The sequence below is a fragment of the Taudactylus pleione genome, unplaced genomic scaffold (assembly GCF_031769625.1).
Source record: "Taudactylus pleione unplaced genomic scaffold, aTauple2 ptg000022l, whole genome shotgun sequence".
Classification (NCBI taxonomy): Eukaryota; Metazoa; Chordata; class Amphibia; order Anura; family Myobatrachidae; genus Taudactylus; species Taudactylus pleione.
Window position 1 is genome coordinate 1406057 of NW_028284424.1, and position 70192 is coordinate 1476248.

Sequence of the window (70192 nt, forward strand, 5' to 3'; positions counted from 1 at the left end):
TGCTTGCTCAATGGTTTGTGGATAGTCGGGACTGCTGGTAGTGTGTGTAAAGTGCCATTTATTTGCAAACTCTTTGAACTCTCTACTAATGAATTGCATGGCGTTGTCCATGATGAATTGTTGTGGGATGCCGTGTATAGTAAAGTGTCTATTGAGTTTAGCAATAACAGTAGCACTGGTGAGATTAGGCAGGTATTCAATCTTGAACCACCCTGAATAAGTGTCCACAAAAACTAGATTTTCCTTTCCTCTCCATCCAAAGATATCTGCAGCAGTGACAGACCAGGGCAAGTCAGGAACCTTGTGTAGGTGCAGAGGTTCCTTGGTTGACGTGCTTTGCGAGTATTGCTCGGACCACATATGGAGATTTCTCTTTCAATATCACTGAACATGGTAGAGCAAAATAGTGATTCTCTAGCCCTGTGCTTGGTGATTTCAAGGCATGGGTGCTCCTGGCAGAGCTGCTTGGTATAGTGTTTTTTTGCAGGGTGTACGGTATTAGGAATCTTTGACCTCTCAGTATGACTCCAACAGACAATGTGAGCTCATCTCTTGTGGCAAAGAATGGGTGCAGATCTTGTGAGATCTCCCTAGAGGTCTGGGGTCACCTACATAGTATTATTTGAGATAGCTGGTGGCATAGATCATCCACCAAGGTTTTGCGTTGTTGGATGATCCATTCGGTGGGAGGAAAGTGTTTGCACAGACATGACTTCATATACATCCTCGACATGTGGGCATCCACTGTAAGGTAAGTAGGCCCGAAAGAAGGTATCATCCACAAATAATTATTGTAGATGACATCCAGATCGTTTCTTGGCAACTTGAGCATCATTCTTTGTATGCGGGCAGAAGCATTATGCAGAGGCTTCCTCTGTATGATAATGAGTGGCAGATGGTCCATCTCAACAGTAACAGGACACCCATATATAAAGTCATGGAACTTGTGGCAGGCAAATGCTAATGCTAGAAGTTCTTTTTCAATCTGTGCATATTATGATTCAGTCAGTTACCTTGGAGTAGAAGGCTATGGGCTTGTTATTTTGGCGTCATCAGCACCCAGGCTGTATTGTGAGGCACTGTGTTGCTTCCTCTATTGGGGTGATTACACTTAGCCTTGTCAAGAGGACCACTGATAAAAGTACATTAAAATACAGAAATACTGGAGGACTCGTTAGCATGTGTTTTAAATTTGTAACTGCAAAGTGATGTTGGAGTTTGTCCTCAGGGGACGGCATTTGCTGAATGGCCGCCGATTTTTCATGGTCCGGCTTAACCCCCTTGTCAGTGAGGAGGTGATCCACAAATGGAACTTCTGGAACCTGCATTTGTCTGTTATCAGCCTTGAGTTTATGGCGTGGATCCTTGCATGTTGCGACCCCAGACGAGGATATCATCTACAATGATTTTGCACAGTAAACCTGCAAACAGCTGTTCCATGCATTGTTAGAAAACTTTGCTTCCGGTGGTTTGTCCATGAGGCATATGCAAAAGAAAAACATATTGTGCAGCGGGTGTCGTGAATATGGTGAGCTGGATGACTCTTTGTCTAGAGGTATATGCCAAAATCCACATTTAGCCTCCAGACTGCTAAAATTTTTGCCTTAGGCATGTCAGCAATAACTAGTTTGTCTGTTCTCAATGGGTGATGAGGCCTCAAAAGTGCTTTGTTGAGGTGCACAGGGTCTATGCATATTCTGACTAAGCCATCAATTTCTACTGCAGCTACCAAGGCTGAGACCCACTGGGTTGCTTCCTCTATCGGGGTGATTACACTGAGCTATGTCATGAAGACTAATTCAGCAAGCACTTTGTCCTTCATGGCGATCAGGATGCGTCAGGGTGCATAGACTGTGGGGACAATCAACTCATCCAGTGGCATATGGTAACTGACAGGTTGTTTACCAATGGTATTACAGTCAAACAGATCTTTTAATTCCTTGAGCTCTGGTGTTTCTTGCTGTACCATATGGACTTCGGCTCCTAGGTGTATCAGGTTTAACGCTATCAAACAGTCCTAGTAGTGGTCTAATGTCACGATCAGCGATGTGAAACTGTAATGGGGCACAAGTGAACTCTAGTGTGGTCGTGCCCATGGTCTTAATGATTTGACCTCCATACACCACAAGGTTTTTAGAATCTGTCTGGTCAATTAGTGGACCAATCCTGTGGATATGTTCTGTGCAGGTGAGTTTTTTACAAAAAATTGCACTTGGCACCAGTTCCAATTTTTATTTTAAGTATGATTCCATTGTGTATGACACAGAGGCTAGAAAGGAGTTCTCCCTTTTCACAACCAGATCTGCACTCTCGCATTAATATCACATTGGCAGGTTCAGTTGTTGATTCTGGGCCTGGTTCATTGATGGACGCAGTGATGATATTTATACAATTGAGTGATGTTCTACTACTGCGCACGTGTGAAAATTCTCAAAAACCCTTACTGCTCACGCACAAACCAATGTGGGCGATGCCGTTTGCAATTGCATATGGAATTGCTAACACTTGATGGTTCCTTCCGTTTTCTACATCGATGGTAACCAACGATGGAGACCACACCGATGGCCATTCCTACCGAGAACCGTAACCTTCCAGCATACATTTACAGTCAGAATAAGAGCTCTTGTTGCACCTATGGTGGTGCGTAGATGCCTGGAATCTGTGTGTCTGTTGGTGTAAATAAATGGGAAGTACAGATGTGTCCTCATACACTTTGCTTTAATACACCATGCGGTGCCAGGTCCTGCGTGACTCATCTTGGAGTTGTGCATCTTTTTCACCTGAAAATGCGTCTTAGGCCTGTATTAAATTAGACGCGAAAAGTCGGACACTTTTCACCTATAGTACTTTCCGCCGCATTCGCCTGTTTGTGACGCAAAATCGCGCAATGTGTGTCCCTGCGATTTGCCCTATTCAATGACAGAACAGCCAAAAATACAGATAGGCGAATGTACTGAAATACTGAATAGCTTGGGGGAATCAGTCTGTACCACAAAATAAGATGCATTGACACTGGAAATCATTACAGATGTGTACTATTAGCCCTAATAAATGTACTTTGTGTCCTTAAGTTGTGTTGAATGCTTTCTAGAAGCATATTTGTAAACGTGGTGAAGAATGATAAAAAACGGTATACAATCGGGACACCGGCTGCCTTAATACCGGCAGCCGGCTTCCCGACTATCATATCCCGGCGAGGGTGAGATGCCGGGCGTCTATATCTAGACGCCTGACATTTCTCCGACTTCGGGCGCCGCGAGCGGACAGCCGCGGGGGGGGGTGTTGAGTTTAGGGCGCCCGGGGGGGACTTAGGGTTAGGCACCCCCCCGGGAGGGTTAGGGTTAGGCTAGGGGGAGGGAGGGTTAGGGTTAGGCACCCCCGGGGGGGACTTTGGGTTAGACACCCCCCGGGGGACTTAGGTTTAGGCAGCGGGGAAGGGGGGGGTTAGGCACTTAGAGGGGGGATTGGGGTTAGGCACTTGGGGGGGAGGTTAGGCTTAGGCACCTCTAAGGAGGGTTAGGTTAGGTTAGTTTATACTTACCTTAGGGACGATCGGGATTTCCAGCGCTCTCGGGCTTCCGCTGCCGGGCTCTGCTGATCTGTCGGGCTGCCGCTGCCGGGAATCGAAGTGCCGGCCATGTGGCAGTCGGGATTCCATACCGATTCCATAAAAAACTGTATTTTTTTGGTGAAAATAAATAGTCCAGTCAGATTTGGGGTACATGAAAATGGGTGCTAGCATATTTTTGTGTCTCTAAAGTGCACTTTTAAAAAAAAATGTGAAATTTCCACCAGCTGCATGCACCTGCAATCCTAAAACCACCTGCCCTATCCATACAGCCCCCCCAAGAAACCTATATCGCCCCCAACTTTATTTTTTTCGCCCCAAAAATGACGTCTTTTTTGGGGTGTTCTACGGTCATTTTTCTTTTTTTTGTGTTGATTTGTCCTTTGGGGGGGGGAGGGAGGGGTGTCCGAAGGGTTCTGAATAAATTCCCCACATTTGCACCCTAAAATAGAGATTTTGCACTTTTTTCCGCCTGCCATTCATTGGAAAAACGTTTCCGCCTGTTTCAGTGCATTAAGTTTTTGCTTAGGCGAATTGGTCCTGGAATTGAATTTGGAGATGAGACGCAAACAGTTGAAAAGCGGCACTAGGCAAAACTTTTTCGCGGATTACGGCTTTTCGCCTCTAATTGAATCCGGCCCTATATCGCAATCGGATGCGACAAACAGCTTCACAAGACTGCGACTGAATTTGTATACGAAGCACGTGGAAAAAAGCTGCGGCTGCTGCATCGTAGCACTTCATATACAGATTCAGCCTCAGCCGCACACAGACATACAAATGTCGCATATCAATTAATCAGTGCAGCCTTGTGAAGCAGTTTGTCACTTCCAGTTGCACCAAAGACGCAAAAAAGATACTCGGTACAAGCCGATAACGCTGAGATGGGCTGTTTGGCGTGACTACAACAATAATGTATGAGGACATATCTGTATGCAGCTTGCAGTTAATAAGGCTTATAATTAAGGCTTGTGGTTTGCGATTACAGCAGACACAAATGGGCACTGGGACACTTTAATCAGCGGGGAGTGAACTTGTGGTAATAGCTTCTCCTTTAACACAACCCTTCAGGGCATGACTTTAAATAGCTGAATAATCAGGTACACCTACTCTCTCCTCTGACACTGCTCTGTGACAGTGGATAGTCCACTTGCAGTCACTCACAGTCTCATCAGTCTGCAAGCACCCGTCAGCCTATTTGATGATTGGTAAGTGCATACGCACTCACCAATCGTCTGCCCAACGGGTCGCCCAATTGAGCTGTCAATCACCGCCGGGTCCTGGCAGCATGCGTACAGACGATCGGCGGGTCGCCCATACACACCAGCAGATCACCGATAAATCTTTCAGATATATGTGCCATCTGCTGTGCTGCACAGCAGATCGGATATGTCTGTGAACTACGTCATTCACAGACCTATCCGCTTTACACACCTGGCGATGCTCTATAGATACAGTTTATCACCCATTCAAAGGAACATGCAATATATCTATCAGTGTGTACCCAGCTTGAGAAATGCACCCAACCTATAATAACACTGCAAATGTGCCTTTGTATGTTTAAATATTTTCTTGATTATTGTTCTTTCTATATTAGTAAATAAGGTATAAAATGGAAAATGATCACTGTATACAGTAAAAACACTGTCTACAATCAGACTGCTCTGGGCATGCCCTTCCTGTAGCCTCTTAACTAAACAGTAAAATAAAGGGCATATCCTGTCTAATTAGTGATCTAAGGGATGGTACACTGAAGCCATAAAATAACAGAAGGGATTATAATATTTAGTTTACTAATAAGGTAACCGGACCCAACAGGTGTTCACACGTCTGCTTCATATAAAGTGTTATACAGCATATGCCAAGCTCAAACCAGAGAGGCAGGTTAGAACACTACATGCTACATACAGACTGTCTGCAAGAGAACCTTAAGGTACAGTAACATTCTTAACATGAAATTGGAAAAGTAGATCTCCTCCACCAGCTATCAGCATACTGGCATACATAATTAATGTATACACTATTTAGCATAGCTTGGCAAAGCTTAATTTTAATGTAAGTGAAGTAGTAACAATCATTAATGTCATCCTTTTGTTTTATTTCATATTTGCATGAACTCCTTGGAATATTATATAATAATGGAGTATTATATTGCACAGGGAGATTGAAAACATGATCAGAATTCATGTAAGGAACACCCTGTAATGTAACCAGGTATTTCTTTGCATCAGAATAAACTGGAAATTGCTTATAATAAAAACTAATGCTGCAAAATGACCCCTGTGGTTGCAGCATAGTGTATGAGAAATCTTTCTAACAGGAGTCACGCTGGGGACACACTGCTCGGCTGATCAGGAGCACTTAATACGATCAGCTGTGGATCGAAAAAGTGTGTACCCAGCTAAAAGGCCCCCATACATCAGCAATCTGAAAACCACAATTGAACAATTTGAAGATTTATTGCCCGATCTTAGGATTTCCCAATCGAGCAATCATGCGCCCATACACTACAGATCTTTATCAGTGATTTGCAGATCGATTGCAGCAAACACAGATCTGGCAATCTTGAAAGGCCCATCATTTTGCTAGAAACGGTCTGCAAATCTGCTGATCATGTCCATACACTAGCAATCTACAGCCCCAATCGATCTGTGAAATCCAACATGTTGGACAATCAGATTAAACAATTCCAATCACTTTTTGGTTGCAATCTGCGATCTGTGAAGCCCATACATTGCAGATTTTTATACACAATCGATTGCAAATTGCACGATTGCTGCAATCCATCTCTGATGTATGGGGGCCTTCAAAAACACAACATCGATGTTGTTCAATTTTTAATTGAATTTAAATTGATCAAAATCGATTAAAATCAACCTTAGTAAATATACCCCCAGGTGTGAGAAAATACTGATAAAAATATGGTGGAATTTGCCTTTAAGTACTTGGAAGCTGACTCATATGTATAGAACAACCTAGGCAGGCCTGAAGGCCCCCATACATCAGCAATCTGAAAACCACAATTGAACAATGAAGATTTATTGCCCGATTTTAGGATTTCCCAATCGAGCAATCTGCACCCATACATTACAGATCTTTATCAGTGATTTGCAGATCGATTGCAGCAAACACAGATATGGCAATCTTGAAAGGCCCATCATTTTGCTGGAAACGGTCTGCAAATCTGCTGATCATGTCCATACACTAGCAATCTACAGCCCCAATCGATCTGTGAAATCCAACATGTTTGACAATCTGATTAAACAATTCCAATCACTTTTTGGTTGTAATCTGCGATCTGTGAAGCCCATACATTGCAGATTTTTATACACAATCGATTGCAAATTGCACAATTGCTGCAATCCATCTCTGATGTATGGGGGCCTTGAGGCTTAGTAATGCAGATTGTAGTGTGATATTACAGACTGAATTTGCATTGTGAATTCAGGCAATATCACAGGGATTTACTACAAATCCCTTGCAGGGACAGAGCTTGCGAGAAAGCTCTGTCCCTGCGAATCCCATCCGCATACTAGTCACGGTATTTTCGCAAAAAAATACTGTGACCAGTGCCCCGTGCATGCACCGACCGGCCGCCGATGCTAAAGACGCTAAGCCCCGCCCCGTCATTAAGCCCCGCCGAATGATCGCAACCCCCCGCGACCCCACCCCCCCCAACGACTACCCATCTCCCTTAATTACACTTACCTGCATGATCCGGCCTCCGGTGATGTCTTCCATGTCCTCCGGTCAGCTGATCTCCCATCTTGCACCATGACCCGGTCAGCTGATGACCAGGCCACAGTGCAGCATGGGAGACCAGCTGACCGGAGGGGAGTCATCACCCGAGCCCCGACCACCGGTCCATTGAGTCAGGTAAGTGAATTTTTTTATTACGATTTTTTTTTTTGCAGTAATCAGCTTGCGGTCTGTTCAGATGGCGTTATTATCACAGGGCCTCCCTAGGTATTTTTTTCACAATTTATTTTTAGTAACTAACAGGCAGATCACATTTCCCATTACAATTATGGGAAATGCGATCTGATTACTAAAAATAAGTGATACTTAGGGGTTGAAGTAGAATTTTACGAATTCTACTCCAATTGCCCTATAGTAACTGTAGGTGAAGCTAAAATAATATGAAAAGGGTGTGAAAACACCCTTTTTCACTTTATTTTAGTAAAAATAATGTTAATAAAGAGAGTCCTAAATCACACATTTGCTAAATGCTTAGTAAATGTGTGATTTAGCCCCAGAAACACAACATCGATGTTGATCAATTTCCCAGGGCCGTAACTAGAGTAGTGCGACCAGTGCCATGGCACAGGGCACCGCAGGGCAGGGGGCGCTGTTTGGGCCTGTCAATTTTCCTGTTTATTATCATTCTCACTTGTAGCTTCCTCTTCTTTATCCCCAGCATCTCCTGGCCTCTCCTATCTCTTCCCTGGCCCTTCCCCATGAGACCATGGCCCTTTTTCAGGTGCACTATCTTATGTCCCTATTTGAAAAGTGTGGGGGGGAGGGGCAATGCTCTCTCTGACACAGGGCATCAAAAAGTCTTGTTACGGCTCTGCAATTTCCATTAATTTTAAACAGATTAAAATATGTCTTTAGTATATATTCACCCTGGACTCTCTTCCTTCTTGCGCTGGGATCTAGATTTGTTTGGAGGAGTCCTGTGCAACCAACCAGCTTCATTTCATGTTAGATAAATGACAAGAGCTATTTGGTTGCTTTGGACAACTACTCCATTTTTATCTCTTTCCAAGGCTTGATACATCTACCCCTGGGATTTTGAACAGCAGTTGTAGTCTCATCTGAGATATTTAAAAAAAAAAGTGAACTTAGGGTTTAAACTGTTGAAAAATAGTTGCTTGGTGTATTTTATAAGTTTTTAATAAAAGTTGATTTTATAAATTTTTATTGTAGACTCTTATTTTTTACTGTTCAAACATAACACCTCTAATGGGCATGTAGTTATGATATCTGCAGCCGGCATGCCGGCTGACTAAATCCCGGCGCTGGAATGCCACTTCCCGGCCAGAAGACCAGTGCTGGAATACCGACAGTAGTGGACATTCCAATGCCGGAATCCTGACAGCCGGGATGCCGATCGTAAGTATAGCGGGGTTTGTTAGATCTTAGCTGCGGGGGGTAGGGTTAGGTTTAGGCATCACAGGGGGTTTAGGGTTAGGTTAGGGGAGGGGAAGGTTAAAGTTAGGTACCCCCGGGGGTGGGTTAGGGTGAGGCACCTCTGGGGGAGGGTTAGAGTTAGGAACTAAGGGGGGGAGGGTTAAGTTTAGGCACCGAGGGGGGGAGGGGGGGTTAGGTTTAGGCACTAATGGGGAGGGTTAGGGTTAGACTGCGGGTCGAAAGGGTTAGTGTTAGGATGCAGGAAATAGGGTTAGGGGGAGGCTATTGGCCAGGAATCTAATGTGGCTTAGAAATACTGGGACATCCCTATCACATGCAATTTACTCATTCAATAACCCACCCTCCTTGGCAGTTTTTATGCGTGTAAAATGTTATTATTACTAATAAATTGCTATCATCACTAACAGTGGCAGAACTTAGGGCCCGATTCAGACCCAGACGCTAAGCCGCGATTGCCGCCCGTCTGCGCATGCGTCGCAGTGCGCATGCGCAAACCAGTCTGTGCGATGTGCTGTTTGTGGGTGGTAACAGGGGAAGGTCTTTGAAAACAATTAAGTGGTTGTATGAACTCAGGCATATCTGAGCATCAAAACGGTGTTCTTTGGGTGTCCATAATTAACATGGGAGCGTCATTGTGCACGTCACTTGGTTGTATATCAGCCTACAGTGATCACAGTGCTTGCGGCATGGTAGGGTCTACCTTAAGGGCTGCAAGCAGCTCCGATGGCTCTCGATGTTACTGATTAATCATACACTTCCTGGAGATGACATGTGCTAAGGAGGAAAAGTGGGCGTCATTACACCGGCGTGCGAACACTCTGCCATATCTCTCTAAGACATAGTGGGCGTCCTTTAGCCTGGCTGTGTGATTGCAGCATTTGCATATCCGCCCCCTGACGCTGTGAGAGAGCGCAGCTTAGCGTCCGGGTCTGAATCACCTCCTTAGTCCCTGGCACCAGGAGGCAAAATCTCTTCAACACCATATAACACTCCACACACCCAATTTTTTCACCATCTTTTAGCCTAGATAAGAGTGGAGCATAGTGTTGAAGTGCAAGAGGGAGCACAGATGTACAGGCAGCAGTGCAGTCTATGTAAATGGCCTTGCGCTACTTCTCTAACACTACAGCCAGTGCACAGCCCACGTTACAAAGCCCTGTTACTCTGTACCTGCCCTCCACCCCCACTTAGCCACCTTTCTTGCCAACCCCCCTGGTGCCCATGAGCAATACTGTCATAATGGCTTGTGTGAATGAGCATATAAAGCCGGATTTAGAGTAGGCATAATTTAGAGACAAAAATCTACAGCTGTAAAATTATGATTTTGCAGCCTTTAAAATGACTGGTATGTTACCACCAGAGCAAGGTAAGACAGTCATCATTTCCAAACTGATTATGTTAACATGAAAATGTTATTTATTTATGAAATCATCATGTTGAACCCTCCCCACCCCCCCAGATACACACAGTACATGGTGCATGAGCAGTGTACCTTCTCTTAATGGGCGAGGTACATCAAGGGATAAAAATGCACCAACCCCGAAAATGCGAGTTTGACCGCATTTCTTATATGCACCAAGCGCCGGAGTGCAACGCTTGGTTGCGGTGGGTAACGCCATCTTCCTGATCGCGTTACCCATTGAAGCCTATGGGCTTCTTTCCGCAGAGTGCTGATAGAGGGATCCAATCGTATCCCTCCCAGAAGCCCCCCGCGGAATTCCCTCCATCGCAAAGGGCTGCTCTTACCGAAAGAGCGGTCCTTTGCAGTGATCGTCATGTATACCGGCGTTACCAATGCCGTTATGCATGCGATGACCGGATTTTAGAACCTGTCCCTTAGGAAATAAACCCCTAAGGGCACCCTTTTCACATTATTTTAGTTTCACCTGTAGTTATTACAGGGCAATTGGAGTAGAATTAGTAAAATTCTACTCCAACCCCTAAGTATCACTTATTTTTAGTAAAGCAAATCGCATTTCCCATAATTGTAATGGGAAATGTGATCCGACCAGAGTTACTAAAAATAAATTGTAAAAAAATACCGGGGGAAGACCTGTGATAATAACGCCATCTGGCGTTATCCAGGGTCTCCCCCGGTTACCGGGCTCCCACTCTGCTCTAACGGGGAGAGCAGAAGCGGGAGCCGGTACCAGTAATCAGCTGTGTGGTCTAAACAGACCGCAAGCTGATTGCTGTAAAAAAAAGAAAAAAAAAATGTAAACATTTTTTTTTTACTTACCTGAATCCAGGGACCGGTGATCGGGCCTCCGGTGATGGCTCCTCTCCGGTCAGCTGGTCTCCCACAGTGCTCTGTTGCCCGGTCATCAGGTGATCGGGCCCCAGTGCAGTATGGGAGATCACCTGATCGGGAAGCCCGGAGAAGATCACCGGAGGCCAGGAGGATGCAGGAAGTGTAATGAAGGGAAGGGGGGGTCCGCGATCGCGCTGGGCGGGGCTTAGCGTCGTGGGGGGTAGCAGCGACGGTGGGTCGGCGCATGCGCGGGCTCTTAGTCGCGGTATTTTTTCCGAAAATACCGCGACTAGAGTGCGGATGGGATCCGCAGGGACAGAGCTTTATCTCAAGCTCTGTCCCTGCAAGGGATTTATAGTAAATCCCTGTGATATTGCCTGAATTCGCAATGCGAATTCACTCGGTAATATCACACTACAATCTGCATTCAATATGCGGATTGTAGTAAATAGAGCCCTAAGTGTTTTATGTTCCTGGCTCTGGCTCTCTAGCAATTTTGGAACAGTTTGCCCTCTGGCAGGACATGCTGAGCTTTGCAATTCAACAGTACCTAGGAGCCAGAGGCAGCGATAAACATAGTGTTCGTAAAAAACACGCTGCACAAATCACTGAGAAAATGGCACGGTGGCCATTTTCCCGGTGATTTGTACATGGAGAATAGAATAATCGCTGTGAAGATTTCTGCCGTGCCATTTTCCTGGTGACCTGCGCAGTATACTCTGACACCGCACCAGAGTCTACTCGCTTGTGCCGCTTGTTGATGTGCATTAAATGCTTGATTCTATTGCCCAGCATATACAAGGCTTTAGATTTACACTTCAAATGTTTATAGCAAAATGAATCAGTTAAATTGGAGTAAATGATTCATCTGGTAGCAGCAGCACAATTTTTATTTTTCTCAGCACATCTTAAATACTCCTAAATAATGTGGTAAACATATTTTTCTATTACCTAAGGGAAGGTCTCTTAAAACAGGGTGTACCGCAATGTGCCTGAATGAGTACACAGCTCAGTGTTTACTTGTAAGGCTTGGCTTTTCAAGCATCGATATTCACATGAACTGTTCCATTTACCAATGGAGGCGTCTGGGACTCTGGAACTCTAGGGACATTTTCTAATAACAGCTGCCTTTTACATGCAGCCTAACTGCAAGTGCATGGTTTGATATAACTTGTCTGTACACTATTTATTATTGGTTTATTGTCTTTTTAAATCTTTTACCTTAAAAGTGCAAGACAGTGAGGCAGTGTAGCTCAAGGTACATGTAGGGATCACACAATCTGTCACTGTTAAATGTAGCTCATCCTGTACTGATGAGCAGCTGACAGTGGGGTTTTGAATCATGAATTGATCAATGCATTTAAGCTTGCAGGCCCTATCCAGGGCCACAACTAGGGGGGGCTGGAGTTGAACTCTAGCTTCCGGCTCTCCCCACGGGCACTACGGGAGAGATGTCATGACGTCTCTCCCATAGTTCCAAGGAGCAGATGAGCAGACAGTGCGGCGGACGTAGGATCGGGGTTTAAGGTAAGTACTGGGTTTTTATTGTGTGTAAGCGGCACTACAGGGGCACTACTACAGGGGCATTACCATATGGGCAATACTACAGGGGCATTACTATGTGGGCACTACTACAAGAGCATTACTATTGGGGCATTACTATATGGTCACTACTACAGAGGCACTACTATATGGGCACTACTACAGGGGCATTACCTCAGGGGGCATTACTATAGTTGCACTGCTGAAGAGGGCATTACTATAGGGCACTGCTACAGGGAGCATTACTATGGGGGTATTACCAGGGGGGTGCCAAATTGCTGTCTTGCCCCGGGTGACAAAAATCCTAGTTTTGGCCCTGAAGGACCCCACTATGTGATAGCTATCTCCATGCTATAATTATGAGCAATAGGGGAGGGATTTGTAGTAAAGTGGGGTCCCTTGATGGGGACTGCAAGCTTAAATGCATTGAACCAAAACTCCACTGTTTATTACTATTGCTAGTTATTATGGTGAGTGCAGAGTCCCTGTGATTAATAAATAAATATATATATATATATATATATATATATATATACACAGTCAGGTGCATAAATATTGGGACATTGACAGAATTTTCATATTTTGGCCTCTGTTCACCACCACAATGGCTTTGAAATGAAGCAAACAAGATGTACTTTAACTGCAGACTTTCAGATTTAATTTGAGGGTAATTACATCCAAATCAGGTGAACGGTGTAGGAATTACAACGGTTTCTATATGTGCCTCCCACTTTTTAAGGGGCCAAAAGTAATGGGACAAACTAAACAATCCTAAATCTAACTTTCACTTTTTAATACTTTGTTGCAAATCCTTTGCAGGCAATTACAGACTGAAGTCTGGAACGCATAGACATCACCAGACACTGGGTTTCATCCCTGGTGATGCTCTGCCAGGCCTCTACTGCAAATGTCTTCAGTTCCTGCTTGTTCTTGGGGCATTTTCCCTTCAGTTTTGTCTTCATCAAGTGAAATGCATGCTCAATCGGATTCAGGTCAGGGAATTGACTTGGCCATTGCATAACATTCCACTTTTTAGCCTTAAAAAACTCTTTGGTTGCTTTTGCAGTATGCTTCGGGTCATTGTCCATCTGCACTGTGAAGCGCCGTCCAATGAGTTCTGAAGCATTTGACTGAATATGAGCATATAATATTGTCCGAAACACTTCAGAATTCATTCTGCTGCTTTTGTCAGCAGTCACATCATCAATAAATACAAGGGAACCAGTTCCATTGGCAGCCATACATGCCCACGCCATGACACTACCACCACCATGCTTCACTGATGAGGTGGTATGTTTTGGATCATGAGCAGTTCCTTTCCTTCTCCATACTCTTCTCTTCCCATCACTCTGGTACAAGTTGATCTTTGTCTCATCTGTCCATAGGATGTTGTTCCAGAACTGTAATGGCTTTTTTAGATGTTGTTTAGCAAACTCTAATCTGGTCTTCCTGTTTTTGTGGCTCACCAATGGTTTACATCTTGTGGTGAACCCTCTATATTCACTCTTGTGAAGTCTTCTCTTGATTGTTGACTTTGACACATATACACCTACCTCCTGGAGAGTGTTCTTGATTTGGCCAACTGTTGTGAAGGGGTTTTCTTCACCAGGGAAATAATTCTTCTGTCATCCACCACAGTTGTTTTCCGTGGTCTTCCGGGTCTTTTGGTGTTGCTGATCTCTCCGGTGCGTTCTTTCTTTTTAAGAATGTTCCAAACAGTTGATTTGGCCACACCTAATGTTTTTGCTATCTCTCTGATGGGTTTGTTTTGATTTTTCAGCCTAATGATGGCTTGCTTCGCTGATAGTGACAGCTCTTTGGATTTCATACTGAGAGTCGACAGCAACTGATTCCAAATGCAAATGTAACACCTAGAATCAACTCCAGACCTTTTACCTGCTTAATTGATAATGAAATAACGAGGGAATAGCCCACACCTGTCCATGAAATAGCTTTTGAGTTGATAGTCCCATTACTTTTGCCCCTTAAAAAGTGGGAGGCACATATAGAAACTGTTGTAATTCCTACACCGTTCACCTGATTGGGATGTAATTACCCTCAAATTAAATCTGAAAGTCTGCAGTTAAAGCACATCTTGTTTGTTTTATTTCAAAGCCATTGTGGTGGTGAATAGAGGCCAAAATATGAAAATTCTGTCAATGTCCCAATATTTATGCACCTGACTGTATATATATATATATATATATATATATATATACTGCAAAAGTTCGGCACTCAGGAGAGACTGCGAGAGACGGGGTGCCTTCCTAAATAATGCATACAATCACAATGTTTCTCCTATGTGAGGTATAGCAACCCCCAGGGAGAAAACAAAACACATGAGGCACTCCCTTAGAAAATAGAAAAAATATATATATATACTTATATCATATTGCTGTACTGTTTTTTCAATATGATATAAGTATATATATATATATATATATATATATATATATATATATATTTTTATTTATTTATTTTTTTTTATATTTTCTAAGGAAGGGAGTGCCTCCTGTGTTTTGTTTTTTCCCTGGGGGTTGCTATACCTCACATAGGAGAAACATTGTGATTGTGTGTGTATATTTATATATATATATATATATATATATATATACACACACACACACACACTATTTAGATTAGAATCGTTTTCACAATGCAGGAAGTAGCCCGTGGCTGAGGAGACTGCTACACCTGAGTGATTAATGTATTCTGTGGATTTTGCACACCTAGTTTAAACTATTTGCTGACTGAAAGGATAGATCTTCTGCAGCCATTTGTTTATTTAACAGTATGTAGAACAAGTGTTCTGTCAGTCTGGTAACATGTGTATAGCTCACTGGTTTAATTGCATCCATTTCTTTTTCCTCTAAGTATAACCGGGTTTGGATCCCTGATGCAGATGAAGTGTGGAAATCGGCAGAGATTACAAAGGACTTGAAGATTGGGGATGCTGTGCTTCATTTATGCTTGGAAGATGGCTCTGTAAGGCCTAGCGTTAATGTAATCTCTGTATGCATTGTTATATGTACATAGAAGGTATGGCCATTCTATCTGTCCATAGCTTGCTTGAGAAATTAGCAATAAATTGCATAGTGTTTATTTCCTCTCCAAAATTCAGAAAATTGCATGGACATTCCCAGAGATCAAGCAAACTTGGTTTATTCACATATTCCTCATGTCATTCTGTATAGCAACTAAAAGAAAAACTTAATTGCCTAAAAAATGACTTCCTCTTCTTGTGTTCTTGTTTTGTTCATTTGGAATTTCTTGTGTGTGTGGTTCCAGCCTACAAAAACATTGCCCAGCCCTTAGTTCTCTGATATCTCCTATATATTCTGTAAAATAGCCTGGCTCAGGACATACTTCCCAATATAATCAAAGAAAAAAGTAGAACAGAATAATACCCCTTTCACACTGGAAACCCGGGTCACACCTGGGTTTTTGTACACTGGTCCATCCCGGGTGCGACCTGTGTGAGACCCCTGGCGGCCCGACCGGCTTCTTGCCAGGTCGATGCCGTCACCGCCATCACATGCTGAGCCAGCGCTTTGGAGATGAGATAATTTCCAAGTGCCGGCTGTTCCTATGCTGTAAACGGGTCCCGGTGCCGCATCGACCCGGGTTACCCATTCACACTGCACCGTGAGCCAGGTTGAACTCGTGTTCAACCCTGCTTGTTACCCTGGATGAAATGCCGGGTCGCTCGACCCAGGTTATTTCAACTGGTTTCCACAGAATGCATACTCACTATTCACTCAGCCACACCCTATTTTTCCCAAACCACACCATTGTCTTAATTAATTTTATTATTGTTACTATTATTATTATAAACCACACCATTGTCCCAATTATCATTATTATTATTATCCTTGATTTATATGGCGCCACAAGGGTTCCGCAGCGCCTTACAAATGAGCAAAACAAGAAAACAATGGCTTATAGTACAAAATAATGCAGAACAAGGACGTGGTTTATAAATAATGCTCCATCTGCGATCAGTAGGGTGGCAGCAACCAAAGGTTAGGTGCTGTAGTAGGGAGTATAAGATAATGTAGGTTAGGGAAAGGAGAAGCACATGAGGGAAGAGGGCCTTGCTCGTGAGAGCTTACAATCAGACCAATAAGGTACTATTTGTGTGGTCCTTCTCTTCCATATATGTCAGGTATATCACCTTATGTAAAACTATCTGAACACATGGCCTCCAGCCTGTCAGCCCAGTAGTCAAATAAATGAATCTGTAGTTTAGGTCCAATCATTTGGGTTACGTTAAATTTTAAAGAATTGAAAGTATTTTAAGTAAAAACTACTTTAGATTCTCATTCATTAACGCGAGAGGGAAATGCTTACTTGTATTTCCTGGCGATTAGTGAACAATTCCGTATTGATTAGAACATTCAGTTATAGCTATTGGAGTCATCAGAACATTTTTAACTGTATGTGAATTTGTCAGTAATTAAAATATTATTAAAATAGTGTTAACACCATTAAATGCCTATTATTACTTGTGTTATCCCAAAAGTAACAACTTACATTGTTTGGGAGTGTAGTAATGCTAGTTAAAGTAGATGTGATTTATCATTGTGACTATTGTAGGACCTGAAGTATGTCATTGAGAAGGGTCTTCCGCCTCTTAGAAATCCAGATATTCTTGTAGGAGAAAATGACCTCACCGCTCTCAGCTACTTACATGAACCGGCTGTCCTACACAACCTCAAGGTGCGATTCATGGAATCCAAACTAATCTACACCTACAGTGGTAAGTAAACATTAGGTCACTGCTGCTGGGGAACTTTGTTAATGTTTCATAAGATTGAAGCAATGAATCAGTTATTATAATACGATGATGATTAATTCTAGGTATTTGCTACATGTGTGGCATCTGCTGCTCCTGGTGTATTGTGCTTTTAGGTTTGAACAGCTTGAGCAGCATATGAAGTACTATGAGTAGAAAGTACTGTAAGCAGTGCTTGGGACCCATTAGATGTATGAAACAAGTACAGTCAGTACTGATTCTACTTTCCTCTATGGTGATATATTGATCACTACGTTTAGGCCCAAGCTGTGTTCATGGTCTGGTGACTGCCACACAAGACCCTATAGAGTATGATGGGGGTATATAAAAATGCCTGAGTGCATGCCCTGAATAATGGTATCAGGTTTGGTAAAAGTGTAATGCATTTGCATAGTGGCAACAATACCAAGAACAAAACAAATAGCAGCGATGTCTTGGATGGATATTGTTTAGTTGAAGCTCTATTTAATAAAATGAAAAAGAACAACTTTGTTTTACTATAAGTAACAGTGACTTGTATAATTGTTCCTCCATTTAAGGCACAACACACATTTACTCAGCTGTGCCTATTACAAGTGAAACATACACACTGTTATCTTGTCCCTCTATATGGACCATAAGCAGATCAGGGAGTTGTGTCTCTCCCATGTCTTTTGCCTTTTGTCAGCACTGATACAACCTCACACATTGCACATATTTCAGCTGCGGTTATAAAAACCATCACAAAGTTATTTATTTTTTGCAGGCGCAGGTAGATGGAATAATGCTTTGTATTAATGTGTTTTATGCTCACTGAAATGATTGATTATAAATATCCATCACAGGTATTATTCTGGTTGCAATCAATCCCTATAAGGAGGTACCGATATATGGAGATGCAATTATCCATGCGTACAGTGGCCAGAATATGGGAGACATGGATCCACATATATTTGCTGTTGCGGAAGAGGCATACAAACAGATGGCTAGGTATCTTCAATGGGGCAGGGCGTGATGTGGACTTTATGTTGCTTCCAATACTCTTTGTGTTATAGTAATAAAGTGGTAGGCTGGTATATCCATACATAGATTTCTATTAGATAGTTGTGAATTATGTCTTGTAAATGTCACCCACATACTGTAGAGGCCTGGTGGGTTTAGCCAACATTTATTAGACTGTAACCTATCTATCCATAAGGAAAGAGTGACTGCAGCCCATCCATTGGCAGTCTTCTATCCTGCAGTATTCAAAATAGAAGTGACAGCTTCATCTTGATACTGGAAATGCCAATAAACATGAAGCCAATCAGCAGCTGCTAAATAGAGCAATGGATTGTTGTTGTTTTTTTCTCATATCCCCTCCAACATATGTCCAAACATTCCATAAAATTGTCTTTACATGTTCTGCCTGAACCATATTATCCATTGCTTCTCATTGGTAACACATGGATCTTCTTCCCCTCTCTGCGGATAGAAATACGCATTTGGCACATCGCATGCATGGAACATAACACTTACCACGTCCATGACAGACACAACATCTTTTCCCAGGTCTGGGGCCCCTGGCTCTTTCAGGAGGACTGAACCGCATGGCCCCCTCTGTAATTATATTCCCCTCTACCACCTAACCTATCCCTTTTTTTTATTCATATTTGCTATGTGAGTTGTTTCCGTTCGTGACCCCCTTCACCTTACACCCCCCCTTTTCTTGTTCCCATCAATTTCCTTTACTGTTTGTTTGCTTGTCTGTTCAGATATTTGCCTTTGTTCTCAAAAACAAAAACAGGCCCTGTGTATCTAGTCTCTACTAATAGTGCACCGTTTGTATCTATCACTTGTGGCTGATCAAAAATGGTTTAAAAAAATAATCTGCAAATTAGTGCTGCTTGTGTCATCATCATCGTCACATATCTTTACACCAGGCCTAAGGTACAAGCAAAAGATACGCCCCTTAAGAAGCTTGCTTGTCCCAATTTTGCATCTCTTATGGTAAGGGGCTGCAAGTTTGAGATATGGATTAATTTTGTTATACATACACAGTACAATAATGCAGATATTTACACCAAATAAATGTATGTAAATCCAAATCTAAGTGGCATATTTATCAGAGCTGGATTAGGGTTTTTGGGGCCCCCTACCAATAACATTGTCAAAATGATATATTGGCGATGTTATTAAAAAATATAAGTTGTTAGTCAGCATGATGTTTGTTTCCAGGACAGAGTGGAGGACAGAGGGGCTGTCAGATAGTAGGTGCGGTGGGTGAAGGTGTATCGGACAGATGGGCTGTCATACAGTGGGTGGGTGAAGAAGTAGAGAACAGAGGAACTGTCATATAGTGGGTGGGTGAAGAAGTAGAGAACAGAGGGACTGTCAGATTGTGGGTGGGTGAAGAAGTAGAGAACAGAGGGACTGTCAGATTGTGGGTGGGTGAAGAAGTATCGGTTAGAGGGGCTGTCAGTTAGTGGGTGGGTGAAGAAGTAGAGAACAGAGGGACTGTCATATAGTGGGTGGGTGAAGAAGTAGAGAACAGAGGGACTGTCAGATAGTGGGTGGGTGGGTGAAGAAGTAGAGAACAGAGGGGCTGTCATACAGTGGGTGGTTGAAGAAGTAGAGAACAGATGGGCTGTCAGATAGTGGGTGGGTGAAGAAGAATCAGACAGAGGGGCTGTCATACAGTGGGTGTGTGAAGAAGTAGAGAACAGAGGGGCTGTCAGATAGTGGGTTGGTGAAGAAGTAGAGGACAGAAGGGCTGTCAGATGGTGGATGAAGAAGTATCGGACAAAGGGGCTGTCAGATGGTGGGTGAAGAAGAATTGAAATATCTGACAGAGGGGCTGTCAGTTAGTGGGTGGGTGAAGAAGAATCAGACAGAGGGGCTGTCATACAGTGGGTGTGTGAAGAAGTGTCTGTCAGATAGTGGGTTGGTGAAGAAGTAGAGGACAGAAGGGCTGTCAGATGGTGGGTGAAGAAGTATCGGACAAAGGGGCTGTCAGATGGTGGGTGAAGAAGAATTGAAATATCTAACAGAGGGGCTGTCAGTTAGTGGGTGGGTGAAGAAGAATCAGACAGGGGCTGTCATACAGTGGGTGTGTGAAGAAGTAGAGAACAGAGGGACTGTCAGATAGTGGGTTGGTGAAGAAGTAGAGGACAGAAGGGTTGTCAGATGGTGGGTGAAGAAGTATCGGACAAAGGGGCTGTCAGATGGTGGGTGAAGAAGAATCAAAATATCTGACAGAGGGGCTGTCAGTTAGTGGGTGGGTGAAGAACTATCGGACTGAGGGGCTGTCAGGTAGTGGGTGGGTGAAGAAGTATCGGGCAGAAGGGCTGTCATATAGTGGGTGAGTGAACAAGTAGAGAACAGAGGGGCTGTCAGATAGTGGGTGGGTGAAGAAGTATCGGCCAGAGGGGCTGTCATATAGTGGGTGGGTGAAGAGGTATCAGACAGAGGGGCTGTCATATAGTGGGTGACTGAAGAAGTAGAGAACAGAGGGGCTGTCATATAGTGGGTGAGTGAAGAAGTAGAGAACAGAGGGGCTGTCAGATAGTGGGTGGGTGAAGAAGTATCGTACACAGGGACTGTCATATAGTGGCTGGGTTGGTGGTAAATACCTGGATTTTTCTTGTTACACCAGTTTTTAGATGGAGAGGAGGCTGTGGACTGGCAGAAGATGGCTTATTTGTGAGAGGATGTAGTTATAATGTCAACATTTACAATGTCAGCATTCAAAATTGTCAACAACGCAAAATCCAGTTATAGTGTCAATGTCGACAGTTATAGTGTCAACATTGATGAAATGTTGACATTAAAAACATTTTGCCCGCTGCAAAATGTCGTCATGTAAAGCATTGACATGTTGAAATGTTGACATTCTGCAGGGACCGAAGGGGTAGGGTTAGGCAGCAACGGAAGATTAGGGTTAGGCTATGGGAGGAGATGTTAGAGTTAGGCATTAGGGAGAGTGCTAGGAGTTAGGGATAGTGATACGGCCGGAAATGTCACAGGATCCTCTGGAAGTCATCAGGACGTCACCGACAGAAGACACCAATGGAACTGCACGTCCAGCTCAGGTTAAGTCACCACTAGACCACCAGGAATGTTTTGTCAACACTCTAATCATGTCAACATTTTATCAGTGTCCACATGATGAATGTCAATGTGGTCATTGTTAACATGCCAAGCATATCGGCATTACGACCATGTCGACATTCTCATTTCAACATTATGAATGTAGATAAAATATACTACACCCATTTGTGAGCTGTCAGCTGTGCTCCTGTGAAATCTGTGTGCCAGAAGTTAGTGGACCGTGGGTCTGATTCAGAGATGGACGGATTTGCATAGCTGCACACAAGCGGCTGTACATATACGTCTATCTCCGATTCAAATGCAGAAGGAGGTGTCAGACATCTCCTTGCTGCATTTGCGACCCCACAACCACTGATGGTCGCAATGGTTGCTCCTTTGGTCAGGCTGCGGAGGCTGAAGCCTCCTGCAGCCTGGCTGGTGCCTGGTCACGCCAGAGACCAGGAATCTGCGTCCACTGACGCAGATCTTGGCCTTGTCCGTCCTAGAAAATGGAGGTGACGCTCCCGTTTCCGGAAGGGCAATCAGGCATGCCTCTGCTCTGCCCCCAAACACTGCAGCAAATGCACAGAACAGGTCCTTTGCAGGTGCAGACCCCTAACCATCGAAGTTGTGTGCTCATGCTCGGATGAACTTACAGTACATCTCCAAATCAGGCCCTGTGTGCTGAGCTCTGATTGGAGGAGCTCAGCGCCCATAGTAACAGAGGTATTGCTGTAATAGGTCCTACAGCCTGCTTGCTTCTTGTCTCTTGGCTGCTGTACCATCTTGCTCCTGTGTGTGATTTTTAAGTGTTGGAACTATTTAACAATAGCCAGAAGGAAGAGATACAGGCCCTCATTCAGAGGCGATCGCAAGAAGCGATCGCTCTCTCTGAATGAGGGCGGCCGCTTCATTTTTGAAGTGCGGCCTCCTGGTCGTTAGTTAAGTGACCGCCCACAGCTTAACAACTGACCAGGTTCATGGTCGCGATGGTGATCACCATCGCGACCATCGGGGCTACCGACCAGACCCTAAGGTTGGGTCTGGGCACTCGTAAGCCCCAGGGAGCTTTCTGCTCTGATGGAGCAGGAAGCTCCCCACTGACATCACTGATGATGTCAGTGCGGCCGCCCACAAAACGGTAGGCGTTCGTTAAGGAACGCCTCCGTTTTGGAAACCACCCCCCCGGCCCGCCTACCAAACGGGGCAAGCTGTCGATCAACATCGACAGCCGCCCCTTTGGTAGCGAGCTCCAGAGCGATAGAGTCTCTCTGTCGCTCCGGGGCTTGCGCACACGCAGTGCGGCTGCTGCGCGTGCGCAGGGCTAACCATTCAGTCGGTTATGAGCGCATCGGCGCTTGCGACCAACTCTGAATAAGGTCCACAGTAGCTTGCAAAATACATATGTCTGTAATACAAATGAAACAAAGACTGTTCCAGACAGTATTTTTATTGTGATCAAGTAGGCTCTTAAAGAAAAGTTTCAAGCTAAATATTCATTGATTAAAAAAAAAAAGTTGAAAAAATTGCACAAGAACTGACCTTACTCAGGAATTGCTAACTTCAGCGCACGCTATGAGCCCTCAGGCTGCGTAGGACATCGCAGTGGATAATTTATGCACGCCCTTGCAACTGCATTCACACGCACCAGCATGCCTGCGTGTCGACGACCCCCCCCCCATCACCACTCACAAATGCCACTTCCTGTCAATTACTCTGTGATGAGTTGCGTCGCCACTGTGATCGCAGTCACGATCGCAGTGACTGATTCGCGCACTGTGCTGCATATGCATGCGCAGTACGCAACAATCGTCCAATTGCGTGCATATTAGCAACTGCGATCCAAGCTGAATCGGGCCCTTAGATCTGTAGGGGTTTACACACTGTTTGGGAGTGATCTTTGCCCAGTCTTCCTAGCAGATCAGATTTGCTCCAGGTTGTTGAGGTTGTTTGGATGATGCTTGTGGGCTGTCATTTGGATTTAGAGCCACAGATTCACAAATGGACCTGGCTATTGTAGAACATTAACATTTTTGTTATTCAATGCCAGTGCCAGTGTGTTGCTTTGGCCTTGTGCTTTGGCCAATTGTCCTGCTGAAAGGGGGATCTTCTCCCAAACTTTAGTTTTCTAACAGACTGAAGCAGGTTGTCTTGTAGTAGATGTGTTTGGTAAACTCCAGACATACATTCATGTGATTTAACTTCAGTAATGGCTTCATTCTAGCCACACACACCCTCCCCTACACCCCCAAAAGCTCTGCTATTGAATGCAGAGCTTTTGCTATGGTTGGCTGGTGCACCTTCACTTTCGGACACTGAACTTTGTAACTCCTTCAAAGTGATAGTTGACCTCTCTGTGGCTTCCCTTGCAAGTCTCCTTTTTGCTCTGGCCCTGAGTTTTGAGTTATGACCTTGTCTAGGCAGTGCCTGTGTGATACGATGCAGCTTCCTTTTCCTCACAATTGGTACAACAGAGGGCTTGATTCTGAGCCGCTCGCTCTGAATCAGGGCTGCTCTTTTTTTTTTTTTTTTAGAACAGCCTCCTGGCCACTCGCATAGCTGTGGGTAACCACCCACAGCTATAGCGAGCGGCCAGGAAGATGGTCGCGATGGTCAAGACCATCACGACCATCGGGCTTGCGGCGAGACCCTTGTGGTAGGGTCTCGTCTGCCGCAAGTCCTGGAGTGCTTTCGGCTCTATCAGAGCCGCGAGCACTCCCGCTGACATCACTTGTGATGTCAGTGGGGCCGGCCCCAGACGGCCTCCGTCTGGGCAGCCACGCCCCCGGCACGCCTACCAAAGGGGGCGAGCTGTCACTCAACTTCGACAGCTCGCCCCCTTTGGTGCGAGACCCGGAGCGACGGAGTGCCCGTCGCTATCCGGGTCTCGCGCATGCGCATGACGGAGCCGGCTCCGTCGTGCGCATGCGCTGTGGGCCACAATCGACCCGGTTGCGAGTGCTCAGCGCTTGCGACCGGGTCTGAATCAGGCCCAGAGCTCACTGGGATATCCATGCCTCTTCCTGTTGACTTCTTAGGAGGTGGGATACTTTTGCAAACCACTGTGTCTGAGATATCTTCTGCAACAGGCTAATTAGCACTGCGGCCTGCCCCTTATTTACTGAAACATAGGTTTTTTTCAGCTTGGCTCCATTGGTTTAATGCCATCTTCAGATGTTGTTAGCTTCTTTGTGCCTTTGGATACATTCTCGCAAAAGAGGGATCTTGTTATCCCCCTCCCACAGCCCCCATCCAATTGGTTTTCTCTGTTACCAAACCACACATGTGCAATGTCAGAAAAGGCAGCAGACACTTATCGAAGCTGATGGCCCTTGAGAGATCTTTAATAAATAGTCTGAAGAAAAATCCTTATTGCTGTGATATGCAGTGATAAGGAATATTCATTTTAGGGACTGGACTGAATTATTTTGTTAAATAGGCCTTTATTTGTGGCCTTATTGCATTTCCAGCAATAAATGTGAAGTAATCTGTAGTTCCTTTAGTAGCACAAGGTTTCAAGAGCAAATGCTGTTTCCCTGTCACACTGTAGCTGCGGAAATCCTGTGTGCCGAGTCCCAGTGCTCCTACTCTCCAGGATATTTGGAAAACAAGTCCATAGTTATTATCACAATGTTTGGCCTATAGGTGGCGCTGTCTGCTATTCCTAGCCAGTAAGAGTATCTCTTCATCTAATAAATAATTGTGTATATTCCATGTTAATACTTTTCTATGCAATCTTTCCCTCTGGCAGCAGTTTTGTTTTCTGCCGGCACAGGATATAAATCTTACAAACGCAAAACATCCATCATGACCTATACCTGATTTGAATATGGTTGAAATAAGCACCTTGCAGCGGCATGTAGGAGGTTGTTCATGTACAGTGATCTTGTTTCTAATGGATTTCCTCCAACAACAGGAACAATAGGAATCAGTCCATTATTGTGAGCGGGGAGTCTGGAGCCGGGAAGACAGTGTCTGCAAGATATGCCATGCGCTACTTTGCCACAGTCAGTAAATCAAGCAGCAAAGCAAATGTGGAGGACAGAGTGCTGGCCTCCAATCCCATAACCGAGGTAAACAATAGGGAACAGACATCCGTAAGGGAACGTCATAGCAGGACTATCTGCTTCTGTGCATATAAGGTCTTGTATATACCACTTTTATATACTTTATTACCTGCAGGCTTCAACTTTTATGTTTTGACTGTTAATACTAAATTGTTTACTCTTTAGTATTTTAGTTACTCCAAGCATTACTAATTCATTTGTTTTTTCTTAGTAAGTTGCTTCAGTCAGTGATGATCAGCCACCTGCTGCTGAGCTATATATTACTGAGCTATATATTACTATTATCTTTATTAGCAGCATCATACAGGGTAATAGACATAAAAACATACCAGAATTGCAGAGCATAAGTACACTGCACAACAGATTACCATAGCGTAAGTGCAAAACATTACTATAACATCACATGGTAGGTGAGTAATGGGGGCATAGAAGATATGAAAATGACTAAACTTACTAACGTGCATCAGCGTGTTACCATATAACAACTGTCTTAAATACAATGTAACTTAACTTCTAAGAATAAAGGCACAGACAACAGTGTTGGCGTTTAAATATTTTGTCAAATTTATTTTTGACAAGTCATTACATTTTAGACTATAAGTTAATACTAATAATGGTGACGGCACAAAAAGAACGCACAGGACAATAACAACCAAACAGATCAAACAAACACACACACAAGCCAAGCATTGGTGATCAACTCTCCTTTACCTTCATCCACCGGTCCAGGTGGTATAGCCATTTCCTGTTCAGGACAATTGGCTGTCACCTTACTCCACTTTAATGAGAGTTCACCCACTAAGCCTAACTATTAACATAAAGTAACTCCAAGTGTCGTTCTTTTGCGCAACCACCAAACCAACCATCATACATTCAACAAACGAAAAACAAAAATAGGGAGGGTGGGTGGGAAAAAGCTGGAATAAAGAGGCAGACTTACATACATCACTCCATTATAAACTCTTAGACCACTCCCCATGAAACATTCATTGGCTGCATAAGACCAGCTAAACTTAAAGGGGCAATATCCAACATGTTATTAAGCTGGCAACACTCAAAACACTTGTGGTTTAATGTTCCTCATGCTTAAATGTCAGCCTTCAGACTTACAAATATGACAATTACAAATAGGCAGGAAAAAAATGATTGGATGCTATTTGAAACAAAATCACGTGGCAGACAGATGAATTCAACATAGGACATGGATGACAGACAAACATGCTCACTATGCAGAATAAAGGATGCAGCTTGACCAAAATGCATATAGAGCAAATTCAGTATACGATATGACAGATAAAGGAGAGTGAGCAGATGGGAGAGGACCCTGCCCGTGAGAGCTTACATAAGGGGAAGGGGCAATAAGAGAAATTATGGCCAGTTGGCAATAGTCATAGTGGAGACAACTGAGGATTTCAGGATGCTGAGGTGGGTGTTGTGGAGGTCTTGGTGACCATAACTGAGGTAAAAAAGCAGTGTGGATGCCTAGGTTGGAACAAGGGTTGTAAACACACAAATGCCAATAGGTGTATGGACCAGTGTGGTCCAAATATCTAAATGAAATCACGCCTGCCTGGAATAGAAGGAGTCCAGCAAAGGTGCAGTGAGTGTTTGAGTGAGGCAGTGCCTGATCTGGTACATAGTTTCAGATATGGAGAGCCTAGATGGCTCAAAGATCCAGCAGGTTTAGTGGCCCAGGGGTGGAGATGCATGGATGTGGCAGGGCCCTTGCTGGTTACAAAGGCCAGGATGCAATTACTTAACAGAATTCTGGTGCTGGGGCTGGGTGTTATAAAAGTCTACATCAGGTGATTGCTGCACTGGCCATCAGATCCTGTAGTCATGCACTGTTCAAATCCTCTACAAGATGGGTAGCCACCGATGATCGTGGCCTGCAGTCAACAGTCCCAGCTACAGATGTAGGAAATGGCCTGCTCCCGTAGAGGACTGTCAGAGCAGGGGTCAGGGCTGCTCAGCGCGAACTGAGAAGCTGGGTGGATGGTACTTTGGGTGGAAGGCTCCAGTGTAGTGAGTTCTCACATTGAAAGGAAATAGCTGCTGAGGAGAAGGCTGTTCCATGGCTTTGATCAGAAAATTGGGCAGATGAAACACGGAGGGCTGCATCAGGCCGACGGATAGCACAGACCATTGTCCCGTACAAATCAGTGCCCAGAAACCATTCTAAGAGGTCAGATGGAGAGAGGCTGTGAGGGCAGAAGACAGGAGCTCTGTGAGTAAAAGCGACCATCCTCAGCCACTTCCCATAACTTGAGTACAGAATGAGACCCGAAGACCACAGCTCTAAATTGAAGTAGAGATCTATACACTTGCATCTTTGCTGCTTGTGCTGCAAATCGCGGCATGTATGGCACGAGGCATGTGCCCGTGAATGGGTATGCGTGCTTCGTTCGCACCCACGATCCATAGGATTGCATGGAGCAAATACAGTGCGTGGCATTGTGTACCATGTCGCATGCGGCCACGGCAATTCGCATGGCACAATGCATGCATGCATTTGCAGCGTAAGCGGCAAGGTTGCAAGAGGTCACATCTGTACTTGTGTTAAGAAGATATAGCCAAGCCCACTCTGCACCCCAGAAACATCCCTGAAAATGTGCGATTTTCACACCATTATCTCAATTAAATAATCAAACTCAGGAAAGGAAAATCTTGTTTCTGCACTGCTCTGCTAAATTACGCGCACCAGTGCACCTGCTCTATACTTTGTAAGGAACGCTATCGCTCTGCTCACTTTTCCCTTAGTGCTGCTGTGCAAACCCGAGCTCCTCTGCAAATGTCACCATCTTGTTCTGTAATCCATGCATCTTGACAAAGAGCTAGGTACTGTAGCACAAGCCCAGGTCCACTTTGCAAATGACCTCCACTGTTAGCCAACAAGAAGTAATTGCTGAATTGCATGAACAGCTTACAATTAGTTGCATATACATGAAGATCGCCATTTTTTATTATACTAAAAATCCAAAATCTATCAACAGTTATTCTTCTTAATTGTGCTATAGAATATAATATTATTTTTAGACAGCAGTTCTCAAGGATATTATATCAGTGGCTATTCTCCGTTTGATGCAATGTCTCTGGCTAACATAATCACCTGACTGTTTCATTCACAGGCCATTGGCAATGCTAAAACCACAAGAAATGATAACAGCAGCCGATTTGGAAAATATACAGAAATTAGCTTTGACAGGCGTTACCAAATAATTGGTGCCAATCTGAGAACTTACCTCCTTGAGAAATCCAGGGTAGTGTTTCAGGTGAGGAGAACAAGTCTCTGTACATTAAATCTTGTCTTTGGTATTTTTGCTCATATAAGAGTCTGTGTTTTTCCTTTTTTGCAGTCCGATAATGAGAGAAATTATCACATATTTTACCAGCTTTGCGCATCTGCCAGCCAGCCTGAATTCAAGCACCTCCACCTGAGTATGTCCAACAGCTGAAAGAACACATGAGTTTACCATAAACATTTTTCACTGTTTTATTATTCTTAGGGGTAAATTTACTAAGAATCGAGTCTGGCTGAGTTTTTTTTTTTTACTCGATTAGCATCGCCGAGTTTAGCTGAGAGTGAGATGGCCGATGGTGAAGCAGATCGAGATTTCTCCCCCGAGTAGCAAGTTTAGAAGGAGATTACTCACCCGAGATTGCAGTGTCTTCTCTCTGCAAAACTCTCCCGAGCAAGCAGCCTGCACATATCAGTGAGATATGTGTAAGCTGCTTGTGTTTTGTACCTGTAAAAAACAGGTTGATTGTTTAAAAAAAAATTTTGTGAATTCCCCCCCCAAAAGCCTAAACAGCCCCGTACTTGTCAGCCTGTCCTGGTACCTAAAATTATGGGGAACAAAACGAGTAGGGTTCCACCGTAATTTAAGTACCAACACTAGGCTGCAGGGTCAGTCCTGGTTTTAATTATAGGGGGGAAAAAACTGCGTAGGGGTCCCCCTATAATTAAAACCAGCACCGGACCCAAAATGACCGGGGTGTAATGCCACAGCCCAGAGACCCTTTTACCGGGTCTCCAGGGCCAAAGCTTTCTCACCCCAAGTCACTCAGGCCAAGCCGGGGATCTCAGGGGAGGTGGGGACGCCCCCCCCCAAAAAAAAGGGTCCCCCATCTCCCAAAACTCCAAGCCTCGTCTGAAGTCCGGGGCTCTTCCCCGCACCCCTGGGCTGTGGGTACAGGGGTAATAAAGTGTTAAATTGAAAGAAAACTATTGTATTTTAGAGTGGAACTACAGGTGCCAGCATGCCTGCCCTTTAGCACTACAAGTGCCAGCAGGCGGCCGGCACCCGTACCTCCACTGTAAAATAAATAGTTAAATAAAGACATAACACACATACCTTAGACACTAGAAGTTTATTACACACATACATCAATCACACATACTTACCTGTACCTGCCGGTCTGTCCTCTTCTCCAATGTAGATATCCGTGTGGAAAGACCTGCAAAAAAGATCGTATACTCACCTCCATCCTCGCGCTGGTCTCTGTAGCATCCAGGGGGCTCTTTGCAAATAAACAAACCGAGTACCCGATCCATATACTTACCATTAGCAGTAAGAACAGTCAGGAGCCTCCAGACAATCAGCGGCCACTAACTGTAGAGCGGACGTTGCTTGGCTCCGGCTCCTGACAGTTCCCACGTGGGCAAGTCAGGAGCCAATCAGCGGCCACTCTACAGTTAGCGGCCGCTGATTCCCTGGCGGCTTCTGACTGATCTCACTGTTCAGTCGGGAGCCGGTTAGCAGGTATGTGGTCACACACATACACCGCTAATGGTAGGTATATGGATTGAGTACTCTGTTTGTTTTTTTGCAAAGACACCCTTGGTTGCTACGGAGACCAGCGCGAGGATGGAGGTGAGTATACGATCTTTTTTGCAGGTCATTCCACATGGATATCTACATTGGAGAAGAGGACAGACCGGCTGGTACAGGTAAGTATGTGTGTAATAAACTTGTACTATTTAAAGTGTGTGTGTGTTATGTCTTTATTTAACTATTTATTTTACAGTGGAGGTACGGGTGCCGGTCGCCTTCTGGCACTTGTAGTTCCACTTGCCAAAGGGCAGGCATGCTAGCACCTGTAGTTCCACTGTAAAATACAATAGTTTTCCTTGCTTTTACACATTATTACCCCCGTACCCACAGCCCAGGGGTGCAGGGAAGAGCCCCGGACTTCAGACCAAGTCTGGGGTTTTGGGAGAGGGGAGAACCCCTTTTTTAGGGGGTCCCCACCTCGCCTGAGATCCCCGGCTTGGGGTGATAATGCTTTGGCCCTGGAGACCCGGTAATAGGGTCTTAGGGCTGTGGCATAACACCCTGGTCGTTTTGGGTCCTGTGCTGGTTTTAAATATAGGGGGACCCCTACGCATTTTTTTCCCCTATATTTAAAACCAGGACTGGCCCTGCAGCCTGGTGCTGGTACCTAAATTACGGTGGAACCCTACTCGATTGGTTCCCCGTAATTTTAGGTACCAGGCTGACAAGTTCGGGGCTGGTTAGGCTTTTTGGGGGGGGGACCTCACTTCATATTTTTTATAAATATTAACCCTTATTTTTATATTTACAGGCAGAAACATACATGGATCACAGCGATATGTGTATATTTCTGCCAAACTTGCAGATCACAGGCAGGTGAATTGATTTCACGTATTTTTACTGGAGCGTTGTCCGTTCTCATGAGAGTTTCTAAAGTCTCATCTTGGTAAATTCCTAAATCCTATCTTCACTAGTGAAAAGGTTCTCGAGTTTAGCCGATGGTGAATTGAAGAGAGTTTGCTAACTCTCCAGTATTTTCTCGTAGCAAAGGAGATTTCTCTCCCGAGTTTTACATTAGTAAATTTACGAGTGGAAATAAATGCCCAAAGTCTCCAGAGAATGCTAACTCAACCAGACTCGATTCTTAGTAAATTTACCCCTTAGTGTTTCTTTCTTTATTTCCTTCTTTCAGTGAGTGCTGATAACTTCAACTACACATGTATGGGTGACTGCACAGTTATTGAGGGAGTCGATGACAGAAAAGATATGATAGATACCCAAAAAACTTTTAAGTTACTAGGTAAGTACATAATAATAATAATAATAATAATAATAATAATAATAATAATAATAAGATTAATAATAGGGTATGCACAGAATATTGTTATCTTGCTTTTATGACTAGTGAGAAAAAAATGTAGTCTGACATTTTTTGTCCTGATGTAAACACCCAGCCCTTTATTATTATGTAACATGCATAGGCTAGAGCAGCTATTTATTCTTCTCTTTTTTTATTGTTTACTATACTTTACTCGCTGGTGCTTGTTCTGCTTGGTGACTTGTAGACTGTCTCATTATTATTATTATTATCATCATTTATTTATATGGCGCCACAAGTGTTCCGCAGCGCCTTACAAAGTACATGAACAAATAAGTAACCAGTGACTTACAATACAATACAGGTTGAGTCTCCCATATCCAAATATTCCGAAATACGGAATATTCCGAAATACGGAATATTTTTACCATGACTGAGATAGTGAAACCTTTGATTTTTGATGGTTTAATGTACACAAACTTTGTTTAAGGCACAAAATTATTAAAAATAAAGTATTAAATGACCTATAGGCTGTTTGTATAAGGTATATATAACATATAAATGAATTTCATGTATGTACACAAACTTTGTTTGAGCCACAAAATTATAGAAAATATTGTATAAAAGGACCTGCTGGCTGTGTGTATAGGGTGTATATGAATCATAAATGCATTCTGTGTTTAGATTTTGGCTCTATTCCTAAGACATTTCAATATGGTAAGCAATTATTCCAAAATACGGAATATTCCGATATCCAAAATACCCCTGGTCCCAAGCATTTTGGATATGGGAGACTCAACCTGTACAAAGCAGGACATGAACATGTATAATAAACATTGCTATATTAGCGACCTTTACACCCACATAAGCAGCCGAGTGTTAGTTGCCCTAGTGGGGAGTAAGAGATAAATTAAATTACAGCAGGGAGAAGCACAAGAGGGTAGAGGGCCCTGCTCGAAAGAGCTTACATTCTTTAAGGGAGAGGTAGAGAAACAGGTGTGACACAGATGGGGTAGGCGGGGAGGAAGGAAGATGTAGCAGCAAGTTAGGATGAGAGCCGGAAGGCTTTAATGAAATAGTGGGTCTTAAGAGCTCGTTTGAAAGATTTTAGAGAGTCTGATGGGGAGAGTTCCAAAGATTCATGTAGAACACAGCTCTGATCAATAAACTGAACAAATATGTTGTTTTATATCAGATTAACATAGATTTCTTTTTTATTCTTGTGGCAACTGCCACAATGTTTAGGTTTCAATGTTGACTTTCAGATGGATGTTTTCAAGGTTCTGGCGGCTACCCTGCATTTGGGAAATGTACAGATCAAGCGTGTTAGTGATGACAGATCTTCAGTTAATGTAAGTAGATCTAGCTATCTATATAATCAAATATTAAAGGACCACAACACTTAAAATGAATGTGGATGAAGGGGCTGTACCATTCATTAATGAATGAGTAGAGGCAGCGCCGAAACTAGTGTTTTTGTCACCCGGGGCAAGACAGTAATTTGGCACCCCCCCTCCCCCTGGTAATTCCCCCGCAGCAGTGCCCCCATAGTAATGCCCCTTCAGTAGTGCACCTATAGTAATGCCCGATGAGGTAATGCCCCTGTACTAGTTGCCATATGGTAATGTTCCCATAGTAATGCCCCCATAGTAATGCCCCTGTAGTGCCCAAATAGTAATGCCCTGTAGACCCCATATAGTAATGCCCTCTAGTAATGCCCCTGTAGTGCCCATTTAGTAATGCCCCTTTAGTGCCCCCTAGTAATGCCCCTGTAGAGCCTCCTGGTAATGCCCCTGTAGTGCCCATGTAGTAATACCCCTAGTTATGCCCCTGTAGTGCCCATTTAGTAATGCCCCTGTAGTGCCCATGTACAGCCCCCTGCTAATGCCTCTGTAGAGCCCCCTGGTAATTCCCCTGTAGTGCCTCCTGGTAATGCCCATGTAGAGCCCCCTAATAATAGCCTGTAGTGCCCCCTGTTAATGTCCCTGTAGTGCCCCCTGGTAATGCCCCCGTAGTGCCCCCCTGTTAATGCTTCTGTAGTCCCCCTGGTAATGCCCCCATAGTGACGCTTACACACACACAAAAAAAAAAAGAAATACCTACCTTAAACCCCGCTCCTGTGACCGCCGCCGTTGGGTCCGCCCGGCTGCTTCTCAGAACTATGGGAGAGACGTCATTACGTCTCTCCCATAGTGCCTGTGGGGAGAGCCGGAAGCTGGAGTTCAGGAGAGAACTCCAGCCTCCGGCTAGCGCGAAGCTGCAGAGAAGAGCCAGACGCCCGCTGGTAATAAAATCTCAGCAGGCGCCCATCTTAGAGTCTCCCTGCGGCGCCGGGCTGGAGGTCACTGACGCTGGGTGCAGCGGCGCACCCAGTGCACGTGCACCTCCAGCCCCCCCCCCCCCCCCCCCCAGTTGCTGCCCTGGTAGAGGTTACAGGGACTGTTTGCTGTAATGTTATACTTTGTATTGGAAGCCATACACAGCCTAAAATGGCTGATAGCAAAATTCCACAAGATGTATTTTCCAGACTATGATGCAGATTTGCACGGTAATGCCACCGCTGCGGAGTATGTGTACGCAGAGGATATAGGAAAATATGCAAATGTCACAGACGCAGGGATTTGTATTGAGACGCCCACAGACGCCATCGCACATTCAAGCAACTCTGTACTGTACGCAGATCATTCAATAACCGACCTCCTGGGTGACTATGGTCATACAGAATGGCCGCCTGAATTGAGACGCCGGAGCCATGTTTCGTGCGTATCGCAGATGCAAGCAGCAACACACCCTGAACATGCCTGTGTTTTTGGCGGCACTCTCTGGCTTGTGACTACGTTAATGGATTTTGACACATGCGTAGACGGACGAAAATTGCTCAACTGCGACCATCAGCATGGCGTACAATTCTGATTCAGGCCCATAAGTCATACAAGACATACAGTACTGGTGCCATTGGATAACAGTCCACATACATCTAGCCTCCTTGCGCGTTAAACAGCCCTTCTAGCCGTGCCATGCTGAGGCGTGACTCAGTAGCGCAGAGCGTCATTTTGTGTGATATTTTACCTTCAAATGCGTCGTATTTGCAAAGTGATGCGAACAGGTCGCACAAGCACTGATTACAATGATATGCGGCATGCCTATACTCTGTGTGCGACTGCGAGTGTATCTGCATGCACAGTGTCAGCGGCTGTAACACTGTAATGTACTTTGCATGCAGATATAACTGCAGTCGCACAGTGCCCACGTGTAACGCGACTTGTAGCGCACGCAGGTAAGATGTATGTGGACACATCTGTAGTGCTACTAATCAGATTTTATTTTTTGGCAGTTTTATTAAATGTTTTCTGTTTGCACCAGTTTTGTAAATAAGCCATACTGGTTGTGTTTATATGTCACGTATAATTGAGAATGCTATAATATGGCTTTCCACGTTGAATCAGTCCTGTGGATGCACCATATTAACATGTCACCATAAGCTGTTAGTTTTATTTAAGCAATTTCAGAATATAACCTGTGAATTTGCCTTTGTAGAGAAACGACAAACACCTGCAGATATTTTGTGAGCTCATGGACCTGGACACAGACAAGATGGCAAAGTGGCTGTGCAATAGGAAAATTGTTACTACAGCAGACACCGTTATCAAACCCATGACAAAACTTCAAGCCGATAACGGACGGGATGCCCTGGCTAAAAAGATCTACTCCCATCTCTTTGACTATGTGATTGAAAAATTAAATAAAGTTTTGCAGTTCCAAGGGAAACAGCATACATTCATTGGGGTACTCGATATATATGGGTAAGTGGACTTTTTCATGTTGAAGTAGGAGCTGTGTGATTTACACGGCATCATTGCTCTTCTTGCCTTTCCAAATAAGACCATTCCATAAATACATTAGGTAAAATAAAACTCTCCTCCAACACTTGTCTGCACCACATCCCTTCTCAACTCTATGGGGTATATTTACTAAAGTGAGAGTTTTAGAAGTGGAGATGTTGTCCATAGCAACCAATCAGATTCTAGCTATTATCTTCTAGAAGGTGCTAGTTAAATGTTATGTAGAATCTGATTGGTTGCTATGGGCAACATCTCCACTTCTAAAACTCTCACTTTAGTAAATATACCCCTATAGGTAAACCTAGAAGCCTACCTACAGGGCAGTGAGCTCCAGGACCGCTGACTGTCTCTCTCAGAAAGGTCTGTATTCAAAGACTGCATAAAAAGACACATAATATTATCACAGCTCAAATAAATAATAATAATAATAATAATAATAATAAAAAAAATGTAATGTCCCTTTAATTTTAAAAAGAAATGGAGGCTTATACCAATGAATTGTCTTAATTTTCTGACCTGCCTTACTGACTGCTTTATGTATAGAGGCCAGAGGAGAATACATGTTTATATACTGTACATTAGCACTTTGCTAAGTAACGGTGGGGAGAGAGGGTAGAAAGCATTCTGAGCACTGCTAACAATTGTAATGATATATAGCAGAAAAATGCTCCCCGAAAGTGAATACAGCATTTATGGGCAAAAGGAAAAAGAACTGTCTTAGGATGGGCAATAAAATCACTAAATACATAATAAATCATCATATAAATAAAATAAATAATAAGTCCTTTGATAACTGATTGTACTTCCAGGTATCAGAAAAGGAGAGTTAGTGAGGGTAAAGTCACAAAATATGTGATGGGGAATAGAATAAGAAAACATGAGAAAAGCAACACCACAGTCCATAATCTCAAAATTTATGGCTAACCTCTCCTCAATAGTCACAAACAGCCAAAACCATCACATAAACTGCATAACACAATAACACTGAAAATGTAATACAGGTTGAGTCTCCCATATCCAAATACTCCGAAATACGGAATATTTTTAGCATGCCTGAGATAGTAAAACCTTTGTTTTTTGATGGATCAATGTACACAAACTTTGTTTAAAGCACAATTATTAAAAATATTGAATAAGATTAACTTCAGGATGTGTGTATAAGGTGAATATGAAACATAAAATAATTTAATGTCTGTACACAAACTTTGTTTGAGCCACAAAATTCTTGAAAATATTGTATAAATTTAACTGCAGGCTGTGTGTATAAGGTGTACATAAACAGGGCCGGACTAAGGTCTGTGGGAGCCCCTGGGCAACAAACTTGTGGGGGCCCCTATATACCACCGTCCCCTGTAGTAATGCCCCTTATGCAGTGTTCCCAGTAGTGGTCCCCCTATGCAGTGCCCCTTATATAGTGCCCCCAGACCCAGTAGTGGTCCCCCCTATGCAGTTCCCCTTATATAATGCCCCAGTAGTGGTCCCCCTATACAGTGCCCCCAGACCCAGTAGTGTGTCCCCCCTATGCAGTGCCCCTTATATAATGCCCCAGTAGTGGTCCCCCTATACAGTGCCCCCATTAGTGCACCTTATATAGTGCCCCCAGACCCAGTAGTGTCCCCCCCTATGCAGTGCCCCTTATATAATGCCCCAGTAGTGTTCCCTCTATACAGTGCCCCCAGACCCAATAGTAGTGCCCCCTATACACTGCCCCCAGTAGTAGCCCACCCCTATTCAGTGCCGCCAGTAGTTGTCCTATGCATTGCCCCCAGTGCCCCCATGAAGCGGCCCCCCCTATGCAGTGCCCCTTACACACACAAAAAAAAACAACACAACTTACCTGAATCTCCGCTCCTGACGCGACCGCCGCTGTCCGCTCCGGCTCCTCTTCTCCTGCAGTATGGGAGAGACGTCAGCGTCATGACGTCACTCCCATCATCACCTGGGGGGGAGCCGGAAGACGGAGCTCATAAGTGAGCTCCAGCTGGCTCCCTCCATTGAAGCAGCAGCCAATGAGAGTCTGTGTGACTCTCATCGGCTGCTGTAACATACACACAGCTGCCGCCGGCGGCTGTGTGTGTCACTGTGTAGTGTGGCCGCGCTCACTGTGTGTTGGGGCCCAGGGACGACCGCCCCTGTCACCCCCCCTTAATCCGGCCCTGTATATAAAACATAAATGCATTCTGTGTTTAGATTTGGGTCCCATTCCCAAGATATTTCATTATGATATGCAATTATTCCAAAATACAGAATATTCCGATATCCAAAATCCCCCGTGTCCCGACTCCCAAGCATTTTGGATATGGAAGACTCAACCTGTACAATGTTGCATTTGTTAAGCTGAATGAAAAATAAACCTTGCATTTGGGCAGCACAGATGGTGTAATGGTTAGCATTGCTGCCTCAGAGCACTGAGGTCGTGGATTTTATTCCCACTACGGCCCTAACTGTGTGGAGTTTGTATATTCTCCCTGTGCTCGCGTGGGTTTCCTCCTGGTGCTCCGGTTTCCTCCCACTCTCCAAAAATATACAGGTAGGTTAATTGGCTCCTAACAAAATTACCCCTAGTGTGTATGTGTGTGAGCATGTGGTAGGGAAAATAAATTGTAAGCTCCACTGGGGCAGGGACTGACGTGAATGGCCAAATATTCTCTGTAAAGCGCTGCAGTATATGTGTGCGCTATATAAATAACTGGTAATAAAGAAATCACTGAGATAATAGAATGAATAAAACGGTACACTGTATTGAAAACCTTCCATCAATAACATATCAGACATCATAAAATATAAGCATAACCATTAATTGTTACATTTATACTTTCATGTGTCATATATATACAGTAGTTTGTGTTTGTGTGATAGATAGAAGAGCTAAAGAGCCTGTGGATTGAATGGGAACCGGCTGCTACTGCCCACTGTGTGCAGAGAGGGTGATTCAGTAGTGGACGGAATTGGAAAGCTGCATGCAATTCCATCCTTGCAAATATGCAAATGCAGCGGGAGGTGTCTGACACCCCCTGCTACATTTGCGACATTGTAGGCTGGGATAACCATTGCGACCATTGGTTACACAGGATGGCCGGCTTGCGAGGCCAGGAAACTGCTTCCGTGGATGCAGTTCCTGGCCTTGCCACTCCCGGAAAATGGGACATACCACCGTTTCTGGGAACGCTCACCCCTGCACCACCCTTAAAACGCTGTCAATCAGGCAGAGGCACAGCTGTAGCTGCGTGTGATCATGTAGGATTTGTTCTGCACATGCGCAGATTACAGATAATCGGGAATCTGCATTCAGCATTGCACTAGCGTGCACTGCTTATATCAGCCCCGGAATCTGCTTATTGTCTGGGAAAAGAACCAGGATAAGGATACTTCTCCCAAAAAATTAGTTTATTATTTACCCTTTTCCATTTCCTTTTTAAATCTCCATGGATCAAGGATTTCCAGAAACGAAATCCCAGACCTGTAGTGTGTTTGTGATCTTTACTGTTGTTTTGCCATTATACCGGGAGGAAAGGGGTTGGGGTATGGGAGCCCGGCACTTGGGATGCCGTCTGTTAAAAGACCGACAGTGGCATCCCAATGCTCAGATCCGGACAGGGGACACGTAAGTACCCTAACCTTCCCTCCTTCACCCCCTAACTCTCCTGTTCTGCACTCTAACTCTCTCTACCCACACCCTAACTCTCCTTGTTAGTGCCTAAACCTAATCCTCCTCCCTTAGTGCCTAACCCTCGACCCTTAGTGCCTAACCCTAACCCTCCTTGTTCGAAACCTAACCCCCCATGTCCCGCGCTAACAGCTAAGGGCGCTTGCTATACTTACCATCGGGATGTCGGCTGTTGGGATCCCGGCGTCAGCATCTCCCCTCATGTCAGGATTTCACCGCCGGTGTCTCAGGATTTCACCGCCGGTGTCCTGTCCACGGTTTGGGATTTCGTTAGCCGGCATCCCAATGGTCGGCAATTTAACTACATCCCGGAGGAAAGAGCTATTGGTGGGAGGCTGAGATGTGAACATTGGACAAAGAAATGATCATCATGAAATATATTATGTTGCTACTCACGATACTGTTGCACCTGACCACGGATATTCACTCCATTAACTACCGCCATATGTTACATATTTGTTTGACTCATTCCATGTACAATATATTAAAATAGAAATCTTTTTTGATGCAGGTTTGAAACCTTTGAAGTCAATAGTTTTGAACAGTTCTGCATAAATTATGCAAATGAGAAACTACAACAACAATTCAACATGGTAAGTATAGTATATGCATATGTGGTGTTTGAATGATTCATGTTATTGGGAGGACCAAAGCTGTAACTAAGGCTGTGTGAGAGGGACAGCCACCCAGTGCTCAAAGCCAATGATATATTATTAACTAATAATCTAACACATTTATTAACAGTTGATGGCTAGAGGGTATAAATTTGGTTTCTTGCCTCAGTCGCTAAACTGTCTAGCTCAGAGGTTCCCAAACTTTTTTGAATCATGGCACCCTAGAGTAACAGCATTGTTTTCACGGTACCCCTAAGCCAAACGTTTGTTATTGAGAAATTCAGAAAAAAATGTAGAAAGTAATAAGATAAGTATATTGTGCTTACCTGCCATCCTTAGGGTCAGTTATGTGGTGTTGGATAGGTTTGAGCTTCTGTTTGTCTACATATTTAAATTACATTGACCATAAATACCGTATATACTCGAGTATAAGTCGACCCGAATATAAGCCGAGGTACCTACTTTTACCCCAAAAAACTGGGAAAACTTACTGACTCGAGTATAAGCCTAGTGTGGGAAATGGCAGCAGCTGGTAGTGCCCCCAGTAGTAATTCCCCCTGGTTGTGCCCCCAGTAGTAATCCCTCCTGGTAGTGCCCCCAGTGGTAATCCCCCCTTTCAGTGCCTCCAGTAGTAATCCCCCCCTGGTAGTACCCCCAGTAGTAATCCCCCCTTTTAGTGCCCCCTGTAGTAATCCCCCACTGGTAGTGCCCCCTGTAGTAATCCTCCCCTGGTAGTTCCCCCAGTGGTAATCCCCCCTTTTAGTGCCCCCTGTAGTAATCCCCACTTTTAGTGCCCCCTGTAGTAATCCCCCCCTGTAGTAATCCCCCCCTGGTAGTGCCCCCTGTAGTAATCCCCCCCTTGTAGTTCCCCCAGTGGTAATCCCCCCTTTTAGTGCCCTCTGTAGTAATCACCCCCTGATAATGCCCCTTGGTAGTGCCCCTGTAGTAATCGCCCCCTGGTAGTGCCCCCTGATAATGCCCCCTGGTAGTGCCCCCTGTAGTCATCGCCCCCTGGTAGTGCCCCCTGTAGTCCCCCCCCCTTAGTAGAGAGAGACGTGAAAAGAATAAAAAAAAAATAAACACTTACCTTAAACTCCCGCTCCTGGTCCCGCCGCTGTCCGCTCCTCTGGCCGCTTTGCATGGGAGAGATGTCGTCATGACGACGTGTCTCCCATCACCCACTGCGGGAGCCGGAAGATGGCTCCTGCAGTGGGAGCAGCAGCAGCCGCTGAGAGTCTGACAGACTCTCAGCGGCTGCTGATTACACCAAACACGCAGCTGCCGGCTCCGGCGGCTGTGTTTGGCAGTGTGTAGCACTGACCGAACTCCGTCCGGTCAGCGCTACACTTGACTCGAGTGTAAGCCGAGGGGGTACTTTTTCAGCACATTTTTTGTGCTGAAAAACTCGGCTTATACTCGAGTATATACGGTAATTTGATTTGGTACTGGACCGCCAACCTGAGGCACCCCTGCAAGTGTCCTGAGGCACCGCAGAGTGCCACGGGGCAAAGTGGGGGAACCACTGGTCTAGCTACATCTCTGGAGAGGATGCAATCTGCAGTTGCTCTGATAAACATCCCTACCTTATTATGTTCTACATTGTCATAATATTAATATATTATATATCTTATATTATATAAGACTACAATTTTTAGTCATGTGTTCTTCCTGATTACTCACACTTATTTTAGCTAAACAATGTTATACTTTTATAAAAGCTCAAAACAACCAAATCACAGCATAAGATCCTCTATGGTGGAGCCAAGTACTTTGATTTTCAGGTGCTCCTTGATTTGTGACAGAGCATTTGACAATAGAGCAAGAAGTTGGGAGTAGTGAGGGCCTTGCTTGCTACATGCAGAGTAGGCACATCTATGCACCCATTTTGTAGTGCAAAACAAGGTTTCATTTTAGAGAGAGAGATTATTTAAATGAGATAACCGAGTGGTGATGGGCTCAGTGGGCGTACCTTGCTCTGAGAAGGAGCGCACACTTTTCCCACCTTTTTCCACTCTACAAAAAGACTTGTGTATTAGCTAGGGCTAGTGGCAAATGGTTCTTAGTGCCAACCATTTATTATTATTATTGTTATTATTATTATTATTAGTTAGTTATATGGCGCAATAAGTGTTCCGCAGTGTTTTACAAAGTACATAAACAAATAAGTGAGAAGCCAGTGACTTACAGTACTATACAATGCAGGACAAGGACATGGTTTGTATGCATTACTGCATTAGCGACCATAACACTCAAATAAGCAAAAGGGCGTAAGCAACCAAGTGTTAGGTGCCCTAATGGGGAGTAAGAAGTAGATGAAAGTATAAGTAAAGAGAAGCACAAGAGGATAGAGGGCCCTGCTCGTAAGAGCTTACATTCTACTTTGAGAAGTATTTTAGAAGAAAATGTAAGTGGTGCTACAGAAGTGACAGGATGTTGCACATTTGATATGATTTTTACACTTTTACCTGGTGCTCTTTTTCAGATTAAGGGGTCTATTTATCAAGCAGTGAAAAGTGAGGAGAAGTGCACCAGTGGAGAAGTTGCCCATAACAACCAATCAGCTCCTACCTATTATTTTATAGACTGTACTTGAGAAATGCTTCTTCAAAGCTGATTGGTTGCTATGGGCAACTTCTCCACTGGTTCACTTCTCCACACTTTTCACTGCTTGATAAATAGACCCCTAAATACCTTGACATATATCGGGTAGACCATCTAGGCACACAGGTGCAAAACCAATCCATAGTACACAGAGCATCCAGTGTAAATATATTTAAATCTCTCTCTCTCTCTCTCTCTCTCTCTCTCTCTCTCTCTCTCTCTCTCTCTCTCTCTCTCTCTCTCTCTCCCCTCTCTCTCTCCCCTCCCTCTCTCTCTCCTCTCCCTCTCTCTCCTGTATGTATGAATTATGTGGCTATCATTATGTGCACAGCTTACTTAAGGGAATATCTTCATATGATAACTAGGGGATATTGCATTTTGCGGATACCTTGGAAAAGCTGATGAGCCGGTTTAACAGGATGAGTAATTATTCTCGTGATAAGACGTCAGTCTAAGTTACAATTTAATAGCTCTAGTCCGTTTAGACGTTGCTTTTACACCCTGAGTGCAAAGGGAAATTCCAGTTTATTATCATTTTATTTTGATAGATGTGTATTAGATATATGTATGTTATTTTTCACTGTAGTATACCTGTAGCTTATTGCTATGATTGCATATTTAAGTTGTCATTGTGCTTTTTTTTGTACACTCTTACACACATAGGAGGTAATTTAGGAAGTCACTCAATGAGACACACAAAAAAATATTTCTTCTTCAGGTTCCATAGGGTCCGCAGGAACTACCTTGGGGGGTATGTGGTTGGAGTGAGCCAGGCACCAAACAGTCAAAGCTTCAGCTCCCAGAATGCACTGGTCCTCCTCCATATATACCCCGCCCCCAGCCACAGGCATTCAGTTGTTTTTTTATGCACAGCAGGATCAGACGCACCTTTTGAACATGGGGACTTTAATTTTATCTTATTTTATATTTTACTGGGTTAGCAGTGCTGAGCATCCTAATAAGACGCATGCACTGCGACTCCTTCTACCTCCGCCGGTGCCGCAACACCAGTAACTTCTCTGGTGATTTGGGCGGGTCACAGCGGAGCTTAGCTGGCAGCGACATTCGAGGCCCGGACTGCGATCGGATGCACAGAGATGTCAGGTGAGGCGATTCCTCGTTTTACGGGGTATTGCGCGCGGCAGACCTTGCTGCCTTCTCATCGCGCATGGCAGTCCTTGCTTTTGGCACTGGAGATGCATCAGAAGCCGCTGTAGTGAGGGCCTGAGACAGTCTGTGTCCTTACTAGACTACCGAGGCCATATCGTCTGACGCCGAGGATTGGCAGTAGACTCATCTACTGCCATGAGGCCAGTGTACCCGGCCGGTTGATGCAACCTAGGGATGGTAGGCTCTCCCTCGACCCAGACACAGATCCTGCGAAGGTTTCCTATGCCTGGGTTGCTCCTTCTACCCGCCTCTTGTATATGAGCCGCTCGCAGTCCACCATGGGTGCTCTGCTGAAGCTGTTTGTTCTCAGAAGGTTTGGGTTTGTCTCCCTATATACCTCTCCCCTGGATCAGGTATATAGTGCTCTACATCCTACCAAGCCTTCTGTGTTGGTCAGTTGATTCAGAGCCCATTGCGATTAAATTGCATATACATTGTATGTGACTTGTGCTAGCTGCTGTCTTGATAGTGCCTTTTATTTCTGACTGTCAGTTATAATTATCACTGTGTTTCTCCTCATCCCTCTGTACAGGGTGTGTGGGTTTTTCTGTGTACTTCACAAATACTTGTGAAGACTGTCACATTGCATTGCGTTTATACCTTATAACTTTTATACATTGCTATGTCAAAGGTTAAAGGGAAGCAGGAGGTTGAGACTCCTCTGCTGGTTTCATGTAAATCCTGTTCGGCGATCCTATCGGCTCAGGATTTCATACAAGATGGTTTGTGTGCTAGCTGTTATATAGAGCCACCTCGCCAATCCGGTACAACAGCTCCTGTACAAGAGCCAACCTGGGTGTCCTCTTGGTCTCAGGTTATGTCGCATTTTGTGGACCGACCAGCAGCTCTGGTACTGCCTCCCACTATGGGGTACCCGCAGCTGTTACATCCTGCTATGTACAGTATATGCCCCAAATGCATAATTTTTGGATGGATGCCTATGCTCACTGAAGTCAGAGTATGTTTCAACCATCTACCACTGCTCAGCAAGCGAATAGACAAGTTCCCATTAAGCATGGGCATAAGAGAGTATCCCATCAGGCACAGCCTGGGGATTCTAACACCTCTTCAGATGAGGATACACATGGTTCCTCTTCTGAGTCTCTCTCGGCTGGGGAAGACCACCAATCGTCCGTCGATGTCCCTTCTCTGGTAAGAGCGGTTAGATCCGCCCTTAGTATAGAGGAAGAGAAGGTCCCGCCTACATCTAAAACTCCGGTCTTAGGCGTCAGAAAGTAAAGGATTACTTTCCTCAGTCTGAGCAGCTTACGGGCATCATGGCTGAAGCATGGAGTATCCCAGATAGATGTTTCCATGTTGAAAGAAAGTTAACATCTCTATACCCATTTTCACCTGATAAAAGTGGGAAGTCCTTCCGACTGTAGATGCTCATGTGACGCCGTTGATCAGGAGCTCTATATTACCTATTCCATCCGCATCGTCACTCAAGGATGTTATAGATAGAAAACTTGAAACATGTTTGAAATCAGTTTTCTCATTAGCTGGAGCTACTACCCAGCTGGCTATGGCCGTAGCCTGGGTAGCTAAGGAGGAATGGACGACACCACTGGAAGACAGTATGCCGCATGCTACCAGAGAACAACTGTCCTATCTCTCTCAAATGCAAGAAGCGGCTGCTTATTTGGGAGAAGCGGTTATTGAAGCAGGACTTCTGGCTTCTAGAGTATTGGCAACTTCGGTTGGTGCTCGCAGAACCCTTTGGTTAAGGTCCTGGAAGGCAGATGCAGGATCTAAGAAAGCTCTCGAGTCATTGCCTTTTTCTGGGAAAATACTGTTTGGACCAGAATTGGATGACATAGTAGCTACTTTGGCAGTATCAAAATTGTCCAGGTTACCATCTGCAACTACCTCTAAATATAGGCAGTCTTCGTTTTGGACCTTTCACCCACAAGGAACGGCAAAGGGACAATATAATTCCCGCAGGAAGACCAAATAGCAAACCAAGAAATCAATGGTCAGTCAGACGTCCAGCTTACAAGCCGGACGATAAGCCTTCTACCTGATGGGGCGGGCCTCCCCCTGGGGGCTCTCAGGGTGGGAGGCCGATTTCTCCAGTATTCTTACACCAGGCATCAAACAACAACAGATGCTTGGGTTCGAGAAGTGATATGCCCTCACGTTTCTGAGGTATCCCCCTCAGAAGTTTTTTTTGTACAGCTCCTCCATCAGACCTGGTCAAGGCCTTGGCCCTCCAGGAGGCTATTTGTGCCCTGCTGAGTTCAGGGGTGATAATCTCCGTTCCTTTGGCCCAAGAAGGAAGGGGTTATCAGTGATCACAAAATACGTGCTATAGCGTGTATTTACGCGAGATGGGTAATGAGGGACTCATTTTTTTAAAATCAGTGAGTCCTACAGGACGCCCTGTGTGCACGCCGCAGCAGCCACCCAGTATCTTACCGAACCGATCGGCTTCGGGCGGCTGCGTCTCCTCGTCCAATGAGGAGGATTGCCGCCCCGTCCCCGGCTTGCCGCAGCAATGGCACAGCATCTACACAAACCATTCAGCTTTGGGTGACAGCTTGCACTTATCTCCCTCTACCTCCCCCCCAGCACTGCCCCAACTGCTGTCTGCCCTCACCCCCCATGATATGTGATGGGACCCAGAAACAGTGGAGTAGGACCCCAATATTTTAAAGTGAGGGGTCCCTGGGACCCACAAATGTTTTTTGCTCAGTGCGATCACTGGGTTATTATTCAAATTTATTCTTGATTCAGAAGCCAAATGAATCTCATCGCCCTATTCTGAATTTGAAATCTCTCAACAGGTTTATCCATGTGCCCAAGTTCTGTATGGAAACCCTACGGTCAATTATGTTGGCAATGGAGCCTGGACAGACAGGGTGTGTATCTGCGTGTGCCTATTGCACTGTCTCGCCAAAGGTTTCTTAGGTTTGCTATTAGAACATTTTTGCAATTATAAGAGATTCACTATAAGACTCTTCACAGAGCATACATAGCTCCGAACTGTAGGAAACATATGGTTTCAGAGGAGGATGGGCGCTGTCCCAAATGCTTTGGGGAGCAAGCTTCTTTCATACATGTATTTTTACACTGTCCAAAAATCAAAAAATTCTGGTATAAAGTATTATATTTTATCAATAACACCTTCCAATTAAAACTACAATTTTCTCCACCTGCATTTTTATTTGAACACTTTACAGTATGGTGTACGCAAGACAATATACTGTATCACATTTAATTCCACTATTAACCTTGATAGTCACCTTGGCAAAGAAGGTCATTCTTAACAAATGGATCACAAAATCTATCCCATCCGTAAGAGAGATACAGTCAGCATTATTAGACTATATGTATATAGACAGGAGAAATGTTCTGTTTAATATTGAAAATGGAGTCAAGCATTTTTACAATAAGAGGGGAACCCTATTTTCCAGCCATCTCGATGGACTCAGTACAGAAATGTGTAAAGTGTTTGAATTGACCAATTGGTATCTCCTTAAGCAACTACAGTGAGTGGTGACAGAAAAATCAACATCTTTCTTTTTAGATGTGACTTTGATTGATAGATTGTGGCTCATCGGAGATTCTATGTTCCGATGAGCACACTCACTCCCCCCCCCCTTCCCTCGTCTATTTTACTTTTTCAATATGTTGTTATTTTGTTGTTAACAAAAATAAAAACTATTTGTGTCATTAATGTACTTTACATGATATATCTATGTATTTATTTGTGACACTAATAAAATGTTTTTTTTTTTAAACAAAGAGCATTTTTGCTGGGTGTTCTCCACCTTCAAATACCGTTCGTCCCTTCGGTGGCACCATGGGATTTATCCTTGTTCTCAGGGCACTGCAGGCTCCTCCCTCTGAGCCCACACAGTGGGCCTCAAATGGTTGACAGAGAGGAAATTTTTTTCTCCTCGCTATATCCTCAGCTCTCAGAGTATCTGATTTGGCAGTGCTTTCGTGTCACTCAACATTTTATTTTTTTTCACCAGAATAGAGCTGTCCTCCATACACGGGCGAGTTACCTTCCGAAGGTGGTACCCTGTTTTCAAATGAATGAAGAGATTGTAGTTCCATTCTTCAGACCTTTCTGTAGGTGAAGCTTCCCTGGGTGTTGTTCGAGCCCTTTGTATCTACAGTACGTGGCTCGTACCAACTCCATCAGGAAATCAGATGTGCTTTTTGTGTTATATGGTTTTCACAAGTAAGGCTGGCCAGCTAACAAGCAGACTCTGGCTCAGTGGCTGCGTATGAGTATATCTCAGGTTTATATACAGGCTGATCTCCCTGTTCCTAACATGGTGACAGCACATTCGACTCAGTCTTTGGGACCATCGTGGGCATTTAGACATGGCGCCTCTGCGGAACAGTTGTGCAAGGCGGCCACTTGGTCTTTTGTCCACACTTTCATAACATTTTATGCATTTGATATATTTGCCTCCTAGGATGCTTCCTTTGGGCGGCGGGTTCTCCTCTCTACTCAGGAGCGTCCCCACCCTTAAGGGAACTGCATTAGGACATCCCCAAGGTAGTTCCTGTGGACCCCATGGAATCTGAAGAAGAAAATAAGAGTTATGGTAGACTTACCTTTGTTAACTCTTTTTCTTCTAGGTCCATAGGGTCCACAGGTTGCCATCCCGGACGCACCCTGCCTCAGTTGGGATCTGTTCCTTCTTGTCACTGATTCCCTCATCTTTGTGAGAGTGTTTCTAGTGTAATTTGTACTCCCTTCTCCACTTTCCTTCTCCTGCCATTGGGCTTGTTTACAAACTGAATGCCTGTGGCTGGGGACGGGGTATATATTAAGGAGGGCCAGGGCATTCTGGGAGCTGAAGCTTTGACTGTTTGATGCCTTGATCCCCCAAGGTAGTTCCTGTGGACCCTATGGACCTTGAAGAAAAAGAGTTAACAAAGGTCTACCATAACTTTTTCTCTCAATGAACGCTTTTGACTCCCCACTCTTTAGTGGTCCGTTCACTAGCGAAACTGAGCCATTTGAATTAGTTATAGTATCTAGTCATCACAAGATTATCTTTTTTTTATTTATTCCATCTCCACAATTCATTGTGGAAATTCCTTAGGTGGGTGTACATCCACTGGCATATCTGTCATGGGTGCATGTTGTGGTGCACAGGGCCCATTAGGGCGGGGGGGGGGTCAGGCGCCAAACTCCCTGTGCTCAGAACTGACCACTGTGGCTTGTACAGCGGGCTCCTCCAGTACATGGTCTCAGTGGTGCCATCTTTCCAGTGATATATATATATTTAGAATATCCAATGAAGCAGCACTGAGAGCCATATTCATCATCACTTAATTTCTACAAAAGTAGGTAAATTTGAAAATTTGTAAAAAGTAATGGGGCCATTCATCATAAAGGTAACGCAGGAGATATCACTAATGTGGCCTGATGTCCCCATACACTAGTATGGGGACCTAAATTCATTAAGCTCCGAATATACAATATTTTCGTAGCTGGACAGCTCCCGCAGCCCCGCTCCTTCCTTATGGGAAGGAGTTCCGGGTTGTGAAGAGGGATCCTATTGGATCTCTCCACCCCTGTCTGGCTCTTTCCGCCAGATGCCAGATGCTACTTCACGCAGGCACATTAGCGGCGCCGAGACAGACAGTGCTAATTGTTACTGTAACGAAAGGTTCGTGGAGACAGCTGATTTTTTACTCGCAGCGAGTATGAATGTCCATAATTGGGGGCCGCCTGGCCCACGATAATTAACATTATGAATATGGCCCTGAGTGCTTAATATCTATTGCAACGACATTTACATTTTGTAAAACAGTAACGTGAACAAAATATAGAGAATTCTACAATTTATTCCACCATATCTAAAATATAATAAAGTTAGATACAACATCCTTTACAGGATCCTTCTGCTCATTGTTAATAATATAGTATTTGCTCCAGTCATTAATTAGTGCAAAAGATCATTTATATTAGATTCACAGATTGTCCCCTATAATAGATAATTAGATAGTGGCTTGATTAGTATATTACCGCAGCCCAGAGTACCCAAAGTGGTGCAGTTAAGCCAAACTAGTATAAAAGCCAGTTGATTTGGAATCATCCTAGCTTTTAGCTGCAATCACTAGCAGTATTGATGCAGGTCCTCCTAAATAGATGAAATGCCTGGATGAGGCTTCCTCTCACTGATATACAGATGTAGCCACGCTCATTGTTGCTGCGATGCGTCCTCACGTGCGCACGCATCGCAGAATAGCGCAGCATCCACCAGGCTGCGAGTTCACTCCATTAAAGTCTGTGCTGCACGCGCACACCATAGACGCGGGCCCACTAGTTGTGCCATCCATGCCGCAATGCACTTGCATCGTGGGATAGATGAGTGTGGCTACATCTGTAGATGGAGCTGCTTAGAACACATAAGGCTGGTGTCTAACCAAATAGTTGTGAAAAACTCGATCCTGTAAGTGGGTGGAAAAACCACCATGATTCGTCATTGTAATACCCCTTTTCCACTGCTAAAATATCACGGGTCATTGCCGGGTCAACCCGGGTAGCGGCTTAGTAGAAAAGGGTCCGTGAAAAATAACCAATCCAACCAGGTAGCTACCAGGGTCAGTCCCAGGATGGACCTGGGTAATTGTGCAGTGTAAACGGCGCAACCCAGATTATCTGACCTGGGCCATACCTAAAATTAGCTGATTGGTGGTTGTGGGGCAGTCCCTCCCACTTTTTATGACTTCACAAGTTTAGCAGGGCAGACCCGGGTCCAGTGTGAACGGGGCTGACCTGGGAATAACCCAGATAGATGGTGCACTGTACACGGGGTCTGACCTGGGTTGGAGCCATGTACGAAAACCCAGGTCGGACCCAGGTTTTTGGTGGAAAAGGGGTATAATATGACTTGTCAAAGGACTACAGTTCATTTGTCTGTTCATTTTTAAGTAGCTCCGTCATCAGTGCTAAATTACACTCAGCTGTTGCTAATTATTCTGTTCACCTGTTCACATACCCAAATAGTTTTAAAATTATAACATTATTAATAGATCTAAGGAGCGAAAAAAGGATGCAAGTACAGGAGTTATAATAGTAGGACTCTTTACAGTACATTACAATATAAAAAAACTCATTCTGCATATATGAAACCATGTTCCCACCTAGTGGTTTATTCTCCAGATCAGAGATTTAACACTTAAAGACATGAAAAACTAAAATATCCAGATTGTTCTCTTACGCAGATTAACTCCGAACAAACAACACAAGCATTGCGCTAGGATCACTGTTGTGGACAAATCAATTTTGCATATAAAAATATACACAAGATTAAACTTTCTTAGTAAAAACAATTTTACTGATAAATATAACAAATATTAAAATGTATTCATAAATCAATTACAATCTGAGCATAAAAAAAGAAATGAACATATGCCATACAAGACATGTATTACACATATAGAGCTGTGCACTGGAACTGAAACTCTGGCAAGATGAATGTCTAGTAGAAATATAAGCTGGTTGCACTGTTGCTGATCGTGTGAAAGAGTTCATTTCCAGTGAAATTGTAACAAGTGATTTGAATTGAATGTGTCCCTGCATATTAATATGCTTTTTACACTTGCTGCATTTTGAAATCCATAAATATACGGATATGAAGTTATATTTTGTATATATCTGTAATCCAAGTGGGATAGCGATGAGCTGTGCTGGCGTCCCAGTGTGAGTGATCTGCTCTAGTTGCTTTGTCCCACAAGGTAGTCTGGAGCTCCTCGTGAACAGAGAGCGTGCTTGTAAAGGTGTGTGACCGCCGGCACAGATGCTGGTTGCCGCGACAGGTGGAGAGTCCCACTCTCTCTGTTGGAGGTGGAAGAGAGAGTGCGTGTCACAGCTAGGATAGCTGGAGGTGAGCACTCTATATGCTGCGGCTTGGGCTGTCTGTATCTCTACGGCTGGTCAGCTCTCTGGGTTTTCTCCGTGAAGGCAGGTGTACAATTAACAGGAGGAGGATGGAGGCAATAACGTCAACGCGTTTCGTCTCTATTAGCAAGAGACTTTTTCAAGACTAGTAGTTTTCTACCATCGTCTTGAGATTAACTCCGAAGGCTAATATATAAAGATGCCAGTAATTTCATGTCATTTTTGCTAATTATAGTGTATCTCTATACTTCTTAATTAGTCTTATAGGTTGTTACATTTGCAATATATTAATTGTTTGGATATACATATTGCGCCGTTATATATCTCTTTAAATCCTTTATATTTAATGGGGCAGTAATAAGAACTGTCCATACTGTTAGATATATTTGTTAGACCACTGCTGTACAATCTAACATTCATAGGTTCTCTTTTCAATAGATAGCTTATCTTTCCTTGTTATTTGTAAGACTACCCAACATTGTTATTGAAATACACTTCAAGCATAAATATAAAGGCTCATATATATGTATATATATATATATATATGTGTATATATATATATATATATATATATATATGTGTCTGTGGATTTATATTAACAAAAATCATAATTTATAGTATGTGTGTTCATCCTTTGTTCCAAATTCACAGCGGCAGTGGTAGCATGCATATTTATTAGGACTCCTACTTGTTGAGCCTTATACAGGGGAAAATGGAAACACATATCAAATAAATCAATTTGGGATCAACCAAATTTACTTCTAGATCACTTCTTAAATGGGAAGGAAACAAATGATGGTTCCTCACATATACAATTCTACAAACAAATGAAATATAAATGTAAAGGATTAACCTACAGTACTGTAGCTAGGAAGGAATGAATGAAACTTCACGAAACTGCACAGAGGGCAGATAAATAGAAAGGATCTTTGCTCAAGTTACATTATTCAACTCAATAGACTAACTGAAAAGACTCTTAGGGCGGAATGCAATTGTTTTCGCGGTCCGGATCTCCCTTCTAAAGTGACGGGAGATCGCGGGCCGCTATTCAATTGTTCCAGCTGATCGCGCCCAAAGTGGTCGGGTTCAGCCACGTAAATCGGCTTCCCCCAACCAAAGTGCTGGGCGCAATCCTGAAAAGTGCCGTTTGGGCGCCCAAACAGGTCACTTTTCGCCCATTTCAATTCTAACTCCCCTGGGGCTGCGAGCTGAAATGGTGCGCTTGCAGCAAATCGCGCCCGACTGGAGCAACAATTTAATAGCTCTGTCGGGCTGAAAACAAGTGAATTCCGCCCTTAGACCACCATACCTGGTCCTGGCAGCGCCATCTTTCACATCACAGGTTATAATTATGCAATGTGTGTAGCTTTACATTAATGCTGAAATGTGCAAAAGCACACTAGTAAATAGAGGAATATATGTTTGAATATAACATATAGGGGAATATGTATCAAAGCTTGATGTGAGATAAAATTGTGAAATATATATCACCAACCAATCAGCTCCAAACTATCATTTCTTAAACACAGCCTGTAAAATGTAATTTAGAAGCTGATTGGTTGGTGATATATATCTCACAATTTTATCTCACATCAAGCTTTGATACATATGCCCCTTAGTCTTACATTTTTTTTTCTCTCGCCTCTGCCGCCAATACCTTGTACAGTTTGGAAATATTAGAAGCATGTATTGTGCACTGCCGATCAGTATAGAGACATTAGCACTAAAGTATAAATGCACTTATTTGATGATTGTGATTTTTTTTTTACATGTAATGAATAATTCTTTCATTCTGTGAACTCTGCTTTAGCATGTCTTCAAGCTGGAACAAGAGGAATACATGAAGGAAGATATCCCTTGGACTCTTATAGATTTTTATGACAATCAATCTGTCATTGACCTCATTGAGGCAAAGATGGGTATACTGGAATTACTAGATGAGGAGTGTTTGGTAAGTGTTTCCGTTCAGTTAGTCCCACTACTCTTAAGCTGGCCACACACATAGCGATATTTTACCCGATCTGGCCGATTCCGACACATTGGAACGACAGATCGTGTAAAATATGGCCAAATCGTGAGGAAATCGTGAGTCCCCACTCACGATGACGATGCGGTGCGCGTCCCCGCTGGTCGCACATCGCATTGTCAGATCTGCCGTGCAGTAGGGCAGATCTGACAGTCTAGGACACGATGCACTGTGAAAGTTTTGATGCAGGAGAGATCGTATGATGATTGGACACCAAATCGTGTGCAGATTGTGTGGAGATTGTGTGCAGATTGTGTGGAGATTGTGTGGAGATTGTGTGGAGATTGTGTGCAGATTGTGTGCAGATTGTGTGCAGATTGTGTGCAGATTGTGTGCAGATCGTGTGCAGATCGTGTGCAGATTGTGTGCAGAGCTGCCGGGGAGAGATTCAAGGGAATTCGTACACATCGGCTAATCGTGTGCAGATCACTATGTGTGTGGCCAGTATCATGCTGCTTACTGGTCTTTCGTCTCCTTTGCTATTTTTCATCTACACATTTCCTTTTCTACTGAACAATAGATACTACGTATACCCCAAATGCTATTTGTTTTTGAGGGGTCCATAGATAGCCTCTTGCTGTATCTGCAATGCAAATAAAATGCAAACTTTAATGAAAATAATGGAATACTGCACCTCTCATTTGCGCCGGGCATCTCGCGCTGTGTGGTGTATAGACGCTAGGTGTATGAGTACACATCTGTAATCTGCTTCCAATCTTCCTCTTAATGTACTATTACAGTTATCTGTACTGAATTCATTAATTGATGTTATAGAAAAAACCTTACTCATCAGTCAGTTACCACAAGTGGATAACAGGCATCACCCTATGTAAACGTAAAGTGGTCAAGTAAGCAGATTAGCAGAAAATGAAATACTTTGCACATATCCATGTTTTTGCCATAAATAAATGACCCCTATTGACAGAAATGTTGCCATTAGGTAAAATTGCAGTAACTATAGACCTGATGCTGATCTCCATACATATTGAATGTAGGTTACAGGACACTCAAAACAGCCACACAGATATATTTGATTATTAACATCCATACAGTGAGGTGTATACATTGCAATATGCGTGCAGGTCTGTAATTGTAGCTTATACATCTGGTTTACAGGCATTCACCAAATACACTAACACCCATGTTTTTAATGATTTTCTTTGCAAAACACAGCTTTACCATTAGATTTAACTTAATCGTTAAAAACTCTCTCTATTACAGCAGGTACAACCCTCAATGTCATGTATGTATAAAAATAGCTAAAACATTGCACACAGGCATAACATATGCAACAACAAAAAACAGCTACAGTATCAGCTTCAGAGTTGAGATCACAGTCAGCCAATCAGAAGCATCAGACTTCAGGCACCTGGAACTGACACTTGTGTTTCTCTGCTGGTCTGCATTTATTTGCAGTTACACGAGCATACCCCTAGGGGGTATATTTACTAAAGGTCGTTTTTAATTGATGAAAATAGATAAACATCAATCTTGTGTTTTTGGGGCACATATTTACGTACTTAAAAAAAAAAACACAAATTGACTGTTAGTAAATGTTTGATTTAGCCCAGAAACACATCAATGTTGATCAGTTTTCATCGATTTCACATAGATTAAAATCGACTTTTAGTAAATATACCTCTTACTGTGCTAGGCCTCCCTCCTACGTCACACCTCTTCAATCACAAGCCTTTTTGTCAGATTCACACAAATATGTATACATAAATCTTTGTGTGTCCATTTTCTGGGCATACACAGAGCCAATTTATATATTATACACTACACAAACTGGTGTAAGCCCAACTCCACATCAGACTCATTGTCAACTTGTGTGAGTACATTCTTTTTAGTTAAAGTATCAAAGACAATATTTTAGAATGTGGTTTCACTTTAATGTCTTATGTAGAGTTGTTCTTGGTTAACGTTCTTTTTAATCATGCTAAATTATTTTACTCATTACGTTTATAAAGTCAATGGTGTAATTAGTTTAGTTTGTTACCTGCAGGCAAACAACTCTGCAAAAATGTGTTTCTTCTTCTGCAGCCAGATTATTCCAGTGCGCCCCCTGGTGGAAGTTAGGTTAATCAACTTCATTGTATTTCACAGTTACCACAGGGAACAGATGAAAACTGGTTGCAAAAACTCTACAACAACTACATTGAAAAGAACCCTTTGTTTGAAAAGCCAAGAATGTCCAACAGATCATTTATTATTCAACACTTTGCAGATAAGGTAAACTGAGATAATGAGTAATGAAATGCTTGGAAGTACTGTAAATAATCTGTGGCTGATATACAGCTGTTATTTCTCAGTCATTACATAATAGGTTTTGTGTGGACTAATTGCCCATTTGATTATCAGATGTGTGCCGGGGTACCCCCTAGCATCTCCTGGTGCTGCATTAATATCCAGACTAGATTATGTGGTCCAAAAGGTTCATATTCAGTATGCAGCTATCAATATTGCGATGAAAAGAAACTGAGAATATTCAGAGTAAAAGTACTAAAGAGTAATTTATGAAACCACACTAGTTTGTTAGGGATATTATCATTTACTTAGCAGTTCTGTAGTGATCACTGGACTGCAAATATTGGGGCTGATTCTGAGTTTTGCTCAAGTCGCAATATGCACTGATCTCTCATATATCCGCATACAGCGCAATATGCACTGATCTCTCATATATCCGCATACTGCGCAATATGCACTGATCTCTCATATATCCACATACAGCGCAATATGCACTGATCTCTCATATATCCGCATACAGCGCAATATGCACTGATCTCTCATATATCCGCATACAGCGCAATATGCACTGATCTCTCATATATCCACATACAGCGCAATATGCACTGATCTCTCATATATCCGCATACAGCGCAATATGCACTGATCTCTCATATATCCGCATACTGTGCAATATGCACTGATCTCTCATATATCCGCATACAGCGCAATATGCCCTGATCTCTCATATATCCGTGTACAGCACAATATGCACTGATCTCTCATATATCCGCATACAGCGCAATATGCACTGATCTCTCATATATCCGCATACAGCGCAATATGCACTGATCTCTCATATATCCGCATACAGCGCAATATGCACTGATCTCTCATATATCCGCATACAGCGCAATATGCACTGATCTCTCATATATCCGCATACAGCGCAATATGCACTGATCTCTCATATATCCACATACAGCGCAATATGCACTGATCTCTCATATATCCGCATACAGCGCAATATGCACTGATCTCTCATATATCCGCATACAGCGCAATATGCACTGATCTCTCATATATCCACATACAGCGCAATATGCACTGATCTCTCATATATCCGCATACAGCGCAATATGCACTGATCTCTCATATATCCGCATACTGTGCAATATGCACTGATCTCTCATATATCCACATACAGCGCAATATGCCCTGATCTCTCATATATCCGTGTACAGCACAATATGCACTGATCTCTCATATATCCGCATACAGCGCAATATGCACTGATCTCTCATATATCCGCATACAGCGCAATATGCACTGATCTCTCATATATCCGCATACAGCGCAATATGCACTGATCTCTCATATATCCGCATACAGCGCAATATGCACTGATCTCTCATATATCCGTGTACAGCGCAATATGCACTGATCTCTCATATATCCGCATACAGCGCAATATGCACTGATCTCTCATATATCCGCATACAGCGCAATATGCACTGATCTCTCATATATCCGCATACAGCGCAATATGCACTGATCTATCATATATCCGCATACTGCGCATGCGCCAAAGGAGGAAATTGGCTATTGCGCATGCACCGGATCAGGTATCCGCACAAGATTCAGATCACTAGTGCATACAGATTGATCCATCTGTTGACAGACCACAATTTCTGTGAAATGGGCATTTCTGGGCAGTGGCCATAAAGTCGCACGGAACTCTTCTGTATCGCTGGAGTATCATAGGAGCTTCATGGGTGCACTGGCCGACTCCCGTGCTCATTTGCAAGGTGTGGACAGGGGCAGGGCCATCTTAACATATAGGCACACTAGGCAGCTGCCCAGGACCCCACGATTCTAGAGGCCTTTGAGCAGGTGCAGGCTGGGCCAAGGGGCATCTACATGAAGTGTGCGGCCGCTCGCCCCATACATAGGGCAGCCAGCTGAAGGGCAGAGAAAGATGATCCCCGCCTGCTTTGATGGTGAATTGTACACAATCAGAGTGGCCAGACAGCGTTCTCTACCTGCCTTCCAACCAGAAGCCACAGAGCCAGATTTAGGGGGTGGGGCTACAGGGAGCACGTTCCCCTGGGCCCCCCTCAGGGGGCCCCCATACTTTAATCACAGCTGCAGTGAAGAGCAGGAACTGCACTGCAAGCTGGAGAAGAGAAGAAGGATGTGGAATCCATAATCCTCACTTGACATCATGTTTTTTTTATATGTAAACTTTGATTTTGTTGGAAGTACCAATAAATCTAAAGGTTTAACTTTATTGACTGTTTACATATCTATTCCCGTGAATGGGTGGTAAGGGCCCGTAGTACTTTGCCTACAATACTGTTAAGATGGTCCTGTGGACATAAGAACAATGGGCCTGATTCAGACCCGCTCGCGAGCGCTGAGCGCTCGCAAGCGGGTCGATGTTGCCCAAGTGCACATGCGCATGACGGAGGCGGCTCCGTCGTGCGCATGCGCGAGACCCGAATAACGACGGCCAAGCCATCGTTATGAATCTCGCACCAAAGGGGGCGTGCTGTCGATGGTGATTGACAGCACGCCCCCTTTGGTGGGCGTGGCTGCCCAGACGGAAGCGTTCCCATGGAAGCGTTCCCCGGGGCTTGCGGCAGCGAGACCCTACAGCAAGGGTCTCGTCGCAAGCCCGATGGTCTTGACCATCGTGACCATCATTTTGGCTGCTCGCTATAGCTGTGGGTGGTCACCCACAGCTATGCGAGCGGCCAGGAGGCCGCTCCAAAAAGGAGAAGGGATGGCCCTGATTCAGATCGAGCGCTCTGTCAGAGCGTTCGGCTCTGAATCAGGGCCAGTGAGCGGGATAGTTGTCCTCAAACAGCCGCACAGATCTTTAGTATACAATGGCGGATTCCAACTTCTGCATAAACTAGTAAGCAGGCAGCCGCAGCCGTACGGAAAAGTGGCCACAGGATCAGTCCCATAGTTGTCACCAGTAGAGAGTATGTTTCTGATTCACTGATTATAAAGATTATGTTTACAGGATTTTGTTTGAATTGATCTTGTGAAATTTGTAGGTAGAATACAAATGTGATGGATTTTTGGAGAAAAATCGTGATACCGTGTATGAAGTGTTGATTGACCTGCTAAAAACTAGTAAGGTTTGTATGTTTTTCATTTGTATGGTTTAACTTTATTTATTTGCACTAATACAACTGTAAAATAATACTTTTGGTTACATTTCTGTTAATATTATGTAATAAAAAGAAAGTCATTAAGCTTTGCTATCAATTAAGTAAACACATAGCTACAATTCAATCTATCATTTTCTCTGACTTGTTTAACAAGGTTAATTATATCTCCTTAAATGCTATGTCTGTGTAAGCATATCATACATGCATGTACATCTTAGAAGCATTTCTACTTTTACCAATCCTAGTTCCAGCTCTGCGCTAACTTCTTCCAAGACAGTACCGCAACCACGTCTCCTTACGGCACAGCTATAAAAGTGAAGTCGGCAAGGCCTGTGATCAAGTCAGCAAACAAAGAGTTCAGAATGACTGTTGGCAGCAAGGTACTGTGTGTGCAATGCACAAGTATAACATATACACAGACAATGTAACTATACACTGCTCATTCTCTGCTCCCCTTATAACTCCACAGTCACCTTTATTTGTTCTCCATAAATTGATAATTCCAATGAGTTCAAAGTAAACCCTGGTCCCTACTACCATGGGGTAAATATACTAAGCTGTGCTTTTCAAAGCAGTCATGATTTCAGATGCAGGATTTAAAGGAGTAATAATTAATAATATTAGATACAGTGTTTTGTATGTAATATTATGCCCCTTTAAATCCAATAGCCCAAACCGTTGAAGATGCAGCAGATTTGAAAAGCGCTGCTTAGTAAATGCACTCCCTTGAGCCTTCCTTTGGTGTTCCATGGCTGTTCCCTTGCACCCTACATGTGGCCGTTGCTGCTTCTATCCCTGCAGGCACAGAAGAGTCCACAGAAGGAGGTTAAACTTCCAGTTATGCTCTGACCACTTGTTTGTCCAGGACTAGAACAGGACTTGCACTACTAACAATAAAGAGATACTATAAGTGTTGGGCACTCCATGCATAATTATGAGAGATGCATAGACTTGCTATGTCAGAGTAGTGCATTTGAGAAATAGATTTGTTTTAAGTTATTGAAATGGATTTGACAGTATAAAAAAATGGATCTCACATGTCTCTCTTAAATCCTGTTTTCCTTGACTTATCTAGAAATTCACCAGTTTCCAGTCTTCTATTTCCACTAAAACTTCTTTACGTGAATATTGGGGAAAAGGTGGAGATTTCCTTAAAGCTGTCTGTGTCTGTCCCTTGTATTGTGAATGCTGTCTGTACCCACGTGCATATGAAGAAGTATAAATAGAGATCATGTTGTGTGTCAGTGATGTGATTGTGGAAGATGATGTGTGTAATGGGTTGTGCAGCTCATCTCTCACACTCTCGGGTCCATGTCTCGTGTCTCTGTTGTTCTGTATTTTCAGTTCCGCAGTTCTCTGACTTTACTCATGGAGACCCTGAATGCCACCACTCCTCACTATGTACGATGCATAAAGCCCAATGATGAAAAGCTCCCATTTGAGTAAGTGTCAAATTATAGTGCTAGTATGTAAAATCAATCCACTAACACTGCTCTGCATGTTTTTCTCTATGTCACAATAGAAGTACATGTTATATTTGCTAATAAAATGCAACGTCTACTATTTCTATATGTAACATTAAATCCAAACTTTCCATTCTCTTCTCAACGTCATTGAATCTGACCTAAAAATAATACTTCTAGACTAAATATACATTTTACTTTTATAAGATACACACAAATAGGTCCTACAATTAAAAACACATATTATTATTTACTATGTTCCAGATTTGACTCTATCAGAGTTGTCCAGCAGTTACGGGCCTGTGGTGTGTTGGAAACCATCCGGATAAGTGCACAAAGCTATCCCTCCAGGTCTGTCTTCAAGTGTTAACATGAGCACACACTGAACGCTCCCCTGATTGCTGCACTATCAGATTAAATTAATGTAATGCTATTCTTTCCTTCTAGGTGGACATACATTGAGTTTTTTGGTCGCTACAGCATCCTCATGACACAGCAGGAATTACAATTGAATGATAAGAAACAGATTTGCAAAGTTGTACTTCAGAGGCTAATCCAGGTGTGTTACACGTCATGTGATATGTCATGTTACCCCAGTTCACTGACAGTGTAATGCTATGATAGCAAGAACTCCAGCCACACATCAAATATGGGGAATACCCTTTCCTGATTGGTTTTGGAAACACTGATTGGATCTTGTGGGCTTGGCAGACATCCAATCAGTACTCAGTGTCTTTAAAAGGAGCATACGTTTGCTACTGATCTGCAGGGGCGTGGCTTGTGTCAACATTACTTATGGTAACTGGTCCACTGTCTTTATACATTGGTGGCCCAAAAGCTAATTATCCATTCATAATTATTTATTTGTTAGATAAGATGCAGGTATTTTTTTTTTTTGCCAAAGCTTATCAAGCTTGACAAGTTGACATTTTTAGAGTACCACCAAAGTATTAACCTCACAGAAAGGCCAATGTTAACTTTTCCTACACAGTGTTAAAAATACAGAATGTAGATAAACAATGCTGCTGCAACTGCACAAGGCATGTGAGATTAGATGAGGGATGTCACTGAGTTTGTGATTTATAGAAATAATTATAACGTTACAAATATTGATAATCCCAGGACTATTTATGTCAGACACATAAAGCATCGCTGCAGGATAAAGGGGAGTTGGATGAATGGCTTACGGAATGGGAGCAGTAGGAAAGAGCCAACACCCTTCTGGCCTGGATCCTCAATTTATGTAGCATCATTTGCATCTTTTTAAATAAATTCTATGATGCCATGCTGTCAGAGCTAGAAGCCCATCACATCATGAACAAGCTTGGAGATCCTTCTCCAGTAATACAGAACTGTAGGACACTGTAGAGCAGGGATGGGGAACCTCCAGCCCACGGGCCGTATCAGGCCCGGCTGGCTGCGGCTCTTTCCCCCTCAGCAGCAGCAGAGTCAGCGCAGCGGCCATAGTCATGCATAGTCGGGCAGCGCCGGAGATTAGAGCCAGGTGTCAGGCGGCGGTGCCAGGAGGAGTGCTCCCACCAGTCACAGTGCATCGCCCACAGGACCGCCAGCTGCAGGTAACTTACCAAGCCACAATCCAGCCCTTCCTCTCTGCAGTCCCAGCTGCCTGGTAGCACTACAGGTCACAGTCTTCCGGATTCCGTGTCTTGTCATCATAACTAAAGTGCTATTAGTAAAATAGAAGCTGTGACTGGGAGGCTTCTATTACAGCTCCCTGCTGTGTCTGGCTATACTAGTCCTGTTACTGGGCACCTACCTCTTATCACTCATGCATGCAACATTGGGACAAAATAAGCCCCGCCCCTTCCTGGGGCCACACTTGGGGACAGGTGTGTATAAGTAGGGAGGTGAGTCTGGGGGACATGTCTCAAAATGTCCTTTTATCTTAGTGCTAAGAGACATCCTGAATCACCGCTTATGGCAGCAATACAGAAAGTCTTCACAACAAAATGTATTGAACTAACATTTGCGGCACAGTCTTGTCCCTCTGGCGATCTGTTAGTATTGGATCAGCATAGCTCTAATGCCATACATAGGGGGGGGGGGGGGGGCATATGCAGTCTGGCCACACACATAAAACTATAGGGGGGATGTATCAAACCTTAGACCTTAGATAGACATAGAGTTGATCATTTTGTATGGCCCACGAATGATTTTATTAAAACCCAAATGGCCCTTGGCAGAAAATAGGTTCCCCCACCCTGCTTTAGAGGGTCGCAGCTGGGCTATGACATATAAGGCACTGTTGACATTGAGTGCCACTTAATGGTTTCATGCATAATTGCCTACATCTCACTATGGCAATGGGACATACTTACATAGGCCACTGGCACATCCTCCTAGCCAGAGTTATTCATGAGGTCATTACCCTTAACCTAAGCTTGGTGGATGCTGAGCTCAGTTGATTACCTTATGTAGTGTAAGTATGCATATAAGTCACCCTTCTGCTTCTTAACATGCCCATAATAAATGTAATATAGCACCTGTTATGCTATCATTGAGGAGCACCCCTCTGTGAATTATGCCTGATGGGAATGGCATAGTAGGAGATACTTATAAAAGTAACGAGTAGAGATAAGCAATTGTGCTTTCAAGTGTGTAATGTACTTAAGAAACCCTCTCTGTATACAGAGTGCCTAATATTAACATCCCCACTCTTCTCTATACCTTTTACATCTGAATTGGTTCCAATTCTGTCCATTGAGGATTACCCCAAAAGGATTATACCCTTCTCAAACAGTATGAGTTAAGAATTTTGGTGGAGGAAGGTGTTCAGAAAGGGGGTGAATCCAACACTACCTTTTAAATAACTTGTTTACTAAGTTCAGTACATAAGGCCTAGCTGCCTTGTTGCTGTGTCCATTACTTAACTTAAAGCAATGAAATATGGCTGAACTGGCGGGACCACATATTAATTGTTAAACTTAGGAAGAGCTAAGCCTCCCCCATATAGTGGTGCCTACAGAACATTTAACTCATTTTTGCTGTTCTACTCCACAAGCAGATCTAAGAACCAGTGGCGTAACTATAAATTTTGCTCCCCCTTGCCAAAAAAGACTCACCCCCTTGCTATTGCAGGCTGTTTTCACCGGTGCTAAGGTGTTCAGCGCTCCCCTGCAAACTATGGAAATGCGCCCTCCTACAAACAAAACTTTTTTCAAGGTTACAAGTTTATAATGGGGAGAGAGCATCCCAAAAGGGGGATTTTAAAAATATTCCAATTACACTAGGGTAGTATAAATCACACACGAGTAAAAATAGGGAGACTAAAGCCGGGTACACAAAATGGGATTGGAGAACATATCGTCCACATCGGGCAGTGTGTGCTCTGACAGGCATGGCCCCCGCTGTCGTTCCATCACTGCCGACATCGGCAAGTGTGTACATACTTGCCGATGCCAGCAACACCACTCGGAAATGCTGCACGAGACATCTTGCTGGGTACACATTGTTTAGTGTGCACCCAGCATAATATTTAGGTTTCTTTCAAATATTTTTCCTTTAAAATACTTACTATATACAAATCATTGTTTATAGATTTCTATATGTCAACTACATAGGAAAAGAGTGCAAGCATTGTGGGTAAGAATGGACATCAGAAGCCGATGGTAAGCAACCATTGATGTTTCCGATTCGATGGAAGTACTTTTATCCATCCAATACCAGAAATTCGATGGTTGGCAGGCATCAGATGCAGTTTTCTGATGCCCATCCGCTGGCTGGCTATGGAGGGGGAGCACAGAGCAGCGGGTGGGCAGAAGAATAGATGCCGGGCACATGCGCATGACATCTATTCTCTCTATAGGGGTGGCACACCCCCTTTCCCACAGGCCCCATCCCTTTTCGGCTGGTACTATAGCCATCACGTTGGTTATAGTATCGAACTCTTGCCATGCGAAAGCTAGTTGCCATCGCATCGTGGCAGTGGACTTAGGGTAGATCCATAATGCCTGTCATACTGTTTGACAGGAGTGACAGTGCAGGTAACAGTGGATAGCTGGCTGCTAGCAGAGCGGTTTGGCGCCATCCCACTGCATACCTTGCTTACCACATTCTACAGGCACCCCCAAGCCAGTGCGTGGGCCGTTGCTACGCCACTGATAAGAACGAGCCGTATAATTTTCTGATAAATTATATTGGGGGGGAGTATATGAACAACATTTGCTACTTTGGGGAGCAGAACCATTATTTCCAATGATACAAATGTATGCACCCATTGAAGAAGCAGATTTATTGTGAATTCAGAAGATAAACTACTATCTATGGGCATGACTCAGAGATGTACTCTAATGCCATGCCATCCTGTATGCAGCTTCTGTGCCAAATGTGCAAATTTGTTGCAGATGCTGGGGAATGTAGTGAAACGCTCACCTGCAGCTTTGCCAATCCGAGCATCTGTGTACAAAGAGGCAGCATTGGTCGCAGATCCTTTGATAATTGATGTCCTCAGTAGCCCTACGGTCGTGCAGAATGGTCACGTGTATTGAGATGCCAGAGCCCTTTCACTGCATGTGGGATCGCAGACGCAGGCTGTGACATGCCCCGAAAATGATTGCGACTCGGCCGGCTGTGTTCTTTGTCAACACTCCCCGTTACCTCCTCCAAATTCTCCATGTCTGTCAATCACACTGTGAGCAAATAGTCACTGCGAGTGACTACAGTAATGTATTTTGATGCATGCGCAGTGTGACTTAGACGCATGCACATTTTACCGATATTCGCTCAATTGTGTCTACATTGGAATAGTGTACACCCCTGAATTGTTCCATCTATTGTTTATCTCTTTACAAATCCTATGGGAATGTTATTTATGATGTAACCTGACAATATTGCTCTTGCAGGGTTTGTATACTGGATAACACCAGATGGGGCTCACTCACAGCACCTCTCCCTGCCTACAATAGCAGTCAGGCCATGCTCCCCTAATAACATATTTAATAATTACATCCAGTAGTTTGTCCCATTACGTTTGGCCCCTTAAAAAGTGGGAGGCACATATAGAAACCGTTGTAATTCCTACACCGTTCACCTGATTTGGATGTAATTACTCTCAAATTAAATCTGAAAGTCTGCAGTTAAAGCACATCTTGTTTGTTTCATTTCAAAGCCATTGTGGTGGTGAATAGAGGCCAAAATATGAAAATTCTGTCAATGTCCCAATATTTATGCACCTGACTGTACTATCCAAACATTTGACTTTGCTGCTGAATGAAACTTTGGGCATTTCTAACTTCCATAACTCTGATTTGATGCTGAGGATGTAATAAGTCTGCGAGTCAGTAGGTGGCCTGCACACCAAAGCAATATCACAGCAGAGCTCAGCCTTCTACACTGCGGCTGCTTTTCCCTGCGTCCACGGTATTAGACTCACTTTCATATGATAATGACTATGTTACAAATCTGTGCATCTAAAAGTGCAAGCCTATCCCTCCCTGTGTTCTAGTGTGACACTTGCACAAGCCCTATGTTTGGTGAAGAGATCTATTTGAAACAGGCATCACTTACCTGTACACAAGCCCTGTGTTCTAGTGTGACACTTGCACAAGCCCTATGCTTGGTGAAGAGATCTATTTGAAACAGGCATCACTTACCTGTACACACGAAAGAATCCCACAGAGATGTACTTACATGCCCACGACACTCACACAACTATCCTATCAGAAATAACCGATCTGTGCGTCTTTGTACCCGCTGGCCAATTGCCACCCATTTACCACCCAGAAATACCTACTTCACGCTGGTCTCTGGCCCTGATTCAGAGCCGGACGCTCTCACAGAGCGCTCGCTCTGAATCAGGGCCGGGCTATTTTTTTTTTTGAATGGCTTCCTGCCTGCTTGCATAGCTGTGGGTGACCACCCACAGCTATAGCGAGCGGGCAGGAAGATGGTGGAATGACGCCCTCTATGCCTTAGAGAGCGACGGCAGAGCGAACGCAAGCTAGTATAAAGACGCCCACCTTTCTCTCTTAGCACACGTCATCTCCAGGAAGTGTGTGATTAATCAGTGACATCGAGAGCCATCGGAGCTGCATGCATCACTTGAGGTAGCCCCTACACCACCGCAAACACTGCGATCAGTGCTGTCTAAGGCCCTGATTCAGAGCCGGACGCTCTGACAGAGAGCTCGCTCTGAATCAGGGCCGTCCCTCCTCCTTTTTGGAGCGGCCTCCTGGCCGCTCACATAGCTGTGGGTGACCACCCACAGCTATAGCGAGCGGCCAAAATAATGGTCAAGACCATCGCGACCATCGGGCTTGCGACGAGACCCTTGTGGTAGGGTCTCGTTGCCGCAAGCCCTGGAGTGCTTTTGGCTCAAACAGAGCCGAAAGCACTCCCACTGACATCACTGGATGTCACTGAGTTTGTGATTTATAGAAATAATTATAACGTTACAAATATAGATAATCCCAGGACTATTTATGTCAGACACATAAAGCATCGCTGCAGGATAAAGGGGAGTTGGATGAATGGCTTACGGAATGGGAGCAGTAGGAAAGAGCCAACACCCTTCTGGCCTGGATCCTCAATTTATGTAGCATCATTTGCATCTTTTTAAATAAATTCTATGATGCCATGCTGTCAGAGCTAGAAGCCCATCACATCATGAACAAGCTTGGAGATCCTTCTCCAGTAATACAGAACTGTAGGACACTGTAGAGCAGGGATGGGGAACCTCCAGCCCACGGGCCGTATCAGGCCCGGCTGGCTGCGGCTCTTTCCCCCTCAGCAGCAGCAGAGTCAGCGCAGCGGCCATAGTCATGCATAGTCGGGCAGCGCCGGAGATTAGAGCCAGGTGTCAGGCGGCGGTGCCAGGAGGAGTGCTCCCACCAGTCACAGTGCATCGCCCACAGGACCGCCAGCTGCAGGTAACTTACCAAGCCACAATCCAGCCCTTCCTCTCTGCAGTCCCAGCTGCCTGGTAGCACTACAGGTCACAGTCTTCCGGATTCCGTGTCTTGTCATCATAACTAAAGTGCTATTAGTAAAATAGAAGCTGTGACTGGGAGGCTTCTATTACAGCTCCCTGCTGTGTCTGGCTATACTAGTCCTGTTACTGGGCACCTACCTCTTATCACTCATGCATGCAACATTGGGACAAAATAAGCCCCGCCCCTTCCTGGGGCCACACTTGGGGACAGGTGTGTATAAGTAGGGAGGTGAGTCTGGGGGACATGTCTCAAAATGTCCTTTTATCTTAGTGCTAAGAGACATCCTGAATCACCGCTTATGGCAGCAATACAGAAAGTCTTCACAACAAAATGTATTGAACTAACATTTGCGGCACAGTCTTGTCCCTCTGGCGATCTGTTAGTATTGGATCAGCATAGCTCTAATGCCATACATAGGGGGGGGGGGGGGGGGCATATGCAGTCTGGCCACACACATAAAACTATAGGGGGGATGTATCAAACCTTAGACCTTAGATAGACATAGAGTTGATCATTTTGTATGGCCCACGAATGATTTTATTAAAACCCAAATGGCCCTTGGCAGAAAATAGGTTCCCCCACCCTGCTTTAGAGGGTCGCAGCTGGGCTATGACATATAAGGCACTGTTGACATTGAGTGCCACTTAATGGTTTCATGCATAATTGCCTACATCTCACTATGGCAATGGGACATACTTACATAGGCCACTGGCACATCCTCCTAGCCAGAGTTATTCATGAGGTCATTACCCTTAACCTAAGCTTGGTGGATGCTGAGCTCAGTTGATTACCTTATGTAGTGTAAGTATGCATATAAGTCACCCTTCTGCTTCTTAACATGCCCATAATAAATGTAATATAGCACCTGTTATGCTATCATTGAGGAGCACCCCTCTGTGAATTATGCCTGATGGGAATGGCATAGTAGGAGATACTTATAAAAGTAACGAGTAGAGATAAGCAATTGTGCTTTCAAGTGTGTAATGTACTTAAGAAACCCTCTCTGTATACAGAGTGCCTAATATTAACATCCCCACTCTTCTCTATACCTTTTACATCTGAATTGGTTCCAATTCTGTCCATTGAGGATTACCCCAAAAGGATTATACCCTTCTCAAACAGTATGAGTTAAGAATTTTGGTGGAGGAAGGTGTTCAGAAAGGGGGTGAATCCAACACTACCTTTTAAATAACTTGTTTACTAAGTTCAGTACATAAGGCCTAGCTGCCTTGTTGCTGTGTCCATTACTTAACTTAAAGCAATGAAATATGGCTGAACTGGCGGGACCACATATTAATTGTTAAACTTAGGAAGAGCTAAGCCTCCCCCATATAGTGGTGCCTACAGAACATTTAACTCATTTTTGCTGTTCTACTCCACAAGCAGATCTAAGAACCAGTGGCGTAACTATAAATTTTGCTCCCCCTTGCCAAAAAAGACTCACCCCCTTGCTATTGCAGGCTGTTTTCACCGGTGCTAAGGTGTTCAGCGCTCCCCTGCAAACTATGGAAATGCGCCCTCCTACAAACAAAACTTTTTCAAGGTTACAAGTTTATAATGGGGAGAGAGCATCCCAAAAGGGGGATTTTAAAAATAGTCCAATTACACTAGGGTAGTATAAATCACACACGAGTAAAAATAGGGAGACTAAAGCCGGGTACACAAAATGGGATTGGAGAACATATCGTCCACATCGGGCAGTGTGTGCTCTGACAGGCATGGCCCCCGCTGTCGTTCCATCACTGCCGACATCGGCAAGTGTGTACATACTTGCCGATGCCAGCAACACCACTCGGAAATGCTGCACGAGACATCTTGCTGGGTACACATTGTTTAGTGTGCACCCAGCATAATATTTAGGTTTCTTTCAAATATTTTTCCTTTAAAATACTTACTATATACAAATCATTGTTTATAGATTTCTATATGTCAACTACATAGGAAAAGAGTGCAAGCATTGTGGGTAAGAATGGACATCAGAAGCCGATGGTAAGCAACCATTGATGTTTCCGATTCGATGGAAGTACTTTTATCCATCCAATACCAGAAATTCGATGGTTGGCAGGCATCAGATGCAGTTTTCTGATGCCCATCCGCTGGCTGGCTATGGAGGGGGAGCACAGAGCAGCGGGTGGGCAGAAGAATAGATGCCGGGCACATGCGCATGACATCTATTCTCTCTATAGGGGTGGCACACCCCCTTTCCCACAGGCCCCATCCCTTTTCGGCTGGTACTATAGCCATCACGTTGGTTATAGTATCGAACTCTTGCCATGCGAAAGCTAGTTGCCATCGCATCGTGGCAGTGGACTTAGGGTAGATCCATAATGCCTGTCATACTGTTTGACAGGAGTGACAGTGCAGGTAACAGTGGATAGCTGGCTGCTAGCAGAGCGGTTTGGCGCCATCCCACTGCATACCTTGCTTACCACATTCTACAGGCACCCCCAAGCCAGTGCGTGGGCCGTTGCTACGCCACTGATAAGAACGAGCCGTATAATTTTCTGATAAATTATATTGGGGGGGAGTATATGAACAACATTTGCTACTTTGGGGAGCAGAACCATTATTTCCAATGATACAAATGTATGCACCCATTGAAGAAGCAGATTTATTGTGAATTCAGAAGATAAACTACTATCTATGGGCATGACTCAGAGATGTACTCTAATGCCATGCCATCCTGTATGCAGCTTCTGTGCCAAATGTGCAAATTTGTTGCAGATGCTGGGGAATGTAGTGAAACGCTCACCTGCAGCTTTGCCAATCCGAGCATCTGTGTACAAAGAGGCAGCATTGGTCGCAGATCCTTTGATAATTGATGTCCTCAGTAGCCCTACGGTCGTGCAGAATGGTCACGTGTATTGAGATGCCAGAGCCCTTTCACTGCATGTGGGATCGCAGACGCAGGCTGTGACATGCCCCGAAAATGATTGCGACTCGGCCGGCTGTGTTCTTTGTCAACACTCCCCGTTACCTCCTCCAAATTCTCCATGTCTGTCAATCACACTGTGAGCAAATAGTCACTGCGAGTGACTACAGTAATGTATTTTGATGC

General features: G+C 44.0%; 1 protein-coding gene across 1 annotated transcript; it reads left to right on the forward strand.

Moving 5' to 3' along the window:
• Nucleotides 1-5465: 5465 nt before the first annotated feature.
• On the forward strand, nucleotides 5466-60743 carry LOC148539668 (unconventional myosin-Vc-like; the record flags this gene model as incomplete). The annotated part of the gene is made up of 18 exons (XM_088451034.1): nucleotides 5466-5501; nucleotides 15390-15500; nucleotides 17112-17274; nucleotides 18135-18279; nucleotides 25274-25430; nucleotides 28553-28696; nucleotides 28781-28862; nucleotides 31392-31499; nucleotides 32763-32869; nucleotides 35055-35320; nucleotides 39538-39619; nucleotides 53098-53238; nucleotides 55420-55545; nucleotides 58605-58688; nucleotides 58967-59101; nucleotides 60066-60163; nucleotides 60449-60535; nucleotides 60632-60743. Coding segments are annotated over exons 1-18 (2184 nt in total), but the record flags the coding sequence as incomplete, so codon positions are not given.
• Nucleotides 60744-70192: the final 9449 nt, after the last annotated feature.